The 60,948-nt window shown below is 47.0% G+C and overlaps 2 protein-coding genes across 5 annotated transcripts in view; one reads left to right on the top strand and one right to left on the bottom strand.

Annotated features, from left to right (window-relative positions):
• Positions 1-12,116: 12,116 nt before the first annotated feature.
• LOC115544446 (sodium- and chloride-dependent GABA transporter 2) lies at positions 12,117-37,628 on the top strand. Of its 3 annotated transcripts, XM_030357447.1 has the most exons (16): positions 12,311-13,314; positions 15,650-15,743; positions 27,559-27,755; positions 28,020-28,154; positions 29,563-29,703; positions 29,852-29,933; positions 30,208-30,340; positions 30,916-31,050; positions 31,129-31,232; positions 35,257-35,381; positions 35,523-35,635; positions 35,721-35,858; positions 35,963-36,065; positions 36,171-36,271; positions 36,575-36,745; positions 37,361-37,628. In XM_030357447.1, the coding sequence occupies exons 1-16, from the start codon at positions 13,287-13,289 to the stop codon at positions 37,487-37,489; spliced, it is 1,929 nt and encodes a 642-aa protein (XP_030213307.1). In that variant the 5' UTR covers positions 12,311-13,286; the 3' UTR covers positions 37,490-37,628. The 3 variants fall into 3 exon arrangements, 2 of the variants coding, with proteins under 2 accessions (XP_030213363.1, XP_030213307.1); XM_030357503.1 differs by lacking the exons at positions 12,311-13,314; positions 15,650-15,743 and adding an exon at positions 12,117-12,220; XR_003976910.1 differs by lacking the exons at positions 36,171-36,271; positions 36,575-36,745; positions 37,361-37,628 and having other exon boundaries at positions 12,310-13,314; positions 35,780-35,858.
• A 15,684-nt stretch (positions 37,629-53,312) lies between these two features.
• The window catches only part of hemk2 (HemK methyltransferase 2, ETF1 glutamine and histone H4 lysine), a 9,667-nt gene continuing 2,031 nt past the window's right edge, over positions 53,313-60,948 (bottom strand). The window contains exons 4-6 of one of the 2 annotated variants that reach the window (XM_030361238.1): positions 57,293-57,376; positions 56,818-56,959; positions 53,313-53,685 (exon numbers count right to left, since the gene is read on the bottom strand). In XM_030361238.1, the coding sequence (XP_030217098.1) occupies positions 53,555-53,685; positions 56,818-56,959; positions 57,293-57,376 (357 nt within the window). In that variant the 3' untranslated portion in view covers positions 53,313-53,554. The remainder of the gene's footprint in view (positions 53,686-56,817; positions 56,960-57,292; positions 57,377-60,948) is intronic. The other variant, XM_030361319.1, reaches the window with a different exon arrangement.

The following is a 60,948-nucleotide window of genomic DNA, read 5'->3' as shown; positions in this document are numbered from 1 at the left end:
ACCTCAGAGAGGTGTTCAATAAGGCCAGGGCCACCTCCTTGCCCCCTCACCGTCCCTACGACTGTGCCATCGACCTACTTCCGGGCACTTCACCCCCCAAGGGACGCTTGTTCTCCCTCTCTATTCCTGAGCGAGGGGCCATGGTGGACTATATCCAGAGTTCCCTAGCTACTGGGATCATCCGACCCTCCGCGTCATCGGCTGGGGCCGGGTTCTTCTTCGTGGGCAAGAAGGACAAGTCCCTGAGACCCTGTATCGATTATCGTGGTCTGAACAACATCACAGTGAAGAACCGCTATCCCCTTCCACTACTCTCCTCCGCCTTTGAGCTGCTCCTGGGGGCAACGGTCTTAACCAAACTTGACCTGAGGAACACTTACCACCTGGTCCGAATCAGAGAGGGAGACGAGTGGAAGACGGCCTTCAACACCCCAACGGGGCATTACGAGTACCTCGTGATGCCCTTCGGCTTGACCAACGCCCCGGCAGTCTTCCAAGAGCTAGTCAACGATTTGCTGCGGGACATGATTGTCAAGTTTGTCTTTGTTTATCTGGATGATATCCTGATTTTCTCCCGCAATCTCGTGGAACACGTCACCCACATCCGCTCCGTTCTCCGTCGCCTCCTGGACAACTCCTTGTTCGTCAAGGCGGAGAAGTGCGAGTTCCATGCCCCCTCCGTCACCTTCCTAGGATATATTATTGCTAAGGACAGCCTTCAGATGGATCCAGCCAAGGTCTCTGCTGTGACATCCTGGGCTACCCCGGAGACACGCAAGCAGCTGCAGCGTTTCCTGGGGTTCGCCAACTTCTATCGGTGTTTCATCCGAGGGTTCAGCTCCATCGCCTCCCCCCTCTCGGCCCTCAACTCACCCAAGGTTCCTTTCCGTTGGTCTGATGCTGCTCAAGAGTCCTTCGAGGCCCTCAAGACCCGCTTCACCACCTCCCCCATCCTCCAGATCCCTGAACCTGAACGTCAGTTCATTGTGGAGGTGGACGCATCTGGTGTGGGAGTAGGGGGGGATCCTCTCCCAGCGTTCATCCTCCGACCAGAAGGTCCACCCGTGTGCTTTTTTTCTCTCGTCGCCTAACCCCCCCGGAGAGAAATTATGATATTGGAAACAGGGAGCTTCTGGCGGTGAAGCTGGCCCTGGAGGAGTGGCGGCACTGGCTAGAGGGAACCAGGGTTCCGTTCCTGGTTTGGACTGATCATCGAAACCTGGAGTATATCCGAACCGCCAAGAGACTAAACTCCAGACAGGCCCGCTGGTCATTGTTTTTCGATCGGTTTAACTTCACCCTGTCCTATCGCCCTGGCTCTCGGAACACTAAACCAGACGCTCTTTCTCGACAGTTCCCCGAGTCCCCTGATGAGACGGCAGAACCCTCCACCATTGTTCCAGCCTCCTGCCTTGTCGCTGCTGTCACCTGGGAGATTGAGGAGAAGGTAAGGACCGCCTCCCTTAATCTGCCAGCTCCCAGTTCCTGCCCCCCAGCCAGCCTGTTTGTTCCAGCCCCCCTCCGCTCCGACGTACTACAGTGGTGTCATGCTTCCCGACTCACCTGCCATCCCGGCATCCAGCGGACCCAGGACTTCCTGCAACGGCGCTTCTGGTGGCCGTCACTGGAGGAGAACGTCCGGGTCTTCGTCAACGCATGTCCCGTGTGTAACCAGTGTAAGACCTCTCGCCGCCTCCCTGCCGGCTTCCTGCACCCCTTGCCCATCCCCCATCGTCCCTGGTCGCACATCTCTCTGGACTTCGTGACCGGTCTTCCCGCGTCCAAGGGCCACACTGTCGTCCTCACCCTTGTGGATCGATTTAGTAAGCTGGCCCATTTCATCCCCCTTACTAAACTCCCCTCTGCCAGAGAGACTGCGGACCTGCTCCTCCACCACGTCTTCCGTCTCCATGGATTACCCACCGATGTCGTCTCTGACCGGGGTCCCCAGTTCACCTCGGTCTTCTGGAGGGAGTTCTGCAGCCTAGTCGGGTCTACCATCAGTCTATCTTCCGGCTTCCATCCCCAGTCAAATGGACAGACCGAGAGGGTTAATCAGGACCTGGAGACCACCCTTCGATGCCTGGTGAACCGCAACCCGGCCTCCTGGTCTGACCAACTGGTATGGGTAGAATATGCGCATAACACCCTCACCTGTTCATCCACCGGTCTCTCTCCTTTTCAGTGCGCCTACGGGTACCTGCCACCCCTATTCCCCGACCTGGAGAGGGAGTCTTCCTGCCCCTCGGTCCAAGCCCTGATCCGTCGTTGTCGACGCACCTGGACCCGGGCGCGCTCTGCTCTCTCCAAGGCTGCAGATCGCCACGCTTCTGCTGCCAACAAGCACCGCACGCCGGCTCCTGCCTACCGACTTGGCCAGAAGGTCTGGCTCTCCACCCGTGACCTACCTCTCAAGGTGGAGAGTCGCAAGCTGGCTCCCAAGTTCATTGGACCATTCCCCATTATCCGCATCATTAACCCTGTGGCGGTACGCCTTCAGCTTCCTCGCTCCATGAGGATCCATCCCACCTTCCATGTCTCCAGGGTCAAACCTGTCCAGGAGAGTCCTCTGGCTCCTCCCGTTCCGCCCCCTCCTCCCCCTCAGCTCGTCGACGGGGGTCCGGTGTTCACCGTCCGGCGTCTCCTCCGCTCCCGCCGCCGTGGACGTGGGGTCCAGTATCTGGTGGACTGGGAGGGGTACGGTCCGGAGGAGCGCTCCTGGGTTCCAGCTCGCTTCATCATGGACCCCCGCCTTATCTCTGACTTCCACCGATCCCAGCCTGACCAACCTGCCCCATCCTCCCGCCAGTCCGCTACAGTTCCACCGGCGAGTGGTTTCTCTGACAGAAGGGACTCCGATGTCGCGTCCTCCTCCTCTTCGGAGGACGCAATCTCTGAGGCCTCAGAGGAGTACTAACCCTCCTCCGGGCCCCCTCCACCCTCCCTGTTCGGTTTAGGACGTCTGGAGCCGTCCCTTGCCGGGGGGGGTACTGTCATGATCCGCCCCTGGTTTTCTCATTCACCTGCCTGCCTCCCTGATCACTCCCAATTAACCCAACCACCTTCACCTGTGTATCCCCTATATCAGTCCTCTCCTCCCAAACATTCCCTGCCAGATTGTCTCTTGTGTTTCACAGTGCTCTCCCGCGATTCTACTCCTGACTTACCACCGCTCCGGCCTGCTCTCTGATCCCTGCCTGTCTGACTATTCTCCCGGTTCCTGATCCCCGCCTGTCTGACTCTTCTGCCGAAACCTGATCCCCGTCTGACTATTCTCCCGGTTCCTGATCCCCGCCTGTCTGACTCCTCTGCCGGTTTCTGATCCCCGCCTGTCTGACTATTCTGCCGGTTCCTGATTCCTGCCTGTCTGACTATCCTGCTTGCCGATCCAGAACCCAAATAAACTATTGACTCCGTTCCGCGCTCGTCGCCAGTCTGTGCACTTGGGTTCAGCCAAACGAGCTTGTTACAGATCGTGAACATTAGTGAGAGTGTTGTGTATGTTGGTCAGGTGTGCCATGTTTCTTTTATGTTCGGTGTGCGTTCAATAAAGGCAACTCTCGGAGTCGTGCGGTATAGGGGGCACGAGAGTTGCATGACCTTTTACCTGGGCTCCCGTCTCGTCCTTCCCGTGCTGCTCGCCACAATATTAAGCCCAACTCGAACTGCAGAAAAATATGCGTCTCCACCGTCAATCATTCAACTGTTCCATCATTAGATTGCTTGTTGATTTAGCAAGTGCGTCCACTACAGGACGCAGCATAGCTTGTTTTGCAACAATTTTCCAGAGGGATCAGTGAAATGAAGGCGTTAGCACTGTTGGAATCTTGGCCTGGATTCTAGCTGTTATCGATGAGAACAGTTTCGCCTCATCCAGAGGTTCCTCTTTCGGATGCATCAACTCTTTGAGGATCTTCAGAAGGCTGAGATGGCTACATCGACCGCTCAGCCAAGCTATGCATCATGTGAGTTATATGGATGGATGGAGGATATACGACAGGTCAAGGGGATTCTTTTAAAAGATTTTCCTTTTTTTTCTTTTTTCACAAATTCGATTTTCAAACGTTTTGCCTGTTGGTTGCTGATGTTGCCCGAGCTATGGTTGGGAGAATGCAAGGGTTGCCATTGGCCCCTCAATGTCGTTTTAACATTGCATCATACTGTGGCGAGCAGCGCGGGAAGGACGAGAGGGGAGCCCAGGTTAAGCGGCTATGCAACTCTCGCGCCCCTTACTGTACGTCCACACCAGGAAAGACGCTTTGGTCGCTCACAAAGTTTCGCTGCGAATTTTTCTGTTGGCTTTGGTCGCTCAAGTCGCTCATGACGTACAATTCAATTATGCAGACGCATTTGAAGGAGCCGTATGCTTTTAGTAGGCCCTACAGACAGCCATATCAAAGAGTGAACTCTCCCATACACCTTGGCCATATTGCCGAGACGGTTTTGATTGTTGGATAAAGTGCTTCGACAACAAGTAGGACAGTGATTCCCCCCAATATAAAAAAAATCCTAAAATGTAGGCTAATTACAACAGAGAACAAAAAACCCTGCGTGCTGTAGTAGGCTAGTTAAAATATGTTTCACTGATCTGCATCTGCAAATCATGATTTGCACTCATTCGTCGCACTCAAAACAAATAGACATTGCCGCACATGGCTAATTTGCATACGTGCACAGGACTGGTTGGCTCCGCAAGGCAAATAATGGAACATATCTATCTATCTAGGCCTCTCTGTCTATCTATATATCAACGCGTGTCTAGTTTTAATGTGATGTATTGTGTGTATGTCCAGTCAGACTTGTTCTGTGTGGCCTTGTAGGCTACTGTCCTGTGTGGGCCGAAACACCTCGGCCCACACAGGACGAGGTGGTCGAGGTGCCCCCCCCCCCCCCCCCCCCCCCCCCCCTCCTTCCAACATAAACACACGCACCCAGAATACACACACACTTATTGGCGATAATAAGTCATTGGCCTATACCTGCAACTCAGCAGGATTTGTAGCACAGGAAAGGCAACCTCACAATAATTATTACAAATAAATGCATCTTTATTTAACCAAAACATGATAAAAACATACATAATTGATGCAATTTTTGGCGATTTGAACGAATTTCGAATGCACCGCTTTCAACCACAAATAAAAACGACTTAAAGCAACTCAATACGAACAGTTCCTTACATTAATTGACAGTAATGCATTTCACCTATGAAATGCATTTTTTCCGGGCTCTGTTCCGTGCAAAATCCTCCACGATATCATCAAACTCCAGTGCATTGGTAAGGTCGCTCTCAATTGCCATGAGAGAAAGTGCCTTGAGGCGTTTTTGTGACATTTTCGTACTCGGTTCATTTTTTATCCTGAACAGAGGAGAGAATGACCGCTCCCCTTCGCAATTACTGACGGGCAGAGTCAGAAAAAGCCGTAGCGCTACATACACATTTGGAAACATAGATTGCAGTCCACAATCGTGCATAATTCGTAGCAGTCCTTTTGGGGTTGCATCATCTCCAGGCTTGTTAAATGATCTGAACTGAATAAATTCATTGCTTCAACGCTCCAATTAGAGTTCGCCGTTGCTCCATGTTTAAATGACAGTGACTTGTTCGTGAATGGTCTCAAATTCACAAACTGAAATAGTGCCCCCTATTGATCTTTTTATTAATTTATTTACTCAGTAGTAATAGGCCTACTATTGCTGTTTTTGCTGGAATTTTTGTATTTCTCTACTGATTGCTTCGACAATGCAACATTAAAAGTTACTAACGCTGGGGCCCAGGGCCCCACTGTTAGTAACTTGTGGGTCCCTGGGCCCCACTGTTAGTAAGTTGTGGGGCCCTGGGCCCCACTGTTAGTAAGTTGTGGGGCCCTGGGCCCCACAGTAAGTAACTTGTGGGGCGGCTCAGTCTACTTCAGTTACTAACAGTGGGGCCCTGGGCCCCACTGTTAGTTATATGTAAAATTAAGCAAAAAATACGCTTTCTTCTCCGGTAACACAGTCGTTCGCGCCTTTCTTCTTCATTGTTTCTTCTGTTTGTCTCTAACTCATGCTCCAATCTTTCATCGATCAATGTTCCGGATTTTGTGGATGCAACAGAATATATGATTCATCATTTTAGCAACATTTAAGGTGATCTTAATGAGTTCTGCCCGTTCTGCCTCCATTTTCCATGGGGAGCCTGTTGAGCATGTGGAGGAGTACAAATATCTGGGTACCATCTTCGACAGTTTCTCAAATTCTCCTCCAACACCGAGGAGATTCTCAAAAAAAGTCACCAGAGGCAGTACCTTCTAAGGAGGCTCAACTCCTTTGGAGTAAGTAAGATCATCCTCCAGACTTTTTACTACTCCTTCATCGAGAGCATCATCACCTTCTCCATAACCTGTACATTTAGTGAGAACAATTGAACAATGCCATGTGTCATTTTGTTTGTCTTTCCTCCTGGTGGTCATTTATAATCCAAAAGCTTGAAACGTTGAACATATTCCCAGTTTATGTTTAAAGAAAGAAAAACCCTCTCTGTAGAGTGGTGGTATTCAACTAAAGTAGAAAGAGGTCCAGTTAGAGAATTTCCTGAAGCAAAGGTCCGGAAGATCATAATGTCTAACTGTTTAGTGTGATATATATTTAAAAAGCCTAGTAGTTGTATCAACATTTGTATGTAATCAATACTTCACTGTCAAATCCAATGAAAACCAATGATTCAAAACCGTTAAGACAATTTATATTAACATAGAACTGAGCATACAGTATATGTATGACTGCAGATATAAAACACAATTATAAAATGTGAAGATGGTGCATTCCAATAAAGTAGTGCACTACCTATTTGACAACACCTCCAGCAGTAAATGGATTTTGTGTTCACCCAGAATCCAAGCCACTCTTATAAACACTCATGAGCACGTTGTTGGGAAGTGAATGTGTGGCTCAGGGTCCTGGTGGACTGGTCATACTCTAAGCCGCCTTAATGCATGGGCTTACCTAGGCTGAAGCCCCAGGGCCTACGACGATCAGGGGGCCTATCATGAGCTGCAGTAAATGTTTTTCTTTTTCTTTCTTTTTTATACTGGCTCATGATAAGCCCCCCGATCGACAAGACAATATGATTTTTTGTTTGGGGCTCAGAAAGATCAGAGGCCTATCATGAGCCAAGAAAAAAAGGGGCCACTAGGGGGTCCTCGACGATGGCAAAATGTCGGAAAATAATTTACACATGTTCATTGTAAGATCCCCTCTCAGGGGGCCTACGAAACCTCTCAGCCCCAGGGCCCAATGACAGGTTAATGCAGGCGATACTGGGTCTGAGGCTACTTATTTTCTATGATCTCACTTCAGATTTGAGTGGGTATGTTTGTTCAAAAACTTTATGCTTTGTATCAAAATGGTGTTTCACATTGGCTCTTTTTATTGTCTCTCGTCTGTATCGCTCCTTTTCTCCGCCTAACTCGTCTGTATCTCTCCCTTTCTCCGTGTCTCATGTCTGTATCTCTCCCTTTCTCTGTGTTTTATATCCTTTCCCGCTGTAGGTCCGGTTCCGTATGCGAAGGCTTCTGGGTCCGGACCGCGGCCAGACCTCTGCTGTACAGGGCCCTTCACTAGTGATGAAAGATAATATTCCACATACACTGGTAGTTCAACTCTTAAACATCTTCGATATTATGTTTTTGGAATACAAATAAAGGCTTTAGTAAAAAAATAAAGGATGTAGGCCACACCAGTTTGTGCAAATAACTAACCTAAATGAGACTAAAATATCTTTCCAAAATAGCAATACAAAACTGCCTCCATCTCGTCCGCATAGACATGATTCGCCTCAAACTTAAAATAGCTAATATAAATAAATGATATACAGGTGTATAGCCCTACATTACACATAGGTAGTTATATTCCTGAAAAGCGCAGCTATGAGCCATGACGCCTACGAAGCTGCCGCAGCTATAGCCATCCAGCTTAAACCCCGCCCAACCATAAGGGTACTGCCGGCGGTAGAAACGCGCGCACCACCGGACCAAACCGTACCCCACCAAAACGTGCCATAAGATGCACCTACAAACTGCTGGGACTTGGATATATATGCAGCAGCACTGCATCATTTGTGTGCGAAACATTGTTTATTATAAAAAAACTTGATCTTAATTACTTGTTTGTGCTTTTAAAACGCCTTACAAACTTACTTTCTTACGAACGCCAGATCCCTGGTAAACAAAGCGGACGATTTGGAAATACAGCTGGCTGAAAATCGCTATGTCCGCGAATGCTGCGTGCTTATCATCACAGAGACATGGCTACATACACAAATCCCTGATGCCACGGTGCAACTAGCAGGCCGCACGCTACACAGATGGGATAGGAACAGTGACTCCGGAAAAAACAGAGGAGGAGGGCTCTGCATCTACGTGAATGTAGGTTGGTGTGCACAGCACTATTCTTGACAGACACTGTTCTCCTGACCTGGAGTTCATGTCAGTGAGATGCAGACCCTTCTTTCTACCTAGAGAACTAGCTGCTGTTGTCGTCACTGCAGTCTACATACCACCGGACGCTAATGTAAGCACGGCCCTCTCTCTGCTGCATAATGCCATCAATAACCACCAGCGCGCCCACCCCAATGGCGCCCACATTATTGCAGGGGACTTCAATAAAACAAATCTCAAGACTGTTTACCAAATTTCTATCAATTTGTAAAATGCGCAACATGAGGGTAAAAATACTCTGGATCATGTGTATTCCAACATCAAGCGTGCATACAGAGCCGTACCCCTCCCTCACCTGGGCCGGTCAGACCACCTCTCCCTGCTCCTCACCCCCACATACACCCCCCTCTGTCGACAAACAAAGCCCACAAAGAAGACCATTACCACCTGGCCTGAGGATGCCCTCCCCCGACTGCAGGACTGCTTTGAACAAACATAGTGGGAAGCCTTCTACCATGAAGACCTGGCTACATTCGTAGACACAGTACTGTCTTACATCAAGTACTGCAATGGGAATGTCACCGTGGAAAAGTGCATCCAGGTGTTCCCAGACCAGAAACCATGGATGACAAGCCAGGTCCGCGACTCATCCTTCAAGTCAGGTGACAGAGCATTGTTCAGCGCCGCTTGCGCCGACCTGAGGAGAGGCATTAGGTGGGCCATTGAAATCTGCCACAATCATCCCAATCCCTAAAAAGTCACCCACTACCAGCCTCAATGACTTCCGTCCCGTAGCACTCACCCCAGTCACCACCAAGTGCTTTGAGAAACTGGTTTTGGGACACATCAAAGGCTGTCTCCCCCCCACCCTGGACACACACCAGTTTGCATACCGGACTAACAGATCCACGACGACGCAATAGCCATCGCTCTCCGCTCAGCGCTGAGTCACCTGGAGAAAGAGGGGAGCAGGATGCTCTTCATTGACTTCAGCTCAGCTTTTAACACAATAACACCAGACATTCTGATCCCCAAGTTAATCAACCTGGGGCTCCCACCACCCACCTGCTCCTGGATAAAAGACTTTCTGGTCAACCGACCCCAGCAGGTGAAACTGGGTCCTCACCTCTTCTCCTCCCGCACTCTCAGCACTGGCTCTCTCCAGGGCTGTGTGCTGAGCCCACTACTCTACTCCCTCTACACATCCGACTGCAGTCCCACCCACCCAGAGAATGTCATTGTCCAATTTGCTGATGACACAACGGTGGTGGGCCTTATAACAGGGGGAAACGAGGCGGACTACAGAGATGAGGTCCTGAAACTTGGTGAGTGGTGTGTTTCTAACCACCTGGCACTGAACATCACCAAGACCAAGGAACTCATCCTGGACTTCCGACGGAACAGAGCCGCCCCTGCCCCCCTGTACATCAATGGTGAAGGTGTGGAGCGAGTGCAGTCCTTCAAATTCCTCGGAGTCCACATCTCTGCTGATTTCTCCTGGTCGGTCAAAACTTCAGCGCTGGTCAAGAAGGCACAGCAGCGGCTATACTTTCTGAGGGTGCTCAGGAGGGAGCATCTAAACACACAGCTGTTGGTGACCTTCTACCGTTCCACCATCGAGAGCCTGCTGACCTACGCTGTGTCAGTGTGGCAATCCAGCTGCACGGAGGCCGACAGGAAGAGACTGCAGAGGGTGGCAAACGTTGCGCAAAAATCATTGGCTGCCCTCTGCCTTCCTCAAGCACCATCTATGGCTCCCGCTGTCTCAGCAGGGCCAGAGGCATCCTGAAGGACACCACCCACCCCGGCTACCATCTCTTCAACCTGTTGCCCTCTGGCAGGCGCTTCAGATCTACATGCCAGAACAAATAGACTCAGGAACAGCTTCTTTCCCAAAGCTGTTACCATACTGAACTCAGATCTGCACTGATGTTTGTTGTCTGTTTGTGGTCTTTACTGTGTATTTAAGTTTTACTGTGTATTTAATTTTTTTATTATATATATATTTTTTTTTTATTATATAGTGCTTTTGTATATTATTATATATTATATATTCGATAACTATGTGTGCACTTTTAAGGAGCTGCTCATTGCATTTTGTTGTACTTTGTATAATGACAATAAAGCTTTCTATTCTATTCTATTAATAGGCTAACTTACAAGTAATCAATAAATTATATACTGAATACTAACTAATAATGATTAACCAATGCATATATATGTGTGTGTATATATATATATATATATATATATATATATATATATATATATTAGAGCTGTCAGTTAAACGCGTTATTAACGGCGTTAACGCAAACCAATTTTAACGGCGTTAGATTTTTTATCGCGCGATTAACGCAATTATTCTATTTATTTTTATTTATTTATTATTATTATTATTTTTTTATTTTTTTTCTTTGGCTCAAAACAAAGAAGCTGTAGCCTGACTGCTATGTTCAAATGACATTTGTTCAAAGCAGTCGGTTAATTGCACTATAGGCTCTTTTTTTGTATCGTCCTGTTTTGATCAGTATATGCCAAGATTGTTATCAATAAAAAATCATTTGCACAAGGCAAGCCGATGCACTTCACCATGTTGATAAGAGAATTAAAATGAGAAGAATTATGGGACAAAAAAATCAAGGGATATTTAGTATAGAAAAATAATTTGTGATTAATTGCGATTAATCGTGAGTTAACTATGACATGAATGCGATTAATCACGATTAAATATTTTAATCGCTTGACAGCTCTAATATATATATATATATATATATATATATATATACAGTATATATATACAGATAATAACAGCTTCTACACCCATTTCAACCGTTACTGTCCTGTAAGAACTTTCATAGTTCGAGACTTGGTTGGACACAATAACATGCACCATGATCAGGCCAAAGGTAAAGAAACCATGTTTATTTCTCTGAAAAGATACTTTCCATTTCGTCAAAGCAGCATCCAATCAAGACTTGGTTGGACACAATAACATGCACCATGATCAAGCCAAAGGTAAAGAAACCATTTTTATTTCTCTGAAAGGATACTTTCCATTTCGTCAAAGCAGCATACAATCAAACAGAGATGGGACACATTGCACATTTCTTTAGATATAATTTGCTGTTTTCTCAAAGATTGAACTTTTGGCAGTAGCCTAAAGGCTTTCCTTGGAAGTCTGAAATATTTTTTGTAGCAGCAAATAATATTCAATGTAGAAATAATGATAATCACCCAAACATCATAACTAATAGTGTGCTTGATTTTGCATTGGAACCTGCTGGAGTCGTCACATTCTTTTTAATATGGCTCTGAAATGTGTAAAACAATTTAGATCATTTTGTAATTTTTTAATTCGTATTGATGCATGGAATGAATTCAATGAGTTGCAATAAACTTGAATCAGGGATTGCTACTTTATTCCTCTTGCAATTCATTAATTTCGTCTTTATTTAAAAAGAAAAGCAAGTATGACACACCCCTTATTGAACTGCAAATAACTATCTGCTATGAATTTATCAGTTTTAAACAACTATTTACATAATGTGCATCAAAATATTTGTATTTATACAATACTCTTATATTTAATAATTAAGCAATCTGATGGTACAGCCCTTGAATCTGTGTGAGAGAGAGAGAGCAAGAGGGAGGGAGGGAGGGAGGGAGGGAGGGAGGGAGGGAGGGAGAGTGAGAGGACAGGTTTTTCTAGTTCCATGAGAGGAAAGGTTTCGCTCGCTTACGTAGCCTCTGGGATCAGATTCAAGGTTTCATTCAACCCAAGCTGTCAACCCAAGGAGCAACAGGTAGGTTTTCATATTTTTTTCTTTATCGCTAAGAAGAAATATGTATATTGCCATCTTTGAAAATGTCTATATATGATATATTTATATATATGCGTCTAAATTAAGCAACATAGTACAAAACTATTATCATTGCATGTATTGATGCATTTTTCTGTTCACTCTCCACTTTGTTGACATTTGTGGGAAATGGCTCTGCGTCCATATATATTGTGGACTTCAGCTGTAGACTGTCTTATCTTGTTTCAGCAAATGTAGCACCCAGTGACATAAGGACCCCATTATTATTCACATGAATACAGGGCACGGTCCAGTCCGATCGCTCTACATTCATCGAAATGTTTTGGAAATATTACATGACATGCAATTAAACCAATATACAATAAATTCACATAAGACATAATTACCTAAATTACATGTCATAGAAACCTTTCCCAATGAGAAAAGATTGCAAAGTTTTCAGTTTCAGTCTAGGTCTTTGTAGAGTAGGCTTGCATAGTACAGACCAATATTAAGAACCGGTATGTTTTGTTTGAAGAACAATGAAGCTTAAGAGAAAGTAAAGTGACACCAGAGGGGTATTCGTCAATGACCGGTTTTATCACATAACCGGGTAAGTTAACCCAGGGTTTTCCGTTCCAAAATAAACACGGAATGTTAGGGTGCGTCCCATTTCTACCCCTTCCCCCTCCCCCTTACCCCTCCCCCTTGGTTTGAAGGGGTAAGGGTGTCCCAATTCTCATTTTGGTTAAGGGGTAGGGCGAAGACAAAAGGCTACGTAGCCCTTGAAACGAAGCGAAAACGTAGCTTGAAACGAAGCTATCCAAGGACCACACTTCAAAGGGAGGGCTTCGAGGAAAATCCGGCCGAAAATGCATTTTTACTAGTTGTTATCATTCGGACTCATGATGTAAAGTTGACTGTATATTCAGCTCGAAGTCATACACGGACAATGCGATCTCTGAGCTCGATATAAAACATGACATAACGGTAAATAACCGTTGAACTATACAAGATTTTAGCGCTCTCTAGTGGCCAACCGAAATCGCCAAATAAACAAACAGCAGCCATGGTTCAAGCGAAGGACACGCACAAATGTAAGTATTTTCAGCACTTTAATTACGGCAGACTGGTGTAATAATACTATTTTCGAGCGGTTTTTAATTGTGAAGTTAGTTTTGAATCACTAGTCAAGTTTGTTTTGATTCACTAGTCAAGTTTGTTTTGAATCACTAGAAGCCGATGCTAATGTGTTCCGCTATCGCTATTTGTTGAGATAGATATCCGATAACCCTTGACATGACATGTTAAGATTTCAAGTAACATTTGTGTGCAGTGGATATGCTTACTACTGTAGCCCTGTGCTATATTTTCCTTTAATTTTCTTTAAGTTAAAAGGTGTTAATAAATGTTTAATGATTTTGAATGCATTATGCAGAATGTTTTATTTTCCTATGGCCTGTATTTTATTTTCATTTGAGTATGTACGTTTTGGTTGTTTTCTTAATGTGACCTTTGAACCGGAGGGTTAAAAGGTTGGAAGCTCGGCAGCTGAAGGGGGGTGAACCAGGAAGATACGGACGGCTAGTGCGAGCTCGTGAACCATTTATACCGGCTTAGATCTATGCCTGCAATAATACTCTGTCTAGGCTATAGACTAGAGGTATACTGTTTAGGTTGTCGGATAGATAACCACCAGATCAGTGATCGTGTGTATTGATGTTCTTCTGAGGTATACAGGAGATGCTGAACCTGCATCCAGACGTGGACGCGGCGAAGCCTGAGTGCGGTTAAGTGGGATGTGTGCCCAAATAAGGATCTTGCCGGTCGTTTGGATAAGACGCCAGCATAAGGATCTTGCCGGTCGTTTTGGATAAAACGCCAGGTTGGACCAATCGGCACGAGGACCGCGACTTTCCGCTCGCTTCCACACGCACGCACACGCACTCCGCCAAGTGAGGTGAAAGGTACATTTGATTGTTTGTTGTTTGCTCCTGTGAGTGAAGCGGCCGTTCTGTTTTTGGCCTCCACGTACCCAAGCGACGACACAGGCCTGCAACCTGGGGATAAATAGTTCGTGCCGGCATAGGACTGCATTTTGCTTTCAACATTTCCAAAATGCATGTGATTTCATGTGTCAATTGATTTACCTGTTTCTTGTGTGAATTGATTTACCTGTGGGTCGATGCACTGAATGCTTCTTGTTAATGCCCCGTTTACACCATCCCGCTAATGGCCGCTAATGGCCGATGGACCACCGATGTGGAAGTCGGGGTGATTCGGGTGACATCGGGCTAAAAATGTATGATCGGGTCAATTTATCGGGGTAGCATTTACACATACCCGATGTTATAACGATAACATAACGATGTATGCCAGGGAAGACACCCGAAGTGCGTTTGGCGTCATTTGACGTCATTTGGCGTCATTTCGGGAGAAGGCAAAGGGGAGACTGTTTTAGACTGATATTTATTTATATATTTATTTATATTACAATAGCGATTTTATAATAATAGAACGCCGGTTCTAAATGGGCGAAGTACCCTGTAATTATAAAAGTAGGACATCCATCCATCACCCCCTATTTATACACAAGTGGCAGATTGAGGGTCTTCCTTAACACAATCTGGTCACTCACTCTGGTTATTTGTCTAGGGTTCTCGAGGGTCTTTCGTGTGTTGAGGTTGCCGATATAAAGACGATAAAACACGATAAAGCGCGGAAGATTAACGAATATAGCCGATGTGCCCAGGAAAATTCCCGAACGATTTGCGATGTCTTACGTTATACTCCCGTTCTATTCCCGATTATAGCCGATTAGCCCATAGCAACACCTGGTAACCGATTCTACCCCGATTGACCCAAAATTAACAAACATGTTCGTTCTTTGCCGATGTTGCCCGTTGTTGCCCGATCATTGAGCATTTCTTCCCGTTTCTTCCCGTTGTCTAACGATGTTCCCGGGAAGAGTAACGGTGTTTCCCGATGCAACCACGCTATTTGCCGATGTTATAACGATAGCTGCTGATTTAGCCATCGGGCACCATCGGGGCCCACTATCGGTTAGGTGTAAACAGGGCATAACGTGTTAATTCTTTCATAGTAACTTATGTGTTTTTATTGTCATTACCATGCAGCGATTCCTATACATTAGGGGTTTAGTTCTACAAGACACTACAACACAACTAAACATAAAATCGGGTAGATTACCACATATAGCGTGTGGTCAGTTTAGTGTGAACTTGGGAGCGTCCCAATTAACTTTTGGGTTAATAAGAATATCAGTTTCATAGCCATGGCATGGGGGGCGCTACACTACTACTATTCCTTGGTTGATTATACCGGCGCAATGCTTTGATATCGGTAAAGCTGCCACCTAGGCTACGTCGCTCGCCTGTCAAACTGAAGATTTCCTTTCCACCTTTACCTCAGGGACACCACAGGAGACCAGACGGCTCATTAATTTCAGGGGGACCAGGGACAATGAGTTCCTAAAATCGGAAATGATCGCCAGAAAACAGTGGGAGTGAGTCTTACGTTGTTCAATCTTTTCATTCTTGCGTCTGTTTTCTACTTTGGTATTTCTGTGTTGAGCTCAATAGCCCACTGAATGTCTGTCATTATACCAATTGCCTAATGAATGTATCAACCAAACGAGACCAGTGTGTGTGTGTGTGTGTGTGTGTGTGTGTGTGTGTGTGTGTGTGTGTGTGTGTGTGTGTGTGTGTGTGTTGGCCGAGCTAAATTTAATTTGATTGTTTTATTTTTTATCATTGTTCATACCTTTTTTTTATGTGAACTCCACCAAATATTGGTTCCTAAGTAAGTTGGTTTCGTTGTTCCCTATGGCATGCCTTTTGTTTCCCTGGGGAGTGGTTTGGGGTTGCACCTGTGTGTACCTGTGTGTATGTGCAATGACAACAAATAAAATCCTATCCTATCCTATGGAAATGTTTTGATATGTTGAGGGGAGTGTCTTATGTCTGCATTTATTTGAAAGAGCATATGCACAGAAAAGCAGACGGACGGAGTTACAATGGAGATCCAGCGAGTTTTTAAAGCCATGTGACGCGTCGCATCACATAGGGAAGTTAACGCCAGCATTTCTGACGTTTTTATCCACTAATTCATTATGTTATGTGAGGCAACGCAACGCAACGTATGCTTGATCTGAAACATGCCTACTCGTGGCTTCTGTTGACATAGCAGTCAGCGACGATGTAGCCAAGTAATGGAGGGGCGTCCCATTTCTTAGGGGAACGTTTTACCCCTCTGTATTGAGGGGCAAGGGGAAGGGGTAAGGGCTAGAAATGGGATTGGGCCTTAGTTACTATAGAAACATATGCTCTGAATGAAACCTGAGAGGTATTCCACAAAGCCGGTTAACTGGGTAAGTTAAACGAGGGTTTGCGTAGGTTTTCCATTCCAAAATGACCTCACGGTATGTTAGTTACTATAGAAACATATGCTCTGAATCAAACCTGGTCGGAGCAGATTTTGGGCAGGTTAAGTTTCGAACATAACCCTGTTTTGGGGATTTAAACCTGCGTTCACCGCAGATTTCATGTGTTCACAATGGCATGCCCTTTTGATGAGAGGCCTGATGATATCGGCGTGCAAATTATTCGTGCAATCCACCAGGAGCGATTAATAAGACCACGGCTCGACATCTTGGCATATCGGATGACTTTTTGCTGGAGAGATATAGATTCTCGCGCAAATCTTTAATATATTTAAATAGCCTTCTCGAGCCTTACATAGACAACACTACCAATCGGGTCCTGTTCTCAGTTCACTCCAGACTATTTGCAGCCCTCTGTTTTTTTGCAAATGGTAGTTTTATCTATAGTGTTGGAGATGCTGAGCACATCTCAGTCCTTCTAGATGACCCATCCACGTCCGGAACAAGATTTTCATCGGCCTCCTATCATACAAAGAGCAATATTGGCTGACCTATGCCGAGAGGCGCTTACAACAGAAAGTATAAAAAAGTCTTGACGGAAATACGTCCACTGGAGAATGTTCGATCGTAGCCGGCGGCTCCATTACAAGCACTAATCCATCTTGATCTGTGAAGTTGATGAATTGTCACTTTTAGGTTTTCTACCCAGTTACCAAAAAATACCATTTGGAACATTTGCGCTGTGGCACGCACGCGGTTTGCATGTGTTACGGTTTGCATGTGTTACACATGTGTGACAAATCGAAAATACAAGAAAAACAGAAAAACCTACATTCAACCAGTGGGGTACCCTCACATGGCCCCTGACTCTCTGAGGAGGTACCTCTAGGTACCCCCTCCATGCCAGGGCGCCCTGCATTATGGGCCAGCTCCTCCACCAGGGTCAAGACAATTTGAGGGCAAGATCCAGTCTGCCGACTGTCAACCTTTTCCCGATTGGCTTAACCCTTTTTTGCTCTAAAAAATATGTACTCGGATGGCTCCCAAGCGGTCAGCGGATCAAGTAAAAAGAAGTATAAAAACATACAAACATCGATGTATCAACAGGCCTCTCATCAAAAGGGCATGCCATTGTGAACACATGAAATCTGCGGTGAACGCGGGTTTAAATACCCAAAACCGGGTTATGTTCCAAACTTAACCTGCGCAAAACCTGCTCCGACCAGGTTTGATTCAGAGCATATGTTTCTATAGTAACTAACATACCGTGTTAATTTTGGAACAGAAACCTAGGGTTACCGCAAACCCTGGGTTAACTTACCTGGTTATGTGATAAAAACCGGCTTTGTGGAATACCCCACAGGATGGTCCCCATGCTAAATAGCAAGGGGCTAGGAGTAGACATAGGTTTAACAGATAACTTTCTGGATAACAATATTCCTATCTTAAAGGATTTGGCTGGTTTGTTCGATCCAGAGGTTAATTGTTGGCATTGTCTTTGTCGAGATGTAAATCAGCCAGGATTTCTGTTCATGGCTGTATCCCAACTGTAACATTTTGATCAACCTGTGCTGTGTTCCGATAACCATACTTCCATGAGTACACTTAAACGTAGTACACTATCCGCACTCACTTACTGCGCAGATTAGTGTTGTTCCAAATCGAATAATCTGTGGTGCAGAAACCGGAAACTACGATAGCGACTGCCGTCGCAGCTCGTCAGCTGCACAAAACATCCCACAAAACAGATGGAGCATAAGTCCTGTTAGATGAGCGATCAAGCAAAGACAGCAGTTTGAAGTCACCACCAAGGATAAGCTGGAGAGTTCAGGGGCCTCATGTACTAAGGTTGCGTACGCACAAAAACGTGGCGTACGTCCTTTTCCACGCTCACGTTCAGATGTACAAAACATGAAATGACCGTAAAAATGTGCGGTCCCCACGCCAGCTCCAGAGCTGTCGTACGCACGTTTCTACAGCTATTGTTCCTTTGGCGACACTGAGAGGTGACGCTGGGAAACTGGGAAAAAAGGTGAAAACAATGACTCAGAGTGATTTGCACATCAGAGACACACTAATGAACAATTCACACACCTTGCAATTATATGGGTGGCTATAAAAGCATGCGCAATGGATGAAGAAAATTGTTTTAAAAATGGCTGCGTTAGCGTTGTTAGAGGACATCGCAAATGGTCAAATCCGAAGGGCGCTGGAGACGCCGGGGCCGAAGGAGGTGCCGGGGCCGACGGAGCAATCCGTGCCCTCTCCTTGCTTGTCTATTCAAAAAAAAAAAAAATTAAGTTAATAAACACGAGTCAAAGTCTTTAATATCCTGGCATCTTTACGCATGACTTATGTGTATTGCAAGCAGCCAATTGTATGACCAGTATAATTACAGCATTTATGACTTCAGCATATTTACCTTGGATGATCGGTGTCCCCTTCATGGGCTCCCACCTCTCCGGTGAGAGCCGTGTCACCGATCAAAGCGGCCACTCTCAAATCGAAGGCGGAGAGTTCCCCCACTCCCGTCCCCCCTCCTGTTGCGGTCACACTTCGGCGGTGGGCAGAAACCCTCCGCTTCACCTCCAACTTGAGGTCTGACCACTCTTTCTTAATTTCAGAGTGTGTGCGCTGCTGAGACCCCACTGCATTGACGGCCTCGCAAACACACTCCCACTCACTTCTCTTTTGTTTTGCATTTATCCCTGTTGACAGGGTTCCAATAGCATATGCTTGCGCATTTCTACCTCGTGGAGCAAAATCTCGAGCTCAGACTCCGTGAAGTTTCGTTTTTCGCCTCTGTTCATGGTGCCAGGTGATCGGATTAAGAGGTGAATCTCATGTCCAGAGGCCTATTTAAATGAAATTGCATATTTAAATGAGGGCGTGGACAGGGAGGAGTTTGGCACCTCGGCATGTGCGCTCAATTCCACGTTGATCGAGATGTACAAAAGAAACGTGCTTGGATCCATGCGTTCGCACACTTTGATACATCTGAATTTATTTGTGCGTAAGATAGTTTCTGGGTTTTGGCGTACGCCAAGTTTCAGTATGAAATCCAGGGAAGTCTTAGTACATGAGGCCCCAGGGGTCTCATTTATAACCGTTGCGTACGCACAAAACGGGGCTGAAATTGGCGTACGTGACTTTTCACGCCAAGATTGTGATCTATAAAAAACCAACTTGACGGGAAAATGTGCGCAGCCCTAAGCAAACTCTGACCCATGCGTACGCATGGTTTGGAGGAAAAGGAGAATTGGCGACACAGACGGTGTGGTGGTGAACTGAAGTCAGACCGAAGAATTGCAGAGTGAGAAGAACGATTATGTTTTATCATCGCCCTTCATCAATTTAATTTCAACCCGTATCATGCGTTAAATCCTAATCAGAATAATTTAAGTCCACTGCGTTATTTCTCAGTTATAACTCCAGAAATATCTCCTTAGAATAGAAATAAAAAGAAATTCTCTATATTTAATCCCGTCACTCCATACTGTCCACTGACGGCGCGACTGCATGGAATAAAGCATCTGTCCAACATGTGTCAATAACATAATATTTTTATGTGACACTGTAAACACATGATCGAATGTCAATTAAATCCCAAGCGTGAAAAACCAAGCCACACTCATCACAATCGTTGTCCGTTACTCTTGATGCTTTTCATGACAAATCAGGCATTAAAAAGGGGTTATGTTCAAGAACATTTTACGTGGGTAATTACAAACCGATTATCCAAGGCGTTCTCGTCAGTCTTATTACCGTAACCCTATAAATACAGAGGTGAGCGCCGTGGTAATGCTGCACCATATGGCACTTCTGGCGGACCATGCAAATGGCAGGATTCGGAGGGAGAGGGTATTTAGGGACCATAACGATTTATTGGTAGGCTAGATAAAAATATGTAACTATGTCAGACCACTTCTTTTTTTAATTCTGGGACAGTGCGCTCCGTGCTACTGACAGAGTTCACTGCTGCAGCAACATGTTGCCACTCACTCTGCTTTTTGTTGTTGGCGATCCCAATCCCGTGACCGCCGAACAAAACTACCTTTCGGGCCTCCATCTCACCCACAAGTGTCTCCACTTCAACCTCCGTGAAATTTCGCTTTTTTGATTTTCTCAGTACTTCTGCCATTGTTTCCAACAAGACATAATACCGGCATCTGAGTCTGTTTTATATGCAGATCGCATTCATGAGGTCATTTGCATTGATCATTTATGGTTAAAAAGGGGCGTGTAGAGGGCAGAACGTGAAGCTGATTCAGCTGCGCACAATTGTAGTCGGTATGTGATTTATAAAGCAAAGATTGCGTACAGGTGTGCGTACGCAGTGTTTTATAAATCTGAATATTTTTTGGCGCACGCAAAACTTGGCTTCTGGGCGTACGCACATTTTTAGTAACGATCCTACGCACAGTTTTATAAATGAGACCCCAGGTCAGGAAGAGAGAAAAATTACTTCTTAAAAAAGTTCTCATTATCCCAATTTGGGCCATGCACATTTGCCAACACCAAATTATTCCCGCCCCCCCTTCAAGCACAAATAAAAGGCATCAACGATAACGTCTTCAGTGTTGTTTAGTATAGTATTGTTAATTAACAGAGCAAAGCTCCGCTAGCTATGGGAACAGGGGGGCGCAAAACTCAATCTCGCCTAGGGCTACCAAAGGGCTAGAACCGGCCCTGGGGGAGCGAGCGGGAGAGAAGCGATGTCGGACAAAGGTAGCGAGCTTCGTTTAGCTTCGTCATGTACCGTATCGTCATCATCGCGGTTGCCAGTTTGGGATCAGGGATCAAACCAGCGCCTGCGTTGAATCAAACATCATGTTCCTTGCTTGTTGCTCTCTCAGCAACACCGAGCATGATCATGATCATGATCAGACCTCTGTTCAGTCTATGGGACAATTCTTAATTCCACCATTGTTTTCTTATACTGATATGAGCTTTATGTTTATAATGTTTCCTTTCTTGTTAAGTAAATTGCTTTGTGTATAGATAAAAATAATAATAAATAAATATAAACTTAGCACAAAAAGTAAGGAAATTTGTGTTTGGTTGATTATTTCTCTGTGGTAACAATGCTTTTTGGCCATCAATCTTATACCGTTGGAAAGCCTGAAAAGCTCCCTTTCAAAGGGCTCCCTTTCCATTTGTAAGGAACATGCACTTGTGGGACGAGCAGCAGAGCTGAGTATGTGGGTTGCACCCATGAAAAATGTGCCGAATCTTCTCTGCCAATGCCAAACAGCTTATTCTGCCATTGACTTGTTTTGTGTTTGGTGGAATGGATGATTGAAGTTTGAAGAAAAAATACATATTGGCAATTAAAAAAAATATTCAATTCACAAACAGGAGCCTCAGTAGCGTGTGGAAGAACCATAGACAGCCACAACAGCCTGGCAACTCCTCCTCATGCTGGTCACCAGCCTGGTCACACACTGCTGTGGGATGGCATCCCATTCTTCAACCAGCATTTGTCACAAGTCAGCCAACGTGGTTGTGTTGGTCACTCTGGCATCAGCCCAAGCTGATCCCACAAGTTTTCAATGGGGTTGAGGTCAGGACTACTAGCAGGCCATTCCATCCTCTCCACTCCCACATTCTGGAGGTAGTCTCTGATAATATCCCGCCCTGTGGGGGCGAGCATTGTCATCTTGGAGGATAGAGTTCGGTCCCAGACTGTGGAGAAATGGGATTGCCACTGGTTGCAGAATCTCATATCTATATCTCTCTGCATTGAGATTGCCTCCAATGATGACAAGCCTCGTTTTTCCACTGAGGGAGATGCCACCCCACACCACCACACTGCCTCCACCAAAAGGCCGAATCTGGACTCATCACTGAACATAACGTTCCTCCACATGTTCAGGTTCCAGTGCACGTGTTGCCGACACCAGCGCAAATGGGCCTGATGGTGAAGGGCAGTCATGGCAGGACTCCTGGCAGCCCTATGAGACTGGAGATTGGCTGCGTGTAGTCCGTTTTCAAACTGGGGGGCGCGCCCCCTAGGGGGCGCCCGGAGTTATGACAGGGGGGGGGCGCGGCGCGAGGTGGGACGTTCCGTGCGAGGCTAAGTATAAATTATAGGTTCATATTTTCTTCACTGCTAGCTAGCAAATCATGGAAAAGTTTGTGAAAGTACTGCCAGGTAAACGTAAAGCAGAAGATGAATCCCTACCAAATTACTCAACTACCAAAACAAAGACCAGAAAATATGATGAGGCATATCTCGCCCTCGGTTTCACCAGTACAACGGTGGATAATGAAGAGTGACCGCAGTGTGTTGTGTCTCAAAATATTAGCTTCTGACAGTATGAGGCCAAACAAGTTAAGACGCCACTTGGAGACTTCACATCCCGAACACAAAGATAAGCCCATTTGTTTCTTCCAAAAACGACTACTCAACTGTCGTGTACAACAGAGTTGCTTTACTAAAGCAGCTTCTGTGCCTGTAAATGCTCAACTCACCTCCTACAAAGTGGCGTACAGAGTTGCTCAGTGTAAAAAGCTGCACACAATAGCAGAGGAATTAATACTACCTGCCGCTATTGATATGGTTTCAACTATGATTGATGAAGCAACAGCCAGCAAACTAAAGGCTATTCCACTGTCAGACAACACTATCGCGAGGCTCATTTATGACATGTCAAAAGACATAGATGAGCAGCTTAATGACAAAATACGAGCCAAATGTTTTGCTCTGCAGGTGGATCAAGCTACTGACAGTAACAAAGACTCTTTATTAATAGCATACGTCAGATTCATTGATGGCGAAGATTTGACTGAGGATTTTCTTTTCTGCAAACGTGCAACTACCAGAGCAACTGCAGACGAGTTGTTCAAAATCATTGACACTTACTTGATAGATGCTGATCTGAAATGGGAGGACTGTGTGGGGATCTGCACAGATGGGGCTCAGGCAATGGCAGGGAAACGAGGAGGGCTGCAAGCGCTAATCAAGCGTGTCTCCCCCAATGTGCAGTGGACACACTGTATGATACACCGAGAGGCGCTAGCATCCAAACAATTGAGTCCTGAGCTGAAGGATGTAATGACAGACATCATTGCCACTGTAAACTACATTAAAACAAGACCCGTCAAATCCCGGATTTTTTCCGCGCTGTGCGAGGTAATGGGATCCGCCTGCACAGCTGTTTTGTTTCACAGCGAGTCCTGATGGCTGTCGCGTGGGAAGGTTTTATCCAGGGTGTCTGAACTGCGGGATGAGATAAGAATCTTCTTGGAGGAAGATGGTAATGAACTTGCCCACATGAAACTTCCTCATGAAACTTGCATACCTCAGTGACTACTAACTAAATCTGCAGATGCAGGGCAGCAGCACACACCTTCCACAACTGGCAGATAAAATCACATCATTCACAAGAAAACTAAAGATGTGGGAGCAACAGGTGAAAGAGGGGAATATAGAGTAATTTGAGAACCTGGAATCATTCATCGAAGTCAACAAGCTTCAGAACACATTGATCCCATGTATGAATACTCATTTGTCTGCCCTACAAAAGCATTTCAAGAGGTATTTCCCAGTGCAGGATCCTGCAAAATATGACTGGATCAGAGACCCATTCAGTGCAACACCAGCTGCTGACTTTAGCACTTCAGAAGAGGAACAGTTCATTGATGTTACATCTGATTCAGCAACGAGGCTGCAGTTAAGTCCAAGACATTGGCTGCATTTTGGATGGAGTGGAAAAGGACTACCCACTGCTAGGCAGGAGAGCTCTGGCCACACTCCTTCCTTTTACCACGTCTTACTTGTGTGAGATAGGTTTTTCTGCAGTTGCCTCGATTAAGACAAAATACAGGTCCAAGCTGGACATTGAAAATGAGATTAGATTGGCAGTCTCACAGCTGCAGCCCCGATTTGAGAAGATCTGCAGAAAAAAGCAAGCCCACACCAGTCACTGAAAAGAAAATACACTGAAAAGGAGTGAACAAGAAAATGTTCATGTTTTTGTTTTCAGGGAGTTGGTAAACTTGCCTGTTTTGTGCAAAGGCAATTTTGAGGAAAGCTGTTGAATGTTGAATTTAGCAGATGCATACTGCAGTGTGACTTTTAATGCTTCACTCTAAAGGTGACTAGTTCCTATTTCAGTTTTTCCAGTCCATAACTTGTCCATATCGTCCTGCAAACCTTGACTTTAAATCTGTAGAAGACAGCCTTTGGCAACTAAGTGCTGACAGGGTGATCAAACGGTCTTCTTGGGGTGTCGTCTTCTTGGGACACCCACTTCGCGGCCTGTTTTTGACATCCCCCGTTATATGGAACTTTGCCTTCAGTTTGAAGAGGGTACTAGGGCTCACTCCAAATAATGCCGCAACTTGGTTTTGCGGAACACCAGCTTGAAGTTGCACAATCAGGTGCCAATCAGGCACCTGATTGGCAGCACTTTTGGATATCAGAAGCTCAAAACAAGCGTCAATAGCAACAGCAAAATAACCTGTTTGGCAATGGCAGAAAAGATTTGGCAAATTTTTCATGGGCGCAACCCACATACTCAGTGCTGCTGCTCATCCCACAAATGCATGTTCCTAACAAATGGGGCACCATTTGAAAGGGAACTAAACAGGCTGTTAGTTTTCAGCTTATTTTTCAACTGTTCGTATAGACTCTGCATTGTGTATTTTCCGTCGTAGTAGTAATTCTTGAAGTATAAATCAGAGCAACTTGACAGGTTGGATAAGAGGGTTGAATAGATGGTTTATTCCAGGATGTAATACAGCGAGATACAGACTTAGGTTGAATAATCTATAGTGGACGCGGTTGAGGAGCAGTTCCGAGACGTGTTCCTTGGCTGTCAATCCCTCTTCTCACCGACCCAAAGGGTTGGGCGAGTTTTATATTAAAGAAAACGTGAATAACAAGAGAACATAAGCACTCTCACCCTTGATAAGGTATATGGCCCTGGCTATGTCCCAGACGACCAGGTTGGTTCATCCTTGTTGGGACATAACAAATGGCGGAATGAAGGAAATAACACCTTGTATCAGTGTGAGAGGCACTGGCCTGTTCCTAGACTAGAAATGTGAACACTAAAATACACCAACATTCTACAAGGCTTTCCAACAGTATAGGTTTTATTGCCAAAAAGCATTGTACCACAGAGAAATAATCTACCAATCACAAATGTCCTTACTTCTTGTGCTAAGTTTATATAGACACATAAAAAAAATACAGCGCTCTTGGAGACCCCCAGGCGGTCGGGGGCCCTAAGCGGCCACTAAGGGTGCACTCACACTAGGCCATCTGGCCGTGGCCGTGGCCGATTTCAGACCTAACCGTGCTCAAATCTGCCAGTGTGAGTGTGGCCAGTCTGGCCAGGCCGGGCCAATTTGGCCACTTGGGAGAGGTGTGCTGCTACGGCACAGGCCGCTACGGTACAGATGCTAATGAGCCGACACGCGCACACGCACGGCTACGCAACCTGAGCTGGATGACGTGTAGTCAATGCGACGATCACGGACATAATAAAGGCGACGAGCATTCTTTCCCATTAAACGGTAAACATCGCGTCTAGCGGTTCAACTGTTGGTGTGTTCTCTGTGTTGTTGTCCATTGTTGTTAAAACTCTGACTGGTGGCAGACTTTATTATGGTCCATGCAGCGGACGCTTGGTGATGACGTGTTACGACGTGATGACGTATGTACAAGAGCCTTCCGTGGCCAGGCCACAGCTGCGACGGCCAACGGCCACGGCCAGATGGCCTAGTGTGAGTGCAGGCCAGAGAACAATGGGGCCATTTGAGCACGGTTAGGTGTGAAAACGGCCAACGGCCACGGCCAGATGGCCTAGTGTGAGTGCACCCTTAGTTGGCATATAGGAAGGGCCGGCTCTGCGCCTAGCAGCTTAAAAAGCTAGAAATTAACTCCATTAATGCAGGTGGAAAATGCGCAGATGTTGGCTCAGCCTGGCCCTGCCTCTTCCGCTAGAGAGAGAGGGAGAGAGAGAGAGAGAGTGAGAGAGGGAGAGGGAGAGGGAGAGGGAGAGGGGGAGGGGGAGGGAGAGAGACCAAATGTATTTAAGCGATGTTTATTGCCTGACAGACATAAGGCAAAAATAAAAGGCTATAGAAACAACAAGAATCAAACTTGTTTGAATCAGTATTTGAAGCTTGGTTCTGTCCAATACAAAATGCCTATGGCTATGTAGCTTAGCTCTCCAACTTTTGATTTTGTGTTTACACACGCACTGTGCATGTGATCTGACTTCCGTGCGTTTCAGGCAGTGTGATAATTCTGTATTCGGAGTGCAGAACGAGATTTGCAGAGGTCTTTGAGGTGTAGAAAGGTGTGTTTTTTAACTGATAGGAACACAGCATTCTAAATGAATGGATTGTTCATTTGTGGGCACTATTGATAAAGGCAAGGCAGTTCCAGCCTGCTCTCAAACAGACGAGGAACCAGCTGCATTTTCATTGGTTCTTACCTAGAAAGTTGCTGCCTTTGTTGGTGGAAGCAAGAAAGCCCCCTGCAGCAAAATGCATTTACCAAGGATCTCATCGTTTGATACAGCTTTTAACCAAATAAATACATCCCAACTATTTTAGGCACTTTTAGACTAAAACCAAACATTTCTATAGTAAAGAATAAGTCAAAAGATCCGTTTTTTTGTAGAACTTTGTTTTTTAATGTATTCAGTATTTATAAATAAAGAAACAATTACGTGATGCCATTCGATTATACTAAGTATGATGAGCATAACTGGCTAAATACTTTTTACTTTTTACATCTCGACATACACAACGCAAAATGTCAACAATTAATCTGGGGTCGGATCAAAATGGGCAAATCCTTTAACAACACATCTATCCATAATATGAATATAGCACATCTTATGTCACAAAAATTAGCCGAGATTTATACCTTGTTGTGTGACGTCCTTAAAAACCCCAAACCCATGTACATGTGATCCAGCTGGAGCGCTGGAGAGGTTGTCATGGAGCAGGGCTACAAGTCAGGGAATGCAGTACAGAGTGGGGACATTCCAACCAGACCCCCGGAGAGGGAGCAGTGGGCCAATAAAGTACAGTACTTTCTGGCAGTGGCTGGAAACATTGTTGGTCTCGGAAATGTCTGGAGGTTTCCATACCTTTGCTACAAAAACGGTGGTGGTAAGTGTTTATTTGGCTGTTTCACTCAACCTAAGTGGCATTACTGATATGTGCTGAAGATCAAGAAAATCTACTCGTCTAACTATTCATTTACACACACGCTCACAAAAAAAAGACACACTGAATTTGTGTAGGGGTTAAGCATCTTGCTCTAGGATTGCAATAGCCACAATACTACCCTGCCATAGAAAATATGTATTTGAGATTAAGACCGATCAGATCATTACATTGATGAATGTCATATTTTGTTACCATCTTTCACAGGGGCCTTCTTCATACCTTACATCTTGTTTCTGATCACCTGTGGGATCCCCCTCTTCTTCCTGGAGACGTCCTTGGGCCAGTACACTAGCCAGGGGGGAATCACCTGTTGGAAAAAGATATGTCCACTATTTCAAGGTATATTTGGCCTCACGCTCTTAGTGTGTGAGATGTTAATCCTAATCAAAGTGATAAGTATTTAACGAATGCGTACAAGAATCTCGTCTCTAGCAGAATGGGCCCCCAAATCATACTGTGAGAGTTTTTCAACACATTTTCACACAGGAACATTATTTCTTTCCTCAAGGACAGCATTTGTGCTAGTTAGTGGGATAGTAAAGGAAGCATTGAACAAGGAAAAAGCCAACAATCTATGTATTTACCAGTACAAACCATCTGTGTGTCTGCATCACCAGTACACGTCCACAGTTGTCGATGGATCAGGAACGCTGAATATCTAAGCAGGGCTTAGGCTCCAAATCCACCCTCACCAAATCACAACACACCCCAGCTCCACTCATAATCATCGATGGATTCCCAGTACCCTTCTCCTCCAAAGTCAAGAGCCTCGGCGTCATCCTGGACAACACCCTCTCATTCGCACCCCATATTCACAACATCACCCGGACTGCATTCTTCCACCTCCGCAACTTCGCCAGACTCCGCCCATCACTGACCCAATCCAGCACTGAAATCCTAGTTCACTCATTTGTCACATCACGCATAGACTACTGTAACGCCCTCCTCACCGGACTCACCAGTCCGGTGAGATCATTCAGAACTCAGCCGCCCGGATCATCACCCGCAGCAAATCATCTGACCACACCACCCCTGTCCTCATCCAACTTCACTGGCTCCCAGTACACTACCGCATCCAATATAAAACCCTACTCCTCACCTACAAAGCTCTCCACAACCTAGCCCCAAGTTACCTCTGCGACCTCCTCCAAGAATACACTCCCTCCCGCTCCCTCCGCTCAACCTCTGCTGGACTACTATGTATCCCCACATCACGACTTATTACAATGGGTGCCCGGTCATTCAGCTGTTCAGCACCCAGGCTCTGGAACTCCCTCCCCCCACACATAAAACAGTCAGACACCATTACAACCTTCAAGTCACAACTCAAAACTCACCTGTTTTTGTTTAATTTATTTATTTATTATTATTATTTTTCCACAATGTCTTGTTTTTAAACGATTTATGATAACTTTGTGCTCTGTAAGGTGACCTTGGGTGCCTTGAAAGGCGCCTCTAAATTAAATGTATTATTATTTATTATTATTATTATCTGACATCGTTTAGTTGCTCGTAGGCTGTGGCTAAGGAAACACCATAGCTACTCATAGCTAGTTTTACATTGGCTATATCCATATGTAAATTAACTCAATATTTAAATGTAATATAAAATTACATTTGTAACTCACAAGCCATGCTTTCCAAAACAAAACCAGAGGAAGAAAAGGATAAAGCAGCTGGATCTACAAGCTGAAAATTAGCTAAATATTTCTGTAATATGTGTGTGGTTGTGACCATTTCCTGACAGGCCTAGGCTTCGGTAATCAAGTGGTGGTCTTGTACACTGGTGTGTACTACATTGTCATCCTGGCGTGGGCCATTCTCTTTCTCTTCTTCTCCTTCCATGCGGAGCTTCCCTGGGCGACTTGTGGAAACAGTTGGAACACAGGTTCACATTTATGTTGTCTTTATTATTTATTTACTTTTTTTAAATTTTATTTGTTCTATTAGACACCTGTATTACATGCCATACATTTTCATTGATTTGTTATTTAAGGGACAATGTAATACCCCTCATTTCCTTTTTTATTAACCAGAAACCTGTTTTGAGCATGGTCATAATGGAACCTCGGAAGGAGACATCTTGACGGACACATCTTCTGTCATAGAGTTTTGGGAGTAAGTTGAAGGAGTTATAATTCGATTAAATGTATTTGCAGTGGTGTGCACATGGAAGCCACAAGGGTTCCTGGGGGTCAACACCCATATCATGTTATTTGAGAAAATATGGATGCAATACACTGTAGAATCCCACTATAGAGAAAGCTTAAGTGTAAAGTACTTTTTAGGGTGCCTCTATGAAGGAGAAAATGTTTTAGATTTTCATCTCTTCCCGTCAAATGGTCTATGCATGCCACATTTTGGCTTTGTCTAACTTATGATTGTTTAACAGGAGAAGAATATTAGGTTTGTCAGGTGGAATTGAGGAACTTGGCAATGTGCATTGGGATCTTGCCCTTTGTCTACTGCTTGCCTGGGTCATCTGTTACTTTTGTGTCTGGAATGGGGTGAAGACGACAGGAAAGGTATGGTTGAATCACCAATGATGTCATATAGCAGAATATATGGTTTATTATAATATATTTACTAGAGCTGTCAAGAGATTAAAATATTGAATCGTGATTAATCGCAATAATGTCATAGTTAACTCACGATTAATCGCGATTAATCGCAAATTATTTTTCTTTGCTAAATATCCCATGATTTTTTTGTCCCATAATTCTTCTCATTTTAAATCTCTTATCAACATGGTGAAGTGCATCGGCTTGCCTTGTGCAAATTATTTTTTATTGATAACAACATTGGCATATACTGATCAAAACAGGACGATACAAAAAAAGAGCCTATAGTGCAATTAAACGACTGCTTTGAACAAATGTCATTTGAACATAGCAGTCAGGCTACTGCTTCTTTGTTTTGAGCCAAAGAAAAAAAAAAGAAACTCTTTTTTTTTTTTTTAATAAAATAATTGCGTTAATCTCGCGATAATTTTTTTAACGCCGTTAAAATTGGTTTGCGTTAACGCCGTTAATAACGCGTTTAACTGACAGCTCTAATATTTACCTATACACTTTCTTCTCATATACGTTTTCCTTCTCAGATAGTGTATTTCACTGCAACTTTTCCGTATCTGATGCTGTTTGTGCTGCTGGTTCGCGGCCTGACGTTACCAGGGGCTAAAGACGGGATCATCTTCTACCTCTACCCTGACCCGTCCAGACTCATGGATCCACAGGTAGGACCATGATAACACAAGCAATGGTTCCACAAAACTAAAAATCGACTTTTAGCTTTTTCCTTTATTCATTTGCAGGTATGGTTGGATGCTGGCAGCCAGATATTTTATTCCTATGGAATATGCACTGGTGTTTTGACCGCTTTAGGGAGTTACAACAATTACAGCAACAACTGCTACAGGTACATTTAATTAATTATTTATCGATTAACAAATTGTGTATCCAGTGACATTGTTTGCAAAAGATAATTGGACTTCCAATGGCGAATTGAACGGTAGCGTTAGGAGTTTTCACCATCTGAACAAGAGGGAACGGTTGTCTGTGGGGATACTCATAAATCCCCGGCTGAGCGCCGCGGTGTTGGAGTTTACCCCGGTAGACGAGAGGGTCGCCTCCCTGCGCCTAAGGGTTGTAGGGGGGAAAACTCTGACTGTTGTTTGTGCGTATGCACCAAACAGCAGCTCAGAGTACTCAGCCTTCTTGGAGACCCTGAATGGAGTCCTGTATGGGGCTCCAGTAGGGGACTCCGTAGTTCTGCTGGGTGACTTCAACGCCCACGTGGGCAACGATGGAGACACCTGGAGAGGCGTGTTGGGGAGGAACGGCCTCCCTGATCTAAACCCGAGCGGTAGTTTGTTATTGGACTTCTGTGCTAGTCATGGGTTATCCATAACAAACACCATGTTCGAACATAAGGGTGCTCATAAGTGTACCTGGTACCAGAGTACCCTAGGCCGAAGATCAATGATCGATTTTGTGATCGTGTCATCTGATCTGAGGCCGCATGTTTTGGACACTCGGGTAAAGAGAGGGGCGGAACTGTCAACCGACCACCATCTGGGTGTGAGTTGGATCAGGGAATGGGGGAAATTTCCGGATAGACCTGGTAAGCCCAAACGAGTAGTGCGGGTGAACTGGGAACGTCTGGAGGAGGCCCCCGTCCTAGGTATCTTCAATTCACACCTCCGGCTGAGTTTTTCTGGCATTCCTGTGGAGGTTGGGGGCATTGAGCCGGAGTGGGCGGTGTTCAAAGCCTCCATTGCTGAAGCTGCGGTGGCTAGCTGTAGCCTCAGGGTCTTATGCTCCTCAAGGTGCGGTAGACCCTCGGACACCGTGGTGGACACCGGTGGTCAGGGAAGCCGTCCGATTGAAGAAGGAGGCCTTCCGGGATATGATATCCTGGAGGACTCCTGACTCGGTTGCAGGGTACCGACAGGCCCGAAGGGCTGCAGCTGCTGCATTGTCGGAGGCTAAGCAGCGGGTGTGGGAGAAGTTCGGAGAGGCCATGGAGAAGGACTTTCGGTCGGCACCAAAGTGTTTCTGGAAGACTATCCGGCACCTCAGGAGGGGGAAACGGGGAACCATCCAAGCTGTGTACAGTAAGGATGGGACTCTGTTGACCTCAACTGAGGAGGTTGTCGGACGTTGGAAGGAACACTTTGAGGAACTCCTGAATCCGAATAACACGCCCTCTATGTTGGAGGCAGAGCTCGAGGTTGATGGTGTTTTCGTCGTCAATTTCCCTGGTGGAGGTCACTGAGGTAGTCAAACATCTCCGCAGTGGCAAAGCCCCAGGGATTGATGAGATCCAGCCAGAAATGCTAAAGGCTCTGGGTGTTGAGGGGCTGTCGCGCGGGAGTCGGGTACAGTGCCAAAGGAGTGGCAAACCGGGGTGGTGGTTCCCCTGTTCAAAAAAGGGGGACCAGAGAGTGTGTGCCAATTACCGGGGTATCACACTTCTCAGCCTCCCTGGTAAAGTCTACTCCAAGGTGCTGGAAAGGAGGGTTCGGCCCGATCGTCGAACCTCAGATTGAAGAGGAACAATGCGGTTTTCGCCCCGGACTTGGAAACTACGGAACAGCTCTTCAATCTCGCAAGGATCCTGGAGGGGGCCTGGGATTATGCCCATCCAGTCTACATGTGTTTTGTGGATCTGGAGAAGAGGCGTATGACCGGGTCCCCCGGGAGAAACTGTGGGAGGTGCTCGCGGAAGTATGGGGTTAAGGGGGTCTATCCTCAGGGCCATCCAATCCCTGTACTCCCAAAGCGAGAGCTGTGTTCGCGTCCTCAATGGCCAGTCAGTTTCGTTCTCAGTGGGTGCTGGTCTCCGCCAGGGCTGCGACTTGTCACCAATCCTGTTTGTGATATACATGGACAGGATATCGAGGCGTAGTCGTGGTGGGGAGGGGTTGCAGTTCGGTGTTCTGAGGATCTCGTCACTGCTTTTGCAGATGATGTGGTCCTCATTGGATCATCGCCCTGTGACCTTCAGCACTCACTGGATCGGCTGGCGGCCGAGTGTGAAGCGGCTGGGATGAGGATAAGCACCGCTAAATCTGAGGCCATGACTCTTAGCAGGAAACCGATGGATTGCTTACTCCGGGTAGGAAATGAGTCCTTAGCCCAAGTGAAGGAGTTCAAGTACCTCGGGGTCTTGTTCGCGAGTGAGGGTACTATGGAGCGTGAGATTGGCCGGAGAATCGGAGCAGCGGGGGCGGTATTGCGTTCGCTTTACCGCACCGTTGTAACGAAAAGAGAGCTGAGCCGCAAGGCAAAGCTCTCGATCTACCCAGTGGCGTAACTATCGGTAAGCAGGGTATGCCGGCGCGTACGGGCCGGGGCCAATGAGGGGCCCCAAAGAAAAAATAAAAATCGCTCCATACCCCCCCCCGTCAACAATCGCTCCGAACCCCCCCCCCCCCCCCCCCCCCCCCCCACCCTGTCCTTGCTGTGGTGGATAAGGCGGGCTCCCCGCCTTGAACATCCTATTGAACATGTGTGTAAACCCTGAGGACTCCACGCCTTGAACATCCACATCCTATTTCATCCAGGCTTGACTACTGCAATGGTCTTCTCTACGGCACCACCAACAAAGTCCTCAAAAAACTTCAATATGTCCAGAACTCAGCTGCACGCCTCCTCACTTGTACCCGCTCCAGAGAACACATCACACCTGTCCTCCGTGAACTCCATTGGCTTCCAATTAAACACAGAATTAACTACAAAATCGTACTCATCACCTACACGGCCCTCAACAGCCTAGCCCCCCCCCTACCTTGCCGACCTCCTCCATCACCACGCCCCCTCCCGATTCCTCAGGTCCAATTCTGCCAACCTGCTACAAGTTCCACGGACTGAGCGACGGACTTGGGGTGATCGGGCCTTCTCAGTTGCTGCCCCCACCCTTTGGAATTCACTCCCCTCCCACATCAAAGTCTCTCCAACCCTCTCTTCTTTCAAATCTGCCCTCAAAACATACCTTTTCACACTAGCCTTCCCCACCTAACTCCCACCTTATTCTTCATGTTTAACCTCTGTTTTTCTTTTATTCCTAGTCTGTCTTACATAGTTTTGATAGGCCAATATGTAAAGCGTCTTAGAGTACCAGATTAAGCGCTATATAAATTTCATTTATTATTATTATTATTATTATCCTGCATACGGGCCCGTCGTTGCCTTGTTACGCCACTGGATCTACCGGTCGATCTTCGTTCCTATCCTCACCTATGGTCATGAGGGCTGGGTGATGACCGAAAGGACGAGATCGAGGGTACAAGCGGCCGAGATGAGTTTTCTCAGAAGGGTGGCTGGCGTCTCCCTTAGGGATAGGGTGAGAAGGATTAGAGCCACTGCTCCTTTACTTAGAAAGGAGTCAGCTGAGGTGGTTCGGGCATCTGGTAAGGATGCCCACTGGGTGCCTTCCTTGGGAGGTGTTTCAGGCACGTCCAGTGGGGAGGAGACCTCGGGGAAGACCCAGGACTAGGTGGAGAGATTATATCTCAACACTGGCCTGGGAACGCCTCGGGATCCCCCCGTCAGAGTTGGTCAATGTGGCCCAGGAAAGGGAAGTACTGGGCCGCCCTGCTTGATCTGCTCCCCCCGCGACCCGGGGAGCGACCCGGATAAGCGGGACGAAAATGAGATGAGATGAGATGATATGCAGCATTATCTAAATCATTTTAAACTGGTCTCCACCCATACTCGGATATAGTAAAAACCATTGATGTGTTACAAAAGTTGAACCTGTATGTACAGGTACTTTCACATATAATGTAGGGATCTCTCGACTCTCAACAGTTCCAAAACTGTTGTCAAATGTGGATGATTATATTATATACCAGAGCCGTTGTTTGTGTCTTTCAAAAGCATGTACTTGCCTCTATTAGAGTTGAGTTCAAACTGACACTTGTATTTTATCTTCACAGAGACTGTATCTATCTGTGCCTGTTGAACAGCCTCACCAGCTTTGTAGCTGGCTTTGCCATCTTCTCTGTGCTTGGTTTCATGGCATACGAGCAGGGCGTGGATATTTCCATGGTAGCCGAATCAGGTAAAAAATGCTCGATAAATGTAATATCTGTCATCTTGTATGCCGCCCAGGGCGTTCTGGTAATGTAAATCAAAGGCTGACTGTGAACTTCTACTGTATGCCTGAGCCTATTGAATGAGATTCTTACTGAACCACCTCCAGGTCCTGGGCTGGTGTTCATAGCATACCCCCGTGCAGTGTCCATGATGCCTGTACCTCAGCTCTGGGCCGTCTCCTTCTTCATTATGATCATCTTCCTGGGTTTGGACAGTGAGGTAAAATCTTTGAGCCGTCTATTCATTTAACGTGCACAACATATCTCTGAAAATGTAATCCATCATGACTTTCTTTGGATTTCAGTTTGTTAACCAAGAGTCTTTGGTGACTGCGTTATCAGACCTGTATCCCTCAATCTTCAGAACTGGTGTTCGGCGTAAACTCCTTTTGCTCGCCCTCTGTGTTGGAAGCTTCCTCATTGGTCTTTTGATGGTCACAGATGTGAGGGACATTTTCTTTAAATACATATTTTTTTTAGGAAGATGACCCTGATGGGTTCATTGTGGAAGTTGTGTTTGCATTAATGTTTTTTCTTTTTTATGCAGGGCGGACTGTATGTTTTTCTGTTATTTGACCACTATGCCTGCAGTGGAATGACACTCCTTTTTTTTGCGATTCTCCAGTCTGCATGCGTGGGTTGGGTATATGGTGAGATGTCATGAAGTGTACTGCATATTGAGAGAATGTTCTTCAGAATACATGTAAATAATGTGGCTGAATGAATTGCTTACATAAGTCATTCTATTCTTCTAGGTTCAGATCGTCATTATGATAATATACAGGATATGATTGGCTACCGGCCCTGGCCTTTCATGAAATACTGTTGGCAGTACCTTACTCCAGCGGTCTGCACTGTGAGTAAATTAAAAATGAATACATTAAACTAAATTAAGATAATAAAAATATGTATATTCTTATATGCACTTTATCACTGGTTATTTAACAACCTTCTGGGTTTTAGCACTCATTGTAGTTTCATCGTGGGAACTTCATCAACACCTCGTTTACATTCTGAACAATTCCACCTTATTCATGGTTGGAATCCCAAGAATGTTGCAGAATGACCAACAAATAAACAAGCGTGAATAACACTGAAATAGAAGTACCATCAGCACTTTTAAAGTCTTCATCTAAACCTGTGTCTGATTTCATTTTAGTGCACTCTGGTCTTTTCTTTGGTGAAATATACGCCTCTGAAGCTTAACAACGAATATGAATACCCCTGGTGGGGCTACGTCATCGGCGGGTTCTTGACTCTCTCATCGACCATGTTGGTTCCGCTCTGGATGCTCTACGCCTTGACGGTCACTCCTGGCTCACTAAGCGAGGTATGATGATGCTTTAGAACCTTCTGCTCTTATGATAAAGTTAAGAGTTTTCATGCATCAGGGCAAGTTATATAATGGAGCATTAAGAACAAAGATATTTAACTAGCTAATAGTCAAAATATTATTGTTGAATTATCTTGGACACCATTAGCCTGGTCCTACCTGACTCTCGTACTTCATTTAATTTGCACAGAGAGAGTCTGGACCTACTCAATTGAGAAACGTTAACTCATTTACGGTGTGTGTTGAAGTTTAAAACTATTGGATCTGCCCAGTGCCACTCTGGATCTGCCATAACCAATCGCTAACGTTTGGCCGGGAATCAAGTTGTGCGCAGGCTGTAAACATACCAAACACTGTTCGTGAAGATGTCCGTCAACGAGCGCTGACTTTAACGCCATTCTTCTCAGCCACTCCCTCTGTTCGCTTATTGGACGCAGAAAAGTTTGACAGAGAAAACCCACTAACATACTGCAGACCCAGACGTAGTAATGAAGGGAAATTAAAATTGAGAGGAAGTACTTAGGTGGGCAGAGCCAGGCTAGGACACCATAGCCAAATTTAAGAACTATGAATAGGTTGCTTAGGAATGTTTGTTGGCATGCTTTCCACCAGAGAGTCACAGCGCTGTGCATGCCAGCGAAGGACCTACCATCTCCGCCAACCAAGAAGAAACACGAGGTGTTCCAGACCTTCACAGAGCTACACACACTGCGCACCAATTCCAGCCGATCCAACCGCTGAATCATACTAGAAATTAGTGATACCATTTTTAACAGACTTTTTTTTTTACAGATTTTTTTTATGTTGTGTGTACAATGGCAATGCCTTTATTTTAAAACTGTTGAATAAATTGTGATATGCTGTTGTGATAAAGGTTAAATATGTTTTTTATTCAGAGAAATAAGGTAACAAGTAAGTAAGTAAAACAAAGACCCTGGGTTCAATTTTTGATCCCAGGGTCTTTATTTTGGCACGTAAACCCATCAAATAACCCCTCCAGATTATTTTTTCATCGAAAATCGAGTATAGAGTTTGCCCGGCGCAATGTTTGGCTTCCATGTTATTAGCTTGGGGTGGTGAGTTTTGCTTCCAAATCGGCATTTTTTAACCACTAATATTGCTAAAAAAATAGCACCAAACCTTTGCAGTAGCATGACTAGGGTCCCTACACATAAAAGGAAGCACCAACAACTTATGCTGTAATCCATTTGGATGGTACGCCGGTACGCGCAAGTTGCAAATCTCCCAGCTTTCTTGCGGCATTTCAATGAGGCACGCCCCCTTTGGTCGTAGTATCTTGTTTCTTTGAAAGTAGAGCGAGTTCAGTGAGGCCAAACATAGTACTCGTCAACAAAAATGGCTGCGCCCGTAAAGAGATTTATTTTTTTGTATTTGTATCACGTTGGTCATTTTAATGTAGATTTTAAATGCTTTTACACACTTGATTACTTTGCGACTTTATGCCGGTCATGCATTGCACGGTCTTGCTGTGTGTACAATACAATGTAAAGTTGTGTTGTTTGTTTTCAAGCTTGTTTGCCAAAGAGGCTTATGTAGCTAACAATAAAAATGACTAGCCAATGAGAAACGGGAAGCTACTATGCCACAAGGTCGAAGCTACTACGACCTTGTGGCATTTGCCTCCGCAAATGCCACAAGAAAGCTGGGAGATTTGCAACTTATGACTTGCACGTACCAGTGTACCATCCAAATGGATTACCGTATTAGTTTGCAAACCCGGAGTTTATAAAAAAAATACAGTTTTTTCAAGCATTACCGGTAATGTCGGAATGCACCGGAGTTCAGTTCAAGGAGGAAAGTTTTGGAATTTATAATTTATGTAATTAATATTTATAAATAATATATAGCGAGTGTTGACACGTAAATTAAAGGACTTGCATACGCAAGTTACAGTTACAAAATATTTGTTCGCTGCAATCAAGGATGCCAGGTTGTTGACGCACGGAGCTAACTGAACCTACGGCTATGGCTACCATGCAAGCTAGCTTAGATAGCATTAGCAAGCAAATCCAAGCCATGCAAAAAGAGCTGAAAATGTACCTGAAAACTGTCAAAGACGACATCACCACTCAAGTGAAAAAAGAACTGGCTGAGTTTAAGGAGGACATTAACCAGAAACTTGTCAAAATAAACGCAGACGTAGAAGGACAAAATGATAAGATAGACGCCACTTTGACTCACACTGAAGAAGTCCAGCATTGGAGTACTGACGCAAAACGTGCAATGAAGGACATACTAAAGGAGCGGAAAATAATGATGGATAAGCTGAATGACTTAGAATCGAGATCCAGGCGGAACAACCTGCAAATATACGGCATTCCAGAAGATGCAGAGCTAAGAAGCAGATTGGTCGTGGTGTTTATTGACAAATGGTTAAAAGACGAGCTTTCAATCGAAACAGACATTCAGATTCAACGAGCCACCGAGCCCTGGCGCCGAAGCCAAAGACAGGACAACCACCAAGGTCGATTATCCTCAACTTTCAGCAGTTTAATGTTGAAGGAGGATGGTTTTGAAAGAGGCGCGGGGAAAGAAAACGGTCAACCTCGGCGAAACAAGGATTTTATTTTGATCATGACTACTCTGTGAGGTGTGGTATCCGGGAATGAAGAATGCGCCGGGATTCAGTGAAACACGTGGCAACGGATGGTTTAAGCCGGCTTTCCGGCGTTTTATTTCAATAAACAAAGAGGATAAGGGGTGCGCTTTGGGTCTCCGTGAGCCTCAAGCCTCTGCAGTCCACGCGTCTCTCTGCCTCTCCCGTCCATGCTTGTCTCTGCCTCTCTTGTAGTGGCTCCGGGCCTTTCTCCTCCCCGCCGCCAGGTGTCCCCCATCCCGCTGATTGGGGGGAAGGACCCGGTGCTCTCCCGTCGCCGGCTGGTGGGTGGGGGTGGTACACCCCGTCCTTCACGGTTCCGCGGGCCCGTTCAGGCCGAGGCTTCAGGGGCGGGATGCCAGACTCCCCCCCCGTTTGCTCAAGCCCCTGGTCATCCGGGGAAACCCGCCCAGACAGGCATCCCGACGTGAACAGGGCGTCGGCGTTGGCATGCTCCCGGCCCCGGTCGGTGGTCCACCCGGAACCGGAAATCCTGGAGAGCCAGGAACCACCGTGTCACCCGGGCGTTTGTGTTCTTGGCCCCCGCCATCCACTTCAGGGGGCGTGGGTCGGTGACCAAGGTGAAACTCCCTCCCCAGGAGGTAGTAAGCGCAACTTCTCCAGGCACCAGTTTAATGGCCAGGGCCTCCTTCTCTACGGTGGAGTAATTGCGCTCGTTGGGGAGGAGCTTCCGGCTGACGTAGTTTATTGGGTGCTCCTCTCCGGCCCGGACCTGGGACAAGACGCCCCCCCAAGTCCCACTCCGAGGCGTCTGTGTGAACAATCACAGGGAGGTTAAAGTCAGGTGTGATTAGTACCGGTTACTGAGCACAGAGCCTCCCGAGCGTCTTGACGCCCGGATCCGCCGCCTCTGACCAGGTAACCCGGTCTGGTAAGGCCTTACGGGTTAGGTCGTTCATGGGGCTGGCCAGCGTGGCGTACCCTGGAATGAAGCGCTGATAGTAGCCCACCAGCCCCAAGAACGCCTTTACCTGCTTCTTAGTCCCGGGTTGCGGCCAGGCCCGTATGGGCGGCTACCTTGCCTTCCTGCGGCCGCACTGTCCCTCTCCCGACCCGGTACCCCAGGTACGTCGTCTCCTCTCTCCCGAGGCGACATTTGGCGGGTTAGCGGTGAGGCCCGCCTTGCGCAGCTCTCCCAGCACGGCCCTTAGCTGGCGGACGTGGATGTCCCAGCTGGGGCTGTAGATGAATGATGTCATCGATGTATGCCGCCGCGTAATCCTGGTGGGTGCCTCAGGAGCTGGTCCATCATCCGCTGGAAGTGGGCTGGGGCGCCGTGTACCCCGAAGGGTGAGGACGGTGTACTGGTACAGTCCCCCCGGGGTGGAGAAACGCCGTCTTTTTCCCGGGCCGCCCGGGTCAACGGCACCTGCCAGTACCCCTTGGTCAGGTCCAGGGTCGACAGGTACCGTGCCGGACCCAGGCGCTCGATAGTTTCGTCGACCCGGGGCATGGGGGTAGGCGTCGAACTCCGATGCCTCGTTCAGCCCGCCTGAAGTCATTACAGAACCTAAAGGGTTCCATCCGGCTTTGGGCACCAGGACCACCCGGGCTGCACCAGGCGCTGCGTGAACTCCTCTATCACGCCGAGCTGCAGCATTCGGGCGCACCTCGGCCCGTATGGCCTCCCTCCCGGTCCTCTGGGATCCTGTAGGGCGGAACCCTTACCCTTATGCCTGGTGCCGTCCGGATGTCGTGGTGGGTGGCGGCAGTCCTCCCCGGCAGGTCGGAGAACACGTCCCGATGCTGGAGGACGATCTCGTCCAGGTCGTTGTCTCTGGGCCGGGCTGAGGTCCTCCCCACCGGGACCCTCCGGGATCTCCTGCCGGGCCGCCAGGGACAAGGGAGGCGGGGTCGGCGGGTGTCGGCTCCCCACCCCTCCACTGCTTCAGGAGATTGATATGATATAGCTGCGTCGGCTTCCGCCTCCCTGGCTGGCGGACCCGGTAGTTCACCTCGCCCACGGCGTTCCACCACACCTCGTAGGGTCCCTGCCACTTTGCCAGGAACCGGCACTAAACCCGCCGGGGGGACCAGGACCAGGACCAGTTCCCCTGGCTGAAAGGGTCCTCAGCTGGGCTCCTTCGATTGTAGACCCTCGCCTGGGCCTGCTTGGCGCTTGCTGGAGGGTGCCTCCCGGAACGATGGGCCCACACCCGGGGCCATGCGGTCCCCGCACCTGCTCCACGTGGTACCACGGTGGTGCGGTGGGGGGACGGCTGGCTCTCCCAGGCCTCCTTGGCGATGTCCGGATCCCGCGGGGGGCCTCCGCCCGTACAGCAGCTCGAAGGGGGGAGAACCGGTGGGACGCCTGGGGACCTCCCGTACCGCGAACATACGTGGGGTAGTAGTTGGTCCCAATTTTTCCCGTCGCCTGCATGGTCTTCTTAAGCATCTGCTTAAGGGTCTTGTTAAAACCGCTCGACCAGGCCGTCCGTCTGGGGGGTGGTACACCGAGGTCCGGAGCTGGCTTCAACCTGCAGGAGCCTGAGGGACCTCCTTCATCACCCGTGACATGAAGCACGACCCCTGATCGTGAGCACCTCCTTTGCTATCCCCACCCGGCTGAAGAGGAGCATAAGTTCAACGGGCGAACCGCCTTGGTGGTGGCGGCGCGCAGGGGAAGGGCCTCGGGTACCGGGTGGCGTAGTCAACTAGCACCAGGGATATATCGGTGGCCCCGGCTGGTCTTGGGAAGGGGGCCCACGATGTCTAAGGCCAAACGCTCGAAGGGGGTCTCGATGGATGGGCATGGGGAATGAGGGGGTGTCTAGCGATGGCCCGGGGGGCTACCCGCTGGCACTCGGGGCATCCCGGCAGTGGCGCTCAACATCCCGCCTTGACCCCCGGCCCAATAGAACCTGGCTAGGACCCGCTCCCGGGTCTTTGTCCTATGCCCAGGTGGGGCCCCCAGGAGGTGGGTGTGGGCCAGTAAAAAGCACTTTACTGACGTAGGAACGGGGCAACCACTAGCTGTTCCCTCACTCCCCCCTCCCCGGAGGCTACTCGATACAACAGACCCCCCCTGGTGCTGAAGTGCGGGTGTGGTGTGTGACTCACCGAGTCCTCGGGCCTGCCCGTCATGAACCAGGACGTGGGCTTCCAGGCGTGCTTGAGGGCCTCATCCTGGAGCTGTGCGGTGGCGAACTGGCCGGGTCGGGACGAGCCTTCCCCCCCCTCTGGTAAGAAGTCCGAGAACTCAGTAAGGGGGGAGCTCTCCCGGGTCTTCCGGTGGGTCTGGTTGCTCGGAGGCTGTGAGGGTCTCCGGGGTGTCGGGGGTAGGTTCCGGTGTCTCGCTCCGGACGGGTCCTCTCGCCGTGCGCAGCCGGGGTCCCCGGTGGGGAAGGGTCCGTTCCCCTCCGATCCCTCGTCCTCCGCCGTCAGCTCCCCCGGGGACGATGGGCGCCGGGTGGCCCCGTAGGGCCTGCCGACCCCCCCGCGTCCCTCTGCGGGGAGGGCCTCTCCAGCTCCGTAGCTCCCGCGTCGGGTCCCACAGCCGGTGGAAAATCGGGCAGTCCCTTCCGATTAACACGGGGACCGGTAGGTGGGGGACAATCCCCGCCCGGATCGTGATACCCCATGGGTGGTGCGGACCTAAACCACGTGGCAATGTGGGGTATGTCCGGATGTCCCCGTGGACGCAGGCCCCCTCCATCGGATTCCCCGGGCCTTCGCCGCCTGCCCCCCAGGTCGGGGCGAAGGAGGGTTAACCGCACTGCCGGTGGTCCAAGAGGGCCTGCGTTGTCCTGGTTCATTAACCCGCGCCGGGGATGGTCGGACCTCCCAGATGTTCCCGCCGTCAGCAGGTCCGCCAACATGCACGTGTGGTCCAGCCCCCGGGTCCGCGGTACGCTGACGGCATCGACACATCACGTCCCCTCGGGCAGTAGCGAGCGATGTGGGGCGCGTAACTTGGCCCGCACCCTGAAGTCACGCCGCACCGCCCGGTTCTCCGGTACTCTCCGCTCAGTGGGGTGACGCCGGGAGCCGGGTTGCCGCTGGGGGGCCCCCTCGGGGCTTGGCCGGTCACGGCGCGCCGTGGGGCTGGGGGGCGGACCCGGCGTTCAGGAGCTGGGGCCACCTGCCAGTTCTCCAGCTGGAGGACCAGGTCGTCCACGGTGGCAGGGTGATGGTGGGGCCAGCACGCGCGGGCGTCCGCGGGAGTCGCCGCAGGGTGTGGTCAATGATCACCCGTGCGATCGGGCTGGGGCACCTCCCCCGCTGTCAGCCACCGCTTCACCAGCCGGCTGTGCTGGGGCGATCTGGGTGCGCACAGCTCCCTGCGCGTCAAACCGCCATCCTGCGCGCGTTGCAGCGCGCGCCGCGAGGTTGTGGCCGTAGTAGGCCAGTATGGCCTGGTTTGAGCGCCGGGTACTGGCGGGCGACGTCCGCCGGCAGGTCCTGGCTCGCCTGCTGGGCGGGTCCGGTGAGGAACGGCGCCACAATGTGCGCCCACTGCTCCTCTGGCCAGCCTTCCCTCTGTGCGGTCCGCTCGAAGACCTCGAGGTAAGCCTCCACGTCGTCTTCCGGTCCCCAGCTTCGTGAGGCGGCTGGTCGGGGGCGGCGGTCCGGCGCAGCACGGACGGCGTGCTGGGTCAGCCGCAGAACAGCTTCGCGGAGCAGGGCGAGGCTCTCGGTGGTCTCCCGCTGGTGTTGCTGGGCAGCCAGCGCCGCGGCTCCGTCCGGGTTCTGCATGGTGGGGTAGTAGTAGTGGGAACGCTCAAAGTTGCCTGCTTTTCTCAACCATATGTGGTATCCGGGAATGAAGAATGCGCCGGGATTCAGTGAACACGTGGCAAACGGATGGTTTAAGCCGGCTTTCGGCGTTTATTTCATAAACAAAGAGGATAAAGGGTGCGCTTGGGTCTCCGTGAGCCTCAAGCCTCTGCAGTCCACGCGTCTCTCTGCCTCTCCCGTCCATGCTTGTCTCTGCCTCTCTTGTAGTGGGCTCCGGGCCTTTCTCCTCCCCGCCGCCAGGTGTCCCCCATCCCGCTGATTGGGGGGAAGGACCCGGTGCTCTCCGTCGCCGGCTGGTGGGGTGGGGGGGGTACACCCCGTCCTTCACGGTTCCGCGGCCCGTTCAGGCCGAGGCTTCAGGGGCGGGATGCCCAGAGGATGCTGCAACAACGCAAAGCGTACGTGAACGTGAAGAAGATTCTAAAGGGGGAAGGCATCCGCTTTCAGACACCTCTCAACAAGATGCGTATCCACTGGGCTAGTGGAATTAAGACGTACAGCAGCGTGGAGGAAGCAGTTGGGGACATGAGGAGAAAAGGATATGAAGTAGATGACATCACCGATACCACCAGAGGCCCTACAGCCCGTGACAGGCTCCAGTCGAGTGGGCTGGAGCCTTGGGCACGCGTCGGGAGAGAACGAGACCGAACCTCGCAGGCAGGCACACGAGCGAAAGGACGACTGCAAGAATTCCAACGCGAGGACAACAACGCCAGATGAATACCTGACTCTAAGTATAAATGTGAATAACATATCCTTAAAGTGTAATACAGGTCAAAAATGAAAAAAGGTATTGTTAAATTCGGATTTAGATATCAGACTTGTTGGCTCAAAGGGACTGAAGCACAGCTGCCCGCAACATAGTCTAGTATGGTCCAATCTATCCCTTACGGGTTACATCTTACTACTAGTTGGGGGCCCTTCTCTTATGGAAGGTATATCCCCTCAAAACTAACTGAGGGTCAATATATGAGGGTTGTTGACATCTATTTTTGGAGGTAGCTTTTTCTGTTTATAGCTATGCTACGTTATTTTTTCATATGTTTGTTTCATATGATGTCAAGTGCCTATGGTTATCGCACTGTTAGCCTGAGGGGTAGACACCACAATGTGAACAGACCAAAAACCGCCAATGACTACCAAACAAGAATGTATTAAGCTTATGTCTCTAAATGTTAATGGCTTAGCAAACCCAGTCAAAAGAGCTAAAATTATAAAAATTATAACAAATTGTGTAGCCATAAAATTATAGCAAAAAGTGAGAGTACGCACTTTAACTTTCTGCAAGAAACCCACCTTTCACAAACAGAACATGAAAAGTTGAAAAGATTTGGATTTAAAAACACTTTTGATCCCAAAATTGAGCGGAAGTACTTTGACTCCCATTCTATCACCCGCAAAAGAGGTGTTGCAATGCCAAGCAATGGCAACATTGGTGAGCATATATGCCCCACCTGAAAGCGATAAACACTTCTTTAAATCCCTATTTGATTTGATTGCTGTAGAAATAGAAGGTGTATGTATATGTATGACACACAATCATGGGGAAGACTGCTGACTTGACAACTGTCCAAAAGATGACCATTGATACTTTAAAGAAGGAGGGCAAGACACAAAAGGTCATTGCCAAAGAGGTTGGATGTTCCCAGAGCTCTGTGTCCAAGCACATTAATAGAGAGGCGAAGGGAAGAAAAAGATGTGGTAGAAAAGAGTGTACAAGCAAGAGGGATAAAACGCGCCCTGGAGAGGATTGTCAAACAAAACCCGATTCAAAATGTGGGGGAGATCCACAAAGAGTGGACTGTAGCTGGAGTCCGTGCTTCAAGAAGCACCACACACCGACGTATGCAAGATATGGGCTTCAGCTGTCGCATTCCTCGTGTAAAGCCACTCTTGAATAAGAGACAACGTCAAAAGCGTCTCGCCTGGGCTCAAGACAAAAAGGACTGGACTGCTGCTGAGTGGTCCAAAGTTATGTTTTCCGATGAAAGTAAATTTTGTATCTCCTTTGGAAATCAAGGTCCCAGAGTCTGGAGGAAGACAGGAGAGGCACAGAATCCACGTTGCCTGAAGTCCAATGTAAAATTTCCACAGTCAGTAATGGTCTGGGGTGCCATGTCATCTGCTGCTGTTGGTCCACTGTGTTTCCTGAGGTCCAGGGTCAATGCAGCAGTCTACCAGGAAGTTTTAGAACAACTTTATGCTGCCTGCCGCGGACCAACTTTATGGAGGTGACGATTTCATTTTCCAACATGACTTGGCACCATGCACACAGTGCCAAATCTACCAGTACCTGGGTTTAAGGACCATGGTAATCCCTCTTCTTGATTGGCCTGCAAACTCACCTGACCTTAACCCCATAGAAAACCTATGGGGTATTGTGAAGCGGAAGATGCGAGATGCCAGACCCAACAATGCTGAAGAGCTGAAGGCCACTATTAAAGCAACCTGGGCTCATCATAACACCTGAGGAGTGCAACAGACTGGTCGACTCCATGCCACGCCGTATTGCTGCAGCAATTCATGGAGGAGATCTCAATGTGATAATGAACTATGACCTAGACACAACTAGTTGCAAGAGAAATAGGAAACCTATCACAAAGGTAGTGAAAAGTACATGGGAAGAAATGGGCTTTTTTGATGTATGGAGGGAACTACATCCACTACAGAGAGACTTCAGTCATTATTCAGCAGCACAATTATTATGCAGAAGGAAGACAGGGATAGAATGCAGGGATGTCAAATTGGAGTTGCCAATTTGTCGGACCATAGCCCAATCTATTTAAAAATATATGTGAAGTCCAGACAAAAAGACACATTTTGGAGATTAAACGTGAGGATATTAAATAACAAACAGGTGGTCGAACAAATCAAAACTGAAATACAGAAGTACTTAGAGGAGAATGATAATGACGAGACAGACCCAGCAATACTATGGGATGCTCTAAAAGCTGTCATATGAGGAAAATTAATTGCAATTACAAATAAACTTAAAAAAGATAACGAAACTCGGTACAAGTCTCTGGTAGCTGACCTGAAACAATAGGAACAAAAACATTAAGAGAAAAAAGACAAAACAAATAGAGCAACAAATGAAAGAGGTGAGAAACCAAATTAATATAATACTACAACAGGAAATAGAGATAAAGGCTAGGTATTTAAAACAAAATTTCTATGAATTAGCCCCTAAAGCTGCCGAATTATTGGCGAGAAGATTCCGTAAGAAACGGGCAGGGATTACAGTCAATAAACTACGTGATCCTAATACCAACCAAATTAAATATGAACCAAAATAAATATGGTATGCTCAGGGATTAAGGAAAGAAAAAAAACAAAAAAAATTCTAGACTCCCTGGATCTGCCTTGTATAGGTAAAGTGCAAAATGAACGCATAACAGCAAAGTTAACTACAGATGAAATCCATGCTGCTCAGAGGTATAACGTTTTGGTGCTCATTGTTTGATATTACACTGTGGAACTAAAGTGGGGGACTTTAGCGGGGGACGGACACCCTGTTTTTCCAATGTGGGAACAGTGGCGTGTTCCGACATCCATGCTTCCCGTACTTACTATACTTATGTAACCCAGTTCCTGTTAGGGAACTGAAGGGGCAGAACGGAAGTGTCTGCGTGTGGGTCGCTGTTTTGACTCTGTGTTGGGAGCGCTGAAAATAAAGTGGGTTACATTGGTGGCAGCGGTTGAATTAGTTGAATTAGTAGTCGAAAACAGCTGAAACGGACGAAACTGTTGGGAAAAGTGGTGAAAAGTTTAGTTAAGTAATAAATCACTTCTAGCGCGGTTAGTTTAGCTGTAGACAGTTTAGCTAGTACGCGTGGAGAGTCTGTGATGCGTCCAGCGTGAGGACTTCAGCCTGCATCTTATTGTCGTTGAGCCCCGTTAAAAAGAGCTACATAAATGTGGACGTTTAACGAGGACCCGTTGGAATACAGGCAGCGCTGCAGGGAAAGACCGTTCTCCAGCAACGTAAAGATTGAACTTCCACCGCCCTTTGCGGGAGAGGAAAAGCAAAGTTTCCCCTGCTTGGCCAGGCAGTATGAGGTTGCCATGAAGGTATTAGTGGGAGGCACTGAAGGTGACTATGAATTTGAAGTCGTCAGGATTTTACCAACGCATCTGACCAAAGCTGCTTTTTCTGTTATGGGATAGCCTGCCCGCAGCCGTGTAGGCCGACTATAATGCAGTAAAGGAGAGGTTGCAGTAGGCATTTGGACACAAACATTTTCTGGACTGCTTCAGAGCGAACATCACTGCCCGCCTCCGTGCTCCGGGCGAGAGCTTGGATGTGTATGCAGCAGAAATAAGTAAACTAGTTCTGGAAGCATTCCCAGGCTACGGCTCAGAAACAAGACAAGTTTTGCAGGTTTCTGGCGGGGCTCGACCCGGCCCTGAGAGTTGAATATCACGAGCAGGGGGCTACTGATCTGGATGAGGCCCTTATCATCGCCGGCCGATGTGAGATGGCTCGAGAGGCTTTACAGATTGCCTATCGCAACACTCCGATACTCCAGATTCCGACTGGAGGCGGCGCAGCAGCAATGGTGCACTCCATATCTGGAGGTGGCTTGTACAGAAACCTGGACAGACTGACTGAAGATAGGAGAGAAATTAGAGTGGAAATAAGACGAATGGCAGAGGAAAACAAGAAACTGCAATCCAGCGGCTGGGGAGATGAACAAAGAATCGCTCACCCAGTGCTTGGAGGCCAGTGCCAGTGTGGTGAGCAGGGCTGCCAGTCGCCTCGCCAGCGGGGTGACAAAAGGTGGCGCTCACCCAACCGTGGCTGGCGGGAACAAGAAGCGGAAGGAGGTCCCGGCAGAAAACAGAATTACAAGGCATCCTTTGGTGACCGAACCCCCTCTCCAACTTGGCGGGATTCTTGACCTACCAGAGGCTCTTTCCAGGGTGATTCACAGAGTATAAGACGGGTGCGTTTTCTCTCACCCAAGAGGGAGGATCCTGCCAACCGTTCGGGAAAAAAGATTTGTAGCTGATGTTGCGGCCCAAACGTCAGCTACCGCACTTTGGGGCCCTTTAGAGTGAGAAATGCTTCTCTCCTCAGCATGTAACATCCAATTACATGACACAATAAACCAGCAGCATACCTCATATGTAAGGGGCAGCATCGAAGGGACCGAAGTCTATATATGAGGGTTCTCAGGAGCCATTTATCAGTGCTGATTTTCGCATGTCAGTTCCGGCACTACGTAAACGTCCCTTAAATGCAGACTTCATTGTCGCACGTGCTGTGAATGGCCAGATGCTAGACACATTGGCCACCGTTACTGCGACTCTACATCCTGGCAGCATGTTTTCCATGTGCTTAGGAGGTCCACACAAGCAGCACTTTTGGGACTTGACTTCCTTAACGTCAACCATGCACTACTGGACTATGCTTGTGGTAAACTACAATTATGGGACACTGTAATTCCCTTTTTGAGTGCCAAAGACTTGATTCCAGAGTGTTGCAATGTTTCCATTATCACAGTAACAACAATATTGCCCCTCAGTGAGATGCTGGTTCCAGTAAATGTGTCCCCAGCTGGCCTCGTTGACCAGCTCCCGGACTTTGTGGGCTACTTAGCACCCAACCTCCAAAACAATTGTGGGTGTGTTGTGGCTCACACAGTGATGTCAGTGAGAGATGGGGTTCCTACAGCCCGTGTGTTAAACCCTACAGATCAGGACATTGTACTCAGAGAGGGTATCCACCTTGGAGAGTTTTTCTCAGTGGATGAGTCTGAGCTTGTATCACTCCCGCAGGTTGCTGTCGAGACAGTCTCTGCTATTTCACCAAATGAGCTCCCTGTCACAAGAGGATTCAGCCGCCACAGCAACAGAAAGCGCGATTGGGTGCTCTGCTAGTAGAACACAGAAGGTTGACAGGCAAATGTACACTTATAAAACACCACATCAAAACCGACCACCATAGTCCCATGCGACAGCATGGGACCTCACCAGACAAGCGAGAAGAGATAGACAGGCAGGTGGCGGCCTGCTAGCTGATGGGTTGATTGAGGAAAGCTGTAGCACCTGGGCCTTGCCTGTCGGTCTGGTGAAGAAAAATAATGGTGAGTGGAGGTTTTGCCTTGATTATCGTCGCTTGAATAATATTACCGTCAAAGATTCTCATCCTCTTCCCAGGGTGGATGACACCTTGGATGCGCTAGCTGGCTCCCGGTGGTTCACCACCCTGGATTTCACAAATGGTTACTGGCAGGTGGAGGTCGTTGAGGATTTCAGGAAGAAAACTGCCCTCACCACCGGCAGGGGTCTCTATCAGTGGCGGTCATTGAGGATTTCAGGAAGAAAACTGCCCTAAGCACCGGCAGGGGTCTCTATCAGTGGTCTTCCCACACAGGGGGTGACATGTGTCAGGTGGTCGTGCCCTCCTCGCTGGCCCCTGATGTGCTGCACCACCTACACGGGGCTCCTGCTTCGGCACATTTATCACAGTATGGGAGCGGGCAAGGCAAACTTGTTATTGGCCCTCTATGTTTAAAGATATTCAACAGTGGCGAGCAGTGCATCCCATGCCAAACCCGCAGAGCCCCAGCGCCCAAGCATAGGGCGTCGATGGGGGGTTCTCAAGCTACTCTACCATTTCAGAACAACACTGGAACAACACTGATATCTGGAACAACAGTGATATCTGAAAATCTGCGCACTTATTGAGTGTGATTAATGTACTATGTTTAAGTGTACTAATGGAAGTATGCATATCGGAACACAGCACTGGTTTGTTTTTGAAAGGGAGTGTCCGGGATGGTAGAACAAGCTATAAACACCTTTAAAACGTAATGGAATACGAAAGTCGGTTCTATTTTAGCGGTATTCAATTGATTCTTTCCCCCACAATGCATTGCATTAGGTCACATTGGGGAGACAAAAAACCAAAGCCCGCCTTGAGACCCTTGAGAGAGATGAGTAAAGAGAGACTAGTAAGAGAGTGTAAAACAGATTACTGTATACAGATAAATAGATGAATACAAAGATATATAGATAGCCTCGATAGATAAATAGTATAGAGAGAGAGAGAAACAGAGAGAGAGAGAGAGAGGCAGACAGCCAGATAGCATAGCATAGATTGCAGATAGATAAATAGAAATACAAATTGTTAAACTTCAATAATTGTTCGTAGTCAATTTATGTAGTCCATTTATTTAAGCTCTCAACAGCATAACCATATAGCATAGCGACATCGGCGGAATAACACGGCACACGCAAAGTACATCCAAGGAATCAGCCATTCAAAGCTAGTCTGCATGAATCGTCCGACAACTGGATGGCAAGGGATGCGGACAAGGAATACACCGCAGGAGGGAACATGAGAGCCCCAGCTCGCCGCATACTTGTAGCCTGGGTACTGGAACAAGCGTGGAACAAGCTGGATACGGAGCTGGTGAAAAACTCCTTCAAGGTGTGTGTGTGTGTGTGTGTGTGTGTGTGTGTGTGTGTGTGTGTGTGTGTGTGCAGGGCCGTCGGACTGCGGGGACAAAGGGGACAGTTGTGGGGGGGCCCAAGGCAGAGGGGGGGGCCCATGACCAAAAAAAAAAAAAAAAAATTATTTTTACCTTTTGGCCAGTCCCCCCCCCCCCGTCAACAACCTGGCGCAGGGGGGCCCATCAGTACCTATAGTATAGGGGCCCAGGATTTGGTGCTACGGCCCTGTGTGTGTGTGTGTGTGTGTCACCCTCTTTGAGCCTGCACGAGAGTTCAATGTCATAGCTGTTACTTCTTTCTTGCGTGTGTCCTGAGCGAGTGAGAGGCTGCAGGCGCACAGCTCAGGCTGCCGGATGGCGCAGCAAGGAACTTTCATAAACGCAATATTGTTATCCCGCAGTAATCAGCCCGGCGGCCCCGAAACGTTAACGGCCCACCGGGATTTCTCCAGACTCTCCTGAACCCACTCCGCCACTGTATTCTCGGCACTTCCTCATTCAACCTCTCACGTCTGACATTTTCAAATTATACGGTCGCGGGCCATCATACATCTCCGAATTGCGTTAAAAAACCCTGTTACTACCAAAACGATAAACTGTACTGGACTTTAACTCCATTTTGGTGTTAAAGTCCAGACATTTTTTAAACTATATACATATCTTGAATGCTTTATGCACCCATTAAACAACAACGGTGGTTAACCTACAACACGGCCTTTAAATCAACCTGTCTTCTGTTTATCCAAACGAAATTGGATAAACAGAAGTTGTTTGTTTTAAACCTGCGTTGCGTGCATTCCAGCCCCACACCACTAGATATCGCTGTTACTTTAACAACGACAAGGCCTTCGATGGCGTCCTAGAGAATCACAGCGTTATTAGCATTATTAACATGGGTGTATCGATTCATATTTAAAATTAGGCCTATAAATCATTATTCAAATATTAAATATATGTATGATCCACAAAAATTATACAAAGCATTTTTCCACAATCATCTTGTTTTATAGCATAAAGTTGCGAAAAAACACGACAGGGCTAGTAAAGTACAGTGTTTATTATTATGCAAAACACTGAGCAGCCTTCCACCGGTTTGGTATCTATTTCTCCATCTTCGGCCACAAATCTGGGACCTGTTTTCATGTGTGCATCGGTGGAACCTCCTGCTCTTATGCTTGTTGCTAAGCAGCAGCCACTATCAGTAAAACCAGCGCGAAGGGCTCGTCGCTTTTAAACTAACGGCGACATCCAGTGGTGAGGGACAAGACTGCATGCAAAGTTGGTTTAAAATTGAATATCGTAATTGCTGCGCTGTACGGCCGAGTAGTGCATTAGGATATGGTAGACTCACGCGTATTTCTTTCTTAATTTCATAACTTTGGTTTGCCTTTAGCCGACCCTGGCCACAACTTTGAAGAGCAAGTCTGAACTTTTAATCAGAATAACATCTAGTAGGCCTATGGAGTGCAGTTCTCAGAACAAAAATTAGGTCCCATAGATCTGTGATCAGGTCTCATTCATGAAGAATTCCTTCTCCTCTTGCAGAGAAGAAAAAACACCTAGAGAGAGATAGAGCCATAGAGACTGAGACTGAAACACACGCAGACATACCAGGACCCAGGATCTCTGGTGGTCCCCGCCGGTCCGGTGTGGACAGACCGGTCTGAGGCAGGGCCGTAGCCGGGGTTTAACCAATAGTGAGGTCCAGATTTTTTTTTCTTTTAATAAAGCTTATTTATTGTAGATATGGACTAGCAAAATGACTATCAAAATGACACAGGCCAAGCTATACACTACACAGAAACTCATCATCTAAAATTAAATAGATACAGAGCGACTTGTTGGCAAAAACTTTTATTTTTTCATATTTTGTGTGTGTGTTCCATGTGCGTAATGTTTTATATTGCCAATTTGTAAATATATAAAAAAGTAAGATAAAAAATATCTCAAATTTTTATCGATAAATTATTTTTAGCTGGCTACAGCTGTGGACGGAGGAGTCCTGTGGAAGCGCAGCACAGACAGCCTCTCGTTGTGGGCCCTCCTGGACAGACAGGGCCCCGCGGTGAGGCCCCCTTCACCCAGCAGTCGGATGATCTCCTCTGTGGAGGGAGAGGGTAGGGGCCGAAGAGAAGCTCATTGATTAATAATGATAAGTTGCTTAAAAAGAGTAATAATTGTTATTTTATTTACAACGTTTATAAAAAGGTGCAACTCAAATAAGAATATTGTGAAAATAAATAATTAAATTGTGAAACTCCTATATAATATAGATTCATTACACCCTAAATGTAATATTGCAAGCATGTGTTTTAATCTGGAAGATTTTGGCTTGCAGCTCATTAATATACGAGTTTCACTTTAAGTTAAATTATTGAAATTAATTAACTATTCCAGAATAGTCACATTATTGAGATGCATCCGTTTGAGTTGTTCTGCGTACTGCAGTGAGAGTTTCAATACGCACTAACAATTAATCCCCCGTCCCCTCCATCGTCCGTTCAATTTGGGAACATGTTTTGTAAGCATGTTTTATTTCGCTTGTCTCATAATTTTATTAATTAATTAAGGGCGCCACCGCCGATCGCGATCAGTTTGTCGTTGCATTTTATTCATAACCAGTCGTTGCCATGGGGCTCCAGGCCAGATCGGGTCTGAGTCTTTGGACCGTGCACATGATTCTATAATTTTGAGTTTTCACAACATTTAAAAGAAAGTTATCTCGTCTTGTCGCTAGCGTTGCGAATGCTGTGTGAGTCCTACTCCGACAAGTGGTACACTGACCGAAAAGAAGAATTAAACGAAGTACAACTACAGAGAGAGTTCATCATGATGATCACCCTATAGGAAATATTGCTGTGCTTGAGAGACTGTGTAATTATATTCTATATTTTCAGATGTATTTTCCACTGCTTACATGCTAAAAAGACTGTTAGTGGTTCACATTGTTAACCATTTAATTTATCTGGAGAATGAATCGCTAGCCTCATAGCATAATTGCCATATTTTAAGGTTCATCTTGTATTAAGCGTCAAAAATAGATTGTCATTATTATATTCGGATATAGCCAATGAGCCACTGTGAATCAGCAGTATTAGAGTAGAGTAAGGCTCAACATCACAATTTGGCTAACAATATCAATTATCCTACAATGCTCACAAATTGGATTAATGTTACCACACTGTCCACGATATGTCGATCTACTTTATGGCTATGATTTAAAATAAATATTTAAAGGGGACATATTATGAAAATAAAACTTTTCCTGGGATTTGGGGTGCTGTTTCAGGTCTCTGGCGCTCCCACGTGCATACAAACTTTAAAAAAAGTATGTATGTACATGATTTTTTGATTGAGATATGCATTCTGAAAGTACCCCGCCTACATTTACCAAACGAGCGAGTCAGTTTCGGCGCCCCCTCCTACGTAGGAAGGGGGCACGTTTGATTACCTCCCACTTCCCCCCCCATTCAGAGCATAGCTACAATTTTGTGGACCAGCGGACGAGCACTGGGGGGAGACGTTCGCGCATTTCAGAAGCAGGGATGTTCGATACAAAAATAGATGTCTAATTTGTCAGTTTGCCATGTGACTGCCTGGCAGGGAGTCCGGGGGAGCTGCCGGACTGCTACTGAAGCTCTGACGGCAGTCCGGCAGCTCTGGCGGGTGAGCTTCGGCTGTAACCCGGCAGCTCAGCTCCGGGAGTACAATCCCCTTCTCCACTGGAGCTGCCGGACTGCCGCAGAAGCTTCGGCTGTCCAGCAGTTGTACTCCCAGAGCTGAGCTTCCGGCGGGGGGAGCTCGGCGGCAGTATGGCAGCTCAGCTCCCGGAGTACAATCCCCTTCTCCACCATATCGCGGTTCAAAATGGACTTCAGAGAGTCAAAGCCAAAGTTCCTTTCCCCCAATTCTTCTCAACCATTGCCGAGATATCCCCCACTACGAGTCTTTACTTATTGTGGAAGTACCAGAGACGTCAGACGCATTCTTTGATTCATAATATCATCCGAGGCGCACATAGCTTTTGGCTGTGATATTTAGGGCTGGCCCGAATACCATTTTTCAGGGTTCGAATACTCGTTGGTTTTTCCAAGCGAATATTCGAATACTCGTTCCAGAAAAACACACCATCAAAAACAACATTAATAATCCCTATATACTCACTGGGACCGATTTAGACAGTATCTGCATATTTTGTTGAAGATCTAATAGCTTTTGAATGTTAATTATTAGGCCTAAGTAAGTTCGAGTTCCTTAGTTTTTCCCCGTGGAAGCGAACAGCTGTTGCTCCGTTCCAAATCAGCTGTCCTCTGCCATCTCAGCCCTTAGATGGCAGCTTTTCAATTCATCGTGGAACGTGCATATTTTCAGGGAATTTGTACAATAAATCCATAACAAATACTGAATATTGATTGTCTTATGTGTCCATATTATATCCATTATATTGACCGGGTATTCCCAAGATGCTCACGCTCTGCAGCAAGCCAGTCACAGTTGATTGGTGCAGCGCTGTACAGCGAACGTAAACAAACTAAGCTAAGGTTAGCATTTCGCTAAGCATTACTTTTCCTCCCGAGATCCCGCTAATGTTGTGTTGTAAAGTAAAGGGAAACAAGATATCTATTCTTCCTCCACCTCTCTCGCTTCTCTGCTTGGTGTCGCTTATAGTTTGCCTCCCTCGCTCTGGTAACGTCAGGTACGTGGAAAAAAAAAACAACGAAGCTCCGAATACTGATTTAAGCTTCGAATACTAATTTTCCGAACGAGTATTCGAATATTCGAATAATTCGGGCCAGCCTTAGTGATATTAGATATATTATATACATACCTATATATAATAATAATAATAATAATATTTTTATTATTATAATACAGATATAGAGCTCCAGGAGTCTGCAAATTCAACAATCACTTCTCCTCCATGCTGTGGTTCACTGATAGCTGATTGGTCAATGGGTTACAGCTCATTTGCATTAAAGCTACAGACACCAGAAACAGCGCATTCTGAAGGGGCTGAAACAGAGGGGAATAGCAGTAGGCGAGAATTTGTTTTGCTCCCTAAAAGCTATTTCCAGCAAACAGCTTCAAAAACATGTTTTCTGAACTCATATACTACGTTTACTTGTTGGAAAAACACCATGATATGTCTGCATTCTTTTTTTTCCTGCAATGTATTCTATGTGTATTCTATCCAGTTTATTACGAATGTGATACATAATTACTGCGGGTCATACCTGGGCAGTTCTCCACTATGGTGACGAGGTAGAACAGCCCCTGGTCGGACAGCAGCTGGGTTACCATGGGGAGGAACCTGTCGATCACCTCTCTGCCCCGCCTCCCCCCAGCCCAAGCTGCCTCTATGCCACTTCCGCCCACCTTAAAGACCAAGAAAAAACAAGACTGAAATGACATTAAAAGGGCCCCTATTGTACCACCAGGTTTTAGTGTGATTGGCCGTTACAAGCCCTTTGAAAATCTGCCTTTTCCTGTGTTTTAGTGACATCACAAGTGTGCGTGTCCAACTAGAGGCTGGCAGACTGATCTATCCAGCATACATCTAGGTGGACACGCCCATTTGTGATGTCACTAAAACACAGGAAAAGGCGGATTTTCTAAACTGCTAATCACAATCACACATGGTGGTATAATTAAAACAAGGTGGACCCCTTCTAAAGCATTAGAAATATATGATTCAGTCTTTGCTCTGACCTCTTCCGACGGGCTGACCACATAGGGAGGGTTAAAGAGCAAGACGTCCACTTTTCCACACAAGCGGGGCAGTAAACACTGCACCTTTAAAACAGGAAATGGCTCATTGAGAAAAGAAAACACTGATTCCAGACGTGGCCTAAACTGTGTCTTGGTTACAGAACGGGGGTCTGGCACTGGGTCAAACTGATCCAGAGTCAGGAGACGATTCTCCCATGTGGTAACCTGGCGGTGGAACGTGGGACGGCAGAATCCCAAACTTTCAAAAACAATCAAAAACCCAAAAGTCAACCGACTTGTGGACTTCAACCGTTGAATCAGAGCACATCTTGGTTGGGACGGATGCCAATGGCTGTCGCCTTACGTGGTTGACTCCGCCGATGTGTGAACGTGTACATGAATGGGTGAAGGTGTGAGGAAGTGTGTAAATGTATGCATAGATGGGTAAATGTGTGAATTGGTCTATGAATAGGTGTATGTGTGTATCAGTGGAGGCTTCTCCATTGAGGAGAGCGAGGAAGATCCTCCCTAACATTGTTGAGAATAAAAAAATGTAGATTGCCCAGACTACTGTAATGAATTAATGCCCATAAATATGACTACTTTAATGCCTTAATGTTTGTTTCCCTGGGTAAAGGGACATTTGTTCCCCCTATCGCCTATTGACAATTACTTCAGGGAGGAAGGTCCTCCCTCAGCCTCCGTTGACTCCCATTCATTTCCCCAAAAGTACTGGCGGCCGGTGAATAACATGGGTTTCAATGGGAGAGAGGAGGAAAGTCCTCCTCTGAGTGGGTGTGACCTTAAGGCGTCTGATTCGCGCAAAAATCCATTCGGGCTGCGCTATGAACCAATAAGCAGGATCCCTGGCTGGGGAGCAGTGTTGCCAAATCGGGCAGATTTCCCACCCAATTGAGCTACTTTTAACCACATTAGGCTGGAAAAATTATCATTGGTCGGTAAAACTGCCCAATCTGGCAACGCTGTCGATAAAAACCCACTCTGCCTGCAGTGCGTTCAGTCTAAGAGAGGCAAAGCAGGTGAAATCATCTGAAGGATAACGAAATTCTAACATTTGCGAATAAAAGTGTACAATGGAAACATTGGAAACAGAGGACATTGTTCCTGTTTAATTACAAAGCATTCCATTCACTGAGTTACAGTGTTAAGTTAGCGACCAAAGAAAAAAAAACGAGATCACCAAAAGTAATGGCAACGTCAGTATTGTGGGTGCTACATGGTTTGCTAGGTACTCATGGCTTACTTGTAGCATTACTAGCAATCAACTGTATTGCTGGCCCTGTTTGCTAATGAATAATGACGCCACGACAAGTGTCAAGTTCACGTTGGTGCTGCTATGCGACATTCCCTGCTAGGCACCATGACTATAGATCAGGTTGTTTGAAATAATGTTCTCGTTGTTTTACTAGTTTGTTACTCTGACCGTTCTGTTTGACATTGTGGAAAGGGTGTGGAAAGGGTGAATGATTCAGAGCATGATGCATTTTAAATGGCATCACTTTTGGTCTTGAGTCTTTTCTTAAAACAATTGTAACTGAAAATAAACATTGGTAAATTACAACCAATAACTTCAGTCATTGAGGGCAAAAATTGGCCCAGGATTTTTTATTTACTTGTACAAATCAAGAGTAGGTCTGATTTGACTAATGGGCTTTGCATCCTTTCCTTCTGCCCTTGTAGTCCATTTCAAAGACATGCTGCCCACCAGCTTTCAAATTACAGTGATGCCACTGGTGGCTTTTTATCAATTTTATTCACATAACTATCCCTCCCTACTATTTTGTAGTTCACCAAAACAACCTGAAACAACTTGAGTCTCACATTCTTATGCCACCATACACCAACAGTGCAAACAGGCCAATTGCAACCAAGCGTGCAGTCCTTCCTCCCTCACTTTAAAGGTCCCATGACATGCTATTTTATGCATTCTTTAATATAGGTATTAGTGGGCAACTAACACAGTATTCAAAGACGTTCCTGAAATTCAGCCGTGGTGCAGAGTTACAGCCACTCCGAGCCAGTCGCACATTAGGCTTCCCCCAAATGCGCTGTTTCGGTGGGCGTGTCAAGGAGGAGGGTGGGGGTGTGGCCCTGAGCAGCTTGCAGCCAGGGACGGTACCATGCGCTCTGTTTACAGTGGATGTATCGCAATGGCGAGGCGCACACAGCCTTTAGCCGTGTTCTGTAAATATTCTAGAACACACGGGAGTCCTGGAGCTCTATATCTAAATATTATCATATAGCCTACACAGATATCTATATCATATAATACATATTATCACGGCCAAAAGCTGTGTGAGCCGATATTCCGACGTTCCTGGTTCTTCAACGTCCACATCAATGTGAATACACACACTGTAACGCAAGTGTTTCTTGACGGTTCTTTGACGTGTCTTGTATTTCCACAACGAGACTGTCGTGGGGGTTATCTGAGCCATGGTTGAGAAGGAATTGGGGGAAAGGAACTTTGGTTTGACTCGCTGAAGTAGGCTACATGAACTGCGACATGCCGCGAGGCACCATCGCCCGGCAGCGGGCAGCCGGCAGCAGGCAGCGCGCAGTTCAGTCGACTTCAGGTTGATGTGAAAGTGGAAGAACCAGAGACGTCGCAGAACCCGTCAAAGTCGTTTGTGATTCATAATATCGTCTGGAGGCGCACACAATATGTTATATGATATAGATATCTATGTATTATATGATATTATTTAGATATAGAGCTCCAGGACTGTAACGCAAGTGTTGTACACTTCCTTGTTATTTGGATAACCGTTCTGCTGTTGGTGTGATGGCGCATAACGCGTCGGACTCTCGTCTCTGGTATTTCTACAACGAGACTCGTATTGGGGGTTATCTCAGCCAAAGTTGAGAATGAATTGGGGGGAAGGAACTTTGGCTTTGACTCCCTCAAGAACATGAACCACGACATGGAGGAGAAAGGGATTGTTGGCGGCGAATGTCTCCCGCTTGAGCCCCGCTGAGGGACCACCGCCGGAGGCGGAGGTGCCTAAGCGCTGCCCGGCAAAGATCCCTTTCTCCTCCTTGTCGTGGTTCATGTTCTTGACTTGAGGGAGTCGAAGCCAAAGTTCTTTCCCCCCCAATTCATTCTCAACCTTGGCTGAGATAACCCCCAATACGAGTCTCGTTGTAGAAATACCAGAGACGAGAGTCCGACGCGTTATGCGCCAAATAACAAGGAAGTGTACAACACTTGCGTTACAGTCCTGGAGCTCTATATCTAAATAATATCATATCATACATAGATATCTATATCATATAATATATTGTGTGCGCCTCCAGACGATATTATGAATCACAAACGACTTTGTCGGGTTCTGCGACGTCTCTGGTTCTTCCACTTTCACATCAACCTGAAGTCGACTGAACCGCGCGCTGCCTGCTGCCAGCTGCCCGCTGCCGGGCGATGGTGCCTCGCGGCAACCGGCGGCATGTCGCAGTTCATGTACTTCAGCGAGTCAAACCAAAGTTCCTTTCCCCCAATTCCTTCTCAAACATGGCTCAGATAACCCCCACGACAGTCTCGTTGTGGAAATACAAGACACGTCAAAGAACCGACAAGAAACACTTGCGTTACAGTGTGTGTATTCACACACACACATGTCGCGCTCGCACGGTCG

The sequence above is a fragment of the Gadus morhua genome, chromosome 1, assembly GCF_902167405.1.
Source record: "Gadus morhua chromosome 1, gadMor3.0, whole genome shotgun sequence".
In the NCBI taxonomy this organism is placed as follows: Eukaryota; Metazoa; Chordata; class Actinopteri; order Gadiformes; family Gadidae; genus Gadus; species Gadus morhua.
The sequence above is the reverse complement of the archived record's forward strand: the minus strand, read 5'-3'. Positions and strand labels throughout refer to the sequence as shown.

What these genes read in the sequence shown, in the direction of transcription:
- LOC115544446 (XM_030357447.1), top strand. Translation starts at nt 13,287, where the DNA reads ATGGTTCAAGCGAAGGACACGCACAAAT. An exon ending in ATCGCCAGAAAACAGTGGGA is followed by an intron (nt 15,744 to 27,558) that starts GTGAGTCTTACG and finishes CATGTGATCCAG; the next exon opens with CTGGAGCGCTGGAGAGGTTG. An exon ending in GTCTTTTGATGGTCACAGAT is followed by an intron (nt 35,859 to 35,962) that starts GTGAGGGACATT and finishes TTTTTTATGCAG; the next exon opens with GGCGGACTGTATGTTTTTCT.